Here is a 70191-nt window from a genome sequence, read left to right as displayed (position 1 = left end):
CAGCGCCTCACCGTCTCCACCCTTCTCCTTTCCCTAACACTTCTCACCCTCGCAGGCAATGCTCGCCTCTCTCATCTTTTCTCTCTCTTTTATTTACTCTGTTTACGTAATGTCACTGACCAACTATCCTGTGTTGTGTACATTGTTTGTTGTTTCAGATGGAGGTTCCATTGGAGTTAACTATGGTCGCATTGCGAACAACCTTCCCTCCGCGGTTAAGGTTGTTCGTCTCCTCAAATCCCAGGGCTTGAACCGAGTCAAAGTCTACGACACCGACCCGGCAGTGCTTCGGGCATTATCCGGATCCGGAATCAAGGTGACCGTTGATCTTCCAAACCAGCAACTCTTCGCAGCAGCGAAAGCTCCCTCCTTTGCATCCTCCTGGGTTGAAAGAAACGTCGTCGCTTACTACCCTCACACGCAAATCGAAGCCATTGCGGTTGGGAACGAGGTTTTCGTAGACACACATAACACCACCAAGTTCCTGGTACCCGCCATGAAAAACATTCACCAAGCGCTTGTGAAGCATAACCTCGACTCCGACATTAAGGTTTCCTCCCCCATTGCCCTCTCTGCGTTGGCGAACTCGTACCCATCCTCGTCCGGATCGTTCCGACCCGATCTCGTTGAACCCGTTTTCAAACCCATGCTGGACTTCCTCCACGAAACCGGGTCGTACTTAATGGTAAACGTGTACCCGTTCTTTGCTTACGAGTCCAACGCTGACGTAATCTCTTTGGACTACGCTCTTTTCCGAGAGAACCCGGGCGTGGCGGATCCGGGTAACGGGTTGAGATACTATAACCTATTTGATGCCCAAATCGACGCCGTTTTCTCCGCGTTAAGTGCTCTGAAATACGACGACGTTAACATTGTAGTGACCGAAACAGGGTGGCCTTCCAAGGGGGATAGTAATGAGGTGGGTGCGAGCGTAGAGAACGCCGCTGCGTACAACGGTAATCTCGTCCGTAAGATCTTAACCGGTGGCGGTACCCCACTTCGACCCAAAGCCGATCTCACCGTCTATTTGTTCGCGCTTTTTAATGAGAATCAGAAGCCCGGACCCACTTCCGAGAGAAATTTTGGGCTTTTTAATCCTGACGAGACAAGGGTCTATAATGTTCCGTTAACGCCGGAGGAGCTCAAGGACTACCACGACCGTCCATCACCGGTGAAGGGTGGCAGTCCGAAACAGACCACCCCCGCGCCGGCACCCATCGTGAGCGGCGGCGTGTCGAAGAGCACCACCGGTAACAATTGGTGCGTTGCGAACCCGGATGCGGATAAAGTTAAGCTGCAGGCAGCTCTAGATTTCGCTTGCGGTGAGGGAGGTGCAGATTGCGCTCCGATTCAGCATGGTGCCACGTGTTACGATCCTAACACGATCGTTGCACACGCTTCGTTTGCGTTCAATAGTTATTACCAGAAGCAATCACGCAAGGGCGGTAGCTGCTATTTCGGGGGTACGTCCTACGTGGTGACGCAGGAGCCCAGTGAGTATTCTAAAAATCCCTTTTTTACTTTTACATAATTTAATTCATTTTTAATGTGTGTGCTTTAGAATAGTGTTTGGTAGGGTTACTAACATGAGCGGGGTGAGGAATGCACACGATAAAGAGGCACGTGATAGGGTTGACAAGAGGGAATCTTTTGTGATAACGACGTGGCGTAAATTTATTGGGTAGAGTGTACTATGTAGGACATTATAATTACGGTGCTACAGTGTTGTGTTACTCGGTCTACCCAAATAATACCTCTTTCTCACTGTTTTGGTGAACCCTAGGGACTAGGGTAATGGAGGCCAACCAGATGGAAACTTGTAGCTGTAAAGGTGGTCAATTAGTCAAACATTGGATTCTAAAACCTTTGAAAAACATGCGATTTATGATTCTACTTTATGGGTCTTTAATTTTTAGTTTAATCTATGGATTTGTGATAAAAATGATTAACCATGGTTATTTTTGTGCAGGGTATGGTAACTGCGTGTTTCCTACAGGATACTAAAAAGCTGAAGAAGACTGACATTCCCGCATGAGAATATGCATATGCCTGATTTTGCTTTGTGTAAAGTATGTTATGAGAATGAATGTGTCTGGAAGTGAAACTAGAAAAAGTGGCTAAATTAGTTTGAATATTTTTTTGGGGGTTCTGATTATGGTAGTTAAATAATGTTGACTTTTCATCAGGTTGGGTAGTTAAATTAATTTTACTTTAAAGTAATTGTATCTAAGTTTAAGTTTTCACTTTGCAGTAGACTTTATCTTTTGATTCCTCAACATCGTTCTCATGTTTCCTTGTATTTGAAACCAAGTTCCTTTTTCTTACAAAGCCTCTGTATTTTCTTTTCTTTTTCCTTAAACTCTACCAACGTAAAGTGAGTAATTCACCGAAGCCCTTACAAATAAGGGGCAAGTGTACCTAACATTCGCCCACGTGGGACCTAAAGTCACAACTTGCACCCTTTTTCATCCAACAAAAGAAGTAGGGCTCGTGTTAGATAAAAACTAAGTGGCCATCACATGCAGTGTTGCCGAAATTTATAAATGAAAAATGATTTCGATAATGAACAGTACACAAGCGAATAAAGTAATAATATCATGTTTTTTTTTTCACAGATCATTAATTTAGTTTGTGACAATGAGATTGGTTTTAAAATATACAGTAGGAATGGCTTTTATAGTAAAAAATGCATAAGATTTGTGACCATACATTTCATTCTTGGCTATAGTTACTGTATGAGTGGTCTGAAAAAATATTGGCTCAAATCATACTTTGGCCAATATATTTCTCTATTATAGCAAGTTATGATACACTTGAAAATATATGTAACTTTTAGCAACGGCTATGTGTTGTTTTCTTAAATAAAAAAATTGGATGCAGTGATGTTACTGTGTCTTAGTGCCATTTCTGTACAAGTTTGTCTGTCGCTGAATTCTTTTATTTTGGGTATTTAGTATTTATGGTTGAAGAGGCAGAAACTATAATGAATTGCTATGATACCAAAGCCTGTCTTTGTCAGAAGATGTGTACAATGAGACCAAAATAACATAAACAAATTACATCACATCCTGAAATGTAATTTTGATATACCATGACAATTACAGGATGGATTTGAGGGAGTCATGTTTGTATTTATTTATATGAAAAAAATACAGAGTTGAAATTGGTTACATCTCCACCCTTCATTATTGATGATTGTTGAATTGCTGAAGTCCTGTGTTCCATTACCCTCGATTGTTGATGATTGTTGAATTACTGAAGTCTTGTGTTCCATTACCCTTGTTACTGAATGAGCTTGTTATGGCACCCACTATGCTAGTTTTACACCTTGTAAGCATTAATCAAATTCAAAATTATGAGCTATGAATTAAGGACAATATAAAAGGTGAGGAATTTTTGCATTTAACTAACTCTATTTTAATTACTTCTCATTCTTATAATTATATTTAAAATCATTCTTTTACCATTTATATATTTTATTCTTATTCTCTCAATCCCTGGGCTCAAATAATAATTTCTAAACAAATATTATTTTAAATGAATAAAGTAATTGTTGAAGTGACCCTAAAAACGGCCAAGGATAAAAGTCAATGGGAAAAAGGGAAGCTTTCAAAGTTGGCCAACGGCCATAAAAAGGAAAAGATAACTCCCATAAACCAAGGTAACAGTGAAAGGTAATAGCCTATGATCTGCAACAAATAGTTGATGTTTGCAATTTTAGTGAATGATTTGCAGAGTTCATTTTCAACAAATACTGCTAAAAGTCGACATGAATCTCGATTGCATCAATATATTCTTTCTTTCATTCATCCAAAGGGTGAGATCAGTTTTTATCTGTTTTGTTTTAATCTATATGTAAATATTTTTATTACTTTAAGTTTATGACACTTTTCAGTCTTCATTATTTTAATTTCGAATATTCTTCACTGTTTAAACTGTTTTAATTAATAATTTATTTTTTAACGTTAAACTAGGAATTATTAATAGTAAATACTAAAAACTAACAGCTACAAAATTTGAATATCTTAACTAACAAATGTTTTATAAAGACTAAAATAGGTTCGTTAGAAGAAATTAAATGCTTAGAAAACAGTTTCGTTGATCATTACGAATTAGCTAACTGTCTTTTTATGAATAAACGAAAAATAATATTAAAATAGATAACTGTAGCAATTAAGAAACTAACGACCAATAAATTATATATATATATATATATATATATATATATATATATATATATATATATATATATATTATAAAATTAAAATTAGCAAGTTTGACAACTCGCAGGTCAGGTTATTACTTTGAAATTGTTTTCAATTGACAGTCTAACCCGACTTAGCCCGTTTTAAACATACCTATATCAGTCAGATTTAAATCCGTTTGTCATTAAAAGGATAAAAACTTTTTACAAATATTTTTTTTTGTATTTTTGAATTAAATAGTTTTATTCTTTACTAAATTATTGTAACATAGTAATATACAATGGAAAATTTCCCTTTTATATATATTTCTGCCGACTATAATAAGATGTATAGCTAAAAATTAAGGAAGCAGTTTGTTAATATTATATTATTTGTTGGGTGAGTGAGATAACAAGTTAAAGGACAGACTTGGAAAAGTTGGTCATGAAAATTTGTTAAGCTAATAAAGTGAACTATCTTTACTATAACAATTTTCCCAATATGTCCTTAGCTGTGGCCCCCCTAACTTCAATCATGTGAATAAAGATTCATACACTTAACTTCTGACATTATTTATAATTGCAACCATATTCTTCTCTCATAGTTTATGTGTACAATTATTTCATGCTTTCTTTAATATTGTTTTATTATTGATTATTTTGTACATTTTATTGATAAATTGGTATAGATGGTGTTGACATACAAAGTACAAGGGTTTCAATGTTAATTAATAAGTGATATAGAAAGTAAATTTTAAATGAAAAGACATAACTGATATAAAGTGTATTATGATTTATATTCAACTAACCTATCACATTCTACATCTTTAGAATTACGACTTATGTAAAATATTATATATCTTAAGAAAAAACATTTTTACTTTTACATGCACGAAAATGATTTACTATCAAAATCTAAAATATTACAAAACGAGAATTAAAAGAGCAGAGACCTAAAATTTAACTAGACAGGTGAGATTATTGAAATAACGATAAATGTATAAGATATTAAAAGAGAATTGTAGTTGAAAAAAAAAAACTAAGAATCCATGTTCAAATGAAAGAAAGAACAAACAGATCAAAATGCCAATAAAATTTTTTACATAAAGGAAAAAGTTTGCATATTATTTAGTTTTGTTATGTTTAACTGTTTATATACTAATATGTTTTTTAATTTATTGAAAGTAAATAGTAACTTCTGAAAATTTTGTGTGTATAAGTTTGAGTAGAGTTGAGTTTTATATACCTATAATGACTCAATTCAAAATATGTCAATTTTTGTCTCAAGTGTGCAAGAATGACATTTTAAGATATTTTTATTATAATGTTTATTTATTTTTGTTAACGTTTTCTTTTTATTTTCCTATCATGTAGTTTTTATGATATTGTTTGTATTTGGGTTATTTATAGTATAAAACTATGGACTTTTCTCTATGCGTGTTATAATGAGATCTTACAAACTTTTTATTATAACTTTTGTTTACTTAAATGTTTTGAATTTTTACTTGTTTAACCTTAGTTTTTACTGTAATTAACCTATATTATAAAAGCCAATTTGAAAATATCATAGCCCATTAAAATATTCTCTAGCTTCTTTGTCTTATAACTACTTTTTCCAATTTCTCTCAAACTCGTATTTTCTCAAATATTGTTTTTTCTTCAAAAAATAAAAATAAAACTAACTACTAATCAGCTATTTATATATTCCCTGTTTAAAAAACTCATATTTACATTTACAAATTTAACTGTGAACTTAAAATTAGGTTAAATTGTTGTGAGTTCTATAATCTTGTGTAGCGGATGGGGAAAGGGGAAAAAAGATAAATGTGAAGGGATGCTTTCATGCTGACCTAACAGTCCTAAAAAGAAAAACCAACTCCCAGAAGTAGATAAGGTAACAAAGAGAAAGTTTCAGCCATTGTTCAAGAATGTCCCATATATCATGATTTCAATAAAATCTTTTTTCTAACGAAGTATCAAGTATATTTACAGGCTTGAAAATTATTATTTTTATTCATGCCCCATTGTTTATTTTAGAACATGTCTTGAAGATTAAAGAAAAAACTGTATTCAAATTGATTTTAATTTCGACTTTTAAACAATGTGAAATTATTAAATATATCAAAACAAATTTCTAAGATTAAGAAAATTGATGTTGGAACCTTAAGTCGGTTGAGATAAGAACGTTAAAGTGAATTACCTCAATCCATTATTGTTTGCTTCAGAATTTGAAATTCTAAATCACATTTATTTTAAAAATATTTCAAATTATTGAAGGAGAGAAATGTATGTAAAGTAACCTTAATTTTGACTCTTAAATCATATAAAACTATTGGTATAACCAAACATAAATTAATCATTATAAATCTTCTAAAAATTAAAGGTGAAGATATTGAATACAAACAATTACCGACGTACACTGAAACGAGCATCTTTGACAACTAGTTTTAGAAAGAGGTAGACGTTGAAAATATAAGTTAGACATAAATTATAGATAACATTCTCCACATCATGATGGGAGTCAGATAACCTAAAAGTGCATCTTATGCTCTATGGTAGTTTTTCCTATACGTCCTTGCCTGGGTCAGGGAACGTGAACCCATGTGAGTAAAGATTACCTTATCTATGCTAGTTTATGTAAATTATAAAAGTGCTAACCTTTTAATACAAATTCCCATGTACCGTCTAATGGGATTAGGTATAGGTAGTGTTAAAAAAACACCTTCATTGCATGGCTATATACAGGCAACAAGTCTTCTTTTATACGTATATATTTTTATAATAAATTTATTAATCATATGATAATTAGTTACCTGTCCTCTGTTCATCTTGCAAATAACAACATTATCAAAATGTTCAACAGTTTTTTTCTTTTTCCAACATTACATTATTTAGTAAGGTTGTATTAGAAACTTGAAAAAAACAAGGATGGTGGCATAGAAAATGGAGAAATAGAGTCGGTGGTGCGCCACTGGTCTGTGTCGGGCTATGTTTGAAGGTTGAAGCAGTGAACTAGCTCTGTTACAGAAGTGGGTTTCTCTCTCCACTGCAACCCTAATTTGTCATTTACCTCTAAGTCACATGCTCTGTTCTTCCTAACAGTGAATCATAGATTCCAATTTCTGAACATGCATTATGGCCATTGTCTTGTACCACGGTTTCTTGTTTTGGGTCCAATTATAGTACGTGAATTGCTAAACAACGTCAGATTAGGAACTATACACTGGTATTCAAGATCGCACGATCATTTTGACAACAACTTCTTCATGTCATCTTGTGGTTTCGGATTCTGTCGCTGTCGGAAAAAACATATTTAGGGCTTTTGTGACATCACTTTTTGTCTACTGTGCTCTCACTATACGTAGTCTCTTCAGAGTGCATCGTAATTTTAATCACTACCTCTTAATTTTTTTATTAATATCAATTTAATACTATTGCTCATTTTACATGCTAGACCTGTGGCGAATAATAATAACTAATGATTTTAATAATTTGAATGCATGTTTGTAAATACAATCACATGTATGGTAATTAGAAAAATTTGATCACTAATTTGAGTTTCTGTTATCTATTAAGAACGTGTTATGTTAATAGTTTTTTTTAGAGTTTTATACCTATTAGAAATGAATCATTCCTCTTCGTGTAATAATAAATCTATGACCTTCTACACGATTTGCTGAAGCGTCTTCTTATCTAACAACTTTGATCAAAGCAATCATCTTTCTTTCTAATGATCAAAACCTCTTGGGAACTCTCCCCGATCAAATCACCCTTGGAGTAGGTGAACGACGAGAGTCAAATGCTCAATTTCAAACCCTTTCGCTAATCATTTAAGATTTGGAGGTTTGTGTAATGTATAACCATTCGATTAGGCACAATTCGAACTATCAACAATTGTCTAGGTAGTCAACTAGGGAACTTGACTAACTATAAGAAGGTCAATAAGTCATGCACCAACCCAGAGCACAAGTTAGCGAGTCTGGCTAACCACCAGACAAACTAATAGGTATGCACCACTCTCGAGCACAAACTAGTGAGTTCAACCAACCGCCGGATAGATCAGCAGGTCATGGACCAGCTCAGAGTACAAGTCACCAAGATTAGTCGGTTACCAAATAGGTTAGCTGGTCATGTACCAACTTGAACAACCAATTACTATCTCAACAAACATAACAACGAGCCTGACAAGCCACCACATAAATCGGTCAACCATGAATTGGATTGATTGAGATGAACAACCCTGAGTAAATCAACCTTAAGACTTATTAACTTAAGAATAAATCATAATTATTCACAATTGGACCATAATTAGGCCAACGTTAATCAAAAACTCATTACTAAACTTATAAATAAGGTTTGAAGAAATGAGGTAGGTTACTTACATTAATTATTGAATTAATTGCTATGTGTGAAATGTTGAGCTAACTTTACCATCATAGTATCTTTTTCATGTATCATTCGAATGATTTAGATGAACAAAAAAATTCGCTTTTTGGATAATATTTAGATTTCGGACGATACAACACAACCCAGACGGTTGACATTGACTCATCCCCGAAACAATTTCAATGAAATAATTGATCCCATAATTCTATAGTTTATTTTGAGATATTAATTAAATGTTTTAATGGTCATGATTAAATTAAAAATTATCATTATAACGGTCACAGCATGATAGCCAACACTGAGGCAGCACATCATAGGCATCTTCAGCAGGCTGAAACTACAGTGAAGTGTGCATTTTAACAGAAAATGAGTAAATTTTTCATAAATTAAACATCTTAACTCTGAGAGAAAAATAAGATCTTTATAATGATGTGTAGTATTTGAATGCCCTGAAACACAGACACCGGTTCGGTAATTAGTTTGAAATGAAATAGAAAAAATCACTTCACATAGAAATATCACCCATAAGATTGGCTATATTCTATGCTGATATAGCATAAAACAGCACCACTTTCGTAAATAGTTTGAAAAGAAAAACTTTTTCTAGCATATATCATAGAAAAGGGAAAAGCAACGAGAATAGAGAACAGAACACAACCTGCTCCATCCGTTTTTGTGTACTTATTAAATACTGAATTTGACCCAACACAAAGTTTGATTCACATGATCATAAGATGAGATTTAAGACGTTTTGTTTTGGAGCATATTGTTAAGAGCATGTTAAGTGTCATCATTTGTATTGTACCTTTAGTTGGGATATGTGGTCCTATACAATCTATTTCTTTTGCTTGTTTTATTTATTTTAAAGTCATAACTTGTTCAAGTTTTCTCAATTTCAAGGTTTGATCCCCAATTTATCCCACAAGTGAAATTTCAACATATTAAACGGAAAATTAAATGAAGTTGAGGACACTAACTGGGAGGTGAAAAGCGAAAACAAAAGTGTGATAAGTTTTGGTCCTCTACAAGCATGAGTCACCAATTGTAATGGAACATGTCACAGATTATGTTGAAACATGTTGTAAACTATTATTATGAAACAATTCATCACAACTTTGTGATAGAATGTGACAAAGTAAGTAAATTATAAATTATGATAAAACTTCTCAGACTCTCAGCTGAAATATATTAGATGAAATTATCAAACTATAAAGTGAAACATGTAAGATGTTCCATCACTATCAGTAATATACAAACCAAATTATTACTTGTATGTTATGAACGTGATACAGTGATATCATTTACGAAGGGTAGTTTGTCCTTCTGTTTTCTCCACGGGAGAGGATGTGTTTGGAGAAGTAGGTTCTTCCACCTGCAATTCATGACGTTCCTCATCTGGATTCGTTTCTGTTATTCTTGATATATTAAGACCATCTGAGAGGTTCCTCCATTCTTCAATTTTTTCCTTACATATCACACGGCACCCACACTTCTTTATTCTTGCCTTGCATGATTCAGAAAAATTTTCAACAAAAAGTATCACTTCAAGCTGTGTTTGCCCCCCACTTAGATAATGCTGAATATACACATGATCAGCATTCATGAATATAATATGACGTAAGGGTCCTTGAATTTATACAGCTTGTGCCCAAACTTGGGTGCTATAGGAAAATTTGGGTCAGGATCTTTATCAGGAGCTTTACATACCCAGTAATAAATGCCAATTTCCTCATTGACAGTAGAAGTTGACCTTGCATTAGATGAAGATGGCACATCCATGTTCAAAGGTTCTAATACTAGGCATACTGCAATTCCCCACCATTCACTTAACTGGAAGTCCTCAGATACATCCACTGTTATTGAAGTAACTGAATCACAACACAACTTCTCATACGTTTGATCTGATGAATCAATTTCAAGAAAGTTTTGATTGTTGAACCAAGATGGAATTTCATTCCCTGGTGTTATGAACCAAAGCTCTGGCCCTTCAATCTGTTACAATGCAAGGTTTTTTTTGTTGTTGTAAATTTAACTAGTTAATAAAAGAGTTATTCAGTTTTAACTTTTAATGTATGAGAAAACTTGAATGTTTTAATCACTACAAACAAAAAAGTTAAGTTTTGGTCCTGTGTATAAGAAACATACCGGATCCTCATGTGAATGTAACTCAAAGATCTTCCATAGAGTATCTTCAACCAAGTGAAAGGGTTTCAATTTAGGACAATTAGTTGTGTACAAAGATTGTAAATTTGGTGGAAGCAATGGCAAGGATTCAAGTCTTGGGCAATCATTGAAGGACAAAGTATGGAACATAGAAAGACTAATAATGCATTGGGCAGGTGGGTTAACAAAATTGTTACCACTTAGATCTAAACGCTTCAACAATGATAAAGGACCAAGATCACTAGGAATTGATTCATCAGTAAGACCTCCATAACTTAAATCCAAGGACTCCAAGGCCAATAAACTGGAAAGAGGAGGCAGAAAGTTTTGTGATTTGGGTGTTGTTTCTTTCCTTCCACCAAAGGAGAGCTCTCTAAGTTTTTCTAAACATGAAGGAATTTCTCTTATGTCAGTACCACTCACATAAAGCTCCTCCAATGACTCATTTTCATTCATACCATCTGGCAGTGTTGAGATTCTTGAGCAGCCAGAAACGTAGAGTTTTCTGAGAGATCTCAAATTGCAAATGGAATTTGGCAGGGAAAGGAGATTTATGCAGTTCTCCACATTAAGCAGTGATAAAGATTTCATGTTGTCTCCAAATTCTGGGAGTTTTTCAATTTTTGAGCAGCCAGAGAGAATCAATTCCTCCAAAGAATCCATTTCCAATTTTCTTGGCATGATTTGAAGATTTTTGCAATCTTTCAGCAACAATAGAACAAGTCTCTTGTGTTGTCCAACTGATGGGTGAACCTCAACAAGGTTTACACAACTTATAAGAAGCAATCTTTCAAGAGATGGAGCCCCAGAAACTATTGGGGTTTGAATTAGATCTTCAGAATAGCTCAAATCAATGAACTTCAGCTTTGCAAAATCCTGACCAATCAGAACAAAAGGTAAATGAGAGAGTAGGGAGTTAATTAGCTTTTCTAGACTTAACTTATTCTAGTATTAAGTTAAAAAAGGATCGTGATTGAACTACTGACTTGATTTCCATTCCAAATCCTTTTTATTCTGCTGGAATGCATTTTCAACTCTACAAGTTCATCTAGCAGCACGCCAAGCGGCGCAGAGATTCCAAAGGATAGTTCATCCACTGAAGAAATTTCAGAGAACTGCAAAGACATTTGAGGCTAGTAGGAAGATTTACACGATAGTTTATGATAAGTAATTGAAGATTATACATCCTTGAGAACGCTTCAGGATCCCAAATAGCTTCTTCCTTTTCAGGCGAGTTCAAAACAATACCTTCAATTGATTCATTTGCCTAGCAGAGAATAATAGTAATGCAGATGAAGTTAAGACATCTCATAAGAAGTTAAAATATAGAGTAAAAATACATTAATGGAATTGGACATTAGCTTAAAAAACTTGCCTTATTGTATTTTAATACTTCATTTGTCTCCTCTAGAGTCCACAGCCTACTTCGTTTTGCCGGATCCACATAACTTTCTTCTTTGACAATTTCCCTTTGCTGATTCTTGAAGCAAATCATGCATCCCTATGGTAAAGCCATCATAAGTTGCCAGTGATTTTTCAACCAGAAGGTCAATTCCAACTGGTGGATAACGCTCACAAATTTCTAGAGCTTGTATCACAAGCTCTTTTATCCTCCCTTTGAAGAAACATGCAATATCAAGAAACAAAGTTTTATAACGTAGCGGCAACCCATTGTAGCTTATTCTAAGCGATTTCATCGCAATATGACTCGGGGGCACTTCCTTTATCATATCCACTACTTTCCATTGGGATTCACTTCTTCCACACAGAAATGAACCTAACAGCTCCAAGGCCAAAGGGAGGCCTCCTGCATATTTGGCAAGAACTTTTGACAACTCCAAATAATGTTCATCAGGTTTATCTCTTTTAAAGGCTTTCTGGCTCAAGAGTTGAAGGGATTCGTCAGAATTTAAGATGTCAATTTTGTAGTTTTCAACTATTCCATGTGATATTAGGACGTGTGTGTCTCTTGTTGTTATTATAACTCTGCTCCCGGGGCCAAACCACTCTAACCTCTCAGCCAAACTCTCTAGTTGGCTAGTATCATCAACATCATCAATGACAAGAAGAACTTTCTTCTTGAATAGAAGTTCTCTTATTGTGTTCTTTCCCTCGTCTAAATCTCTAATTTCTAAGCCTTTTATACCCAGATGAGAAAGGAGTTTTCCTTGTAAACGAAGCCTGCCACCACTTTCTTTTGAGATCTCTCGAACGTTGTCAAGGAAGCAGCTAATATCAAACTGGTACTGGATTTTCCCGAAGACAACTCTCGCTAGGGTTGTCTTTCCAATGCCACCCATGCCCATATTCCGATAAAGCGAGCGTCATCCTTCGATTCTATCCTTAAAAGTGAGTCCATTTTCTTAACCCTTGAGTCAATTCCAACTAACCCATCATTGAAAGATGGCATTTCAGGACGTAGCTTTGTCCATACCGATTCAACAATGTTTTCAATGAGCTCCGTTTGATGCCTGTGGATGAAAATGTATAATCATGTTATAATTTAAACATGAAGAGAAATAAGATAAAAGTTTACTGCTTGTCACATGTATATATTTCACGAAAACTACGATATATTTATATATGTGTGTGTGTGTATATATATATATATATATATATATATATATATATATATATATCCATGATCCAATTTAGAATAAACGAAATGTAACTAAGCATAAGAGAAAAAAAGTACAAGTATCGTTGCTAAAAGAAAAATCAATGCTGAAAAAAACTTACTGGTAATTTTCGGACTCCCAGCCAGCAATTTGGCTAACCTCCTTCAAGGAATCTCTCCATTGTTGCACCTTTTCTGTGTCTTTCTCAAATCTTCTTTCATGTTTCTGAAAAGCCTCTTCAAAACTCTTTGTTGTCTGGTGTTGAACCTCACTAGGACTAACCCCACAGAAAACTGGGAAAACTTTTCTCCCCAGAGCTTTATTTGATTCCAGAATTTTGTTGAGCCATCCAAACACCAAGAGGAAGAGGCATAGTTCTCAGAGAGAATCACAATGGCCCCGAGGGACTCTTTAATTGCTTTAAATAGTTCTTTATCTATCTTATCTCCTTTCTCTAGATTTTTGTCATCTCGGAAAGTTATCATTCCCTTTCTCACCAACGCAGCGTACAAGTGATCTGTAAAACCTAAGCGCGTGTCTTGTCCTCGAAAACTCAAAAAATCATGGTATGTCCATCTCGAAGAGTTTGAGGAAGATTCTCCACTTAACATTGAAGCCTTGACATGCACCCTCGGACAAAAACAGTTCAATTTATGTTCAAAGCTTAAACCGATGATTATATAAGATCATATGTTTTTTTGAGTGGATACAAGCGTTGTTGTTGTTTGAATTATACAGTTCTAAAATCTGCCCCTGGAAGAGAAAAAAAGCAGATAGAAAATTTACAGATAACAACTGAGGAATAATATTTTCGTGAATGGATAGGTCATGATGGGAACATGCAGTGTAAATCAGACCATTGATGCAGGTTGAATGAATACTTACGCATGGTTGGCACTCAATTATCTCACTTTTCTGTGACCGCATTTCTTGCATTATTATGATTATTTATGTTTAAACTTTCTATGATTTGTGTATTTGCTGATGTAACTAAAATTGAACAAGAATTATAAAATATATTTTAACTAATTCGTGTTTGGCATATTATCCGCTTTGTTGCAGGCTTATAGATTAAGAAAACTACTGGAAAATGGAGATGTGTACTAAATTTAAATTATTTTTACAACCATTGACTAAATTGTTTTGTATTATTGTATGACCGACCATAGAGGTAATTGGGTATAAAATGGTGGTTTTCTTATTTCATGCGAAATATTTTATTATTTTATGCAGTAGTATTGGGTACTCTTAATTAAGCAATGGTTATACAAGGAAGTTATTGACTGAAATAAAAACTCTACTGTATCAGAATGTTATATATATAATTTGATTGGGTTAAATTTGATTTTACATAAATAATAACCTTTCCGAATATTTTGTCAAAGATGAACTTTTCGAAACGAAGTATATAACTACAGGAAGTTGTATAATTTTAGAGCTTGAAAATATTCATATATAAAATTTATCAGTATGTCTTCAAATAGCTGCAATAAAAAAACCTAAACAGTAACTGCTGCAAATAATCATTTGTGTTTCTTGATGAAATAGGACCACTTGAGTGCTGCCAATTGCACCATTCTTCAACATCTTCCTTAAATATAACACTACACCCACACTTCCTTATACTTGGTTTCCATGCCTTAGAATGATTCTCCACATAAAATATCAGTTGAAGAAGGCATTTTTCTTCATTGCATTCATGAACTGAGTGGCTATGTTCAGGTACTATGGGAAAAATCAAGTCAGGTTCACCATCATGAGCTTTACATGCCCAAAAATAAATGCGAGTTTCCTCATTTCCCTTGGAATGTTGACTCACATGTGATTGAGGAGAAGGCTGCATATTTGAATGTTCTAATGCTAAGCATATTGCAAATTCCTAACCATCCACTAGATTCACAGTATTAAGGTGCTTCCACTTTTATTGATGCAGCTGAATCACAACCCAACATGTTATATGGATGATGTGATGGATCGACCAGAAAGCACTCTTCATTCCATTTTTGAATTTCTCTCCCCGGAATGATGAGCATAAAATGTGGCCTACCTTCCATTTGGTAAACACAAACTTTATGGAAATGATTAGGGTGGATAGGGGGTAGATGAGGGAGAGAATGAGGTGTATATAATGAATATACCTGATTCATGTGCAACTCAAAGATCTTCCATAGCATATATGCATCTGAATTCAAGGGTTTCGTTTGAGTACTGTTAGCTGTACACAAACATTGAACGTTTGGTGGGAGCATTGGCAAAGACTCAAGCCTTGGGCAATCAATTAAGGTCAAACTCTTCAAGGCATGAAGATTTCTAATGCAGTAAGTAGGTCTAACAAAATTGTTACCGCTTAGATCTAAGCCCAACAAAGATGATAGGGATCCAAGTTCACCTGGCATTGATTCATCATTAAGGTCACAGTAACTTAAATTCAAGAACTTGAGGCTTGTTAAACTAGAAAGAGGAGGCAAGATTAATTCCTTCGAAACTAGTTTCTTCCTACATATTGATGAGTTGGATGTTAGTTCTTTTCCTCCACCAAAAGAAAGCTCTTTAAGATTTTCTAAACGAACTTTTGTCCCACTGACATAGCAAACAGACTTTGGTAGGCAGATAAGATTTTCTGATTTCTTCAAATCAATCAGTGATAAACATTGCACATTGTTTGCAAACTTGGGGAGCTTTTTAAGTTTTGAGCAGCCAGAATCAATTCCTCCAAAGAATCCATTTTAAACTTTGTTGGAAGGATTTGGAGGTTTATGCAATCTTTCAAGTTCAAAACGACAAGCTTCTTGTGCAGTCCAACAGATTGGTGAACCTTGACAAGGTTTTTACAACCTTCAAGAAGCAAAATTTCAAGACATGGAACCTCAGAAACTATAGGACTTTCAATTAGATCTTCAGAATGGCTAAGATCAATGAACTTCAACCTTTTGAAATGCTGATCGATTAGAACGGAAAAATGATTAGCTTTGGAAGATTATGTGCTAGTATTAAATTGAATGCACAAGATGTTAACTGAGCTACTTACTTGAGAATCACTCCAGATCTTCTTTATTTTGCTGTAACGCATTTTTAACACTACAAGTTTCTCAAGCTTAACGCCAAGCGGCAGAGCTTCCAAAGTACACTTTGTCCACTGAAGAACTTCCAGTGAACTGCTAAGACATTTGAGGCCATGGGGAAATTGTATATTGTGAAAATTAATTATAAGGAATTTGAGATTGTACATCTTTGAGAAGGCTTCGGGATCCCAATTTGCAATGTATGGCTCAGTGGACGACTTCAAAACTATACCCTGAATCGATTCTTTTTTCTGCAAACAACGTTGAAGAGGATTATATCCTTCCTCTTATGACATACAATTGTTCTACAAAAGTTTAGACTGCAGAGAACTTCACAAGCTCATTATAAACCTCAAGTTCAAAAAGGGTTTAAAATGAAATTAAAGATTATCCAAATTCAAGTCATGACATTATATTATAGTGAATGAAAGATCAACTAAGTGAGTTCACTTCTGTTATATGGAGAGGTGAGATACAGATTCATATAAAATTTGTGTAAGATCAAATCAACTTAAAAGTTAAAAATCTTACCTTCTTTCTTTTTAGTGCTTGATCAATGTCATGGGGTGACCACAACCTGCTGCGTTTGCTAGCATCTATCAGACATTTTCGACAACAATTTTTCTTCCCATTTCTTGAAGTAAATCATGCATCCATAAACGTGATCCATCACAACTTACCAGTGATTTACCAATTAGTACATCAATTCCATTTGCTGGACAACGGCAACAAATTGTTAGAATTTGTTCCACGTGCTCTTTCACCCACCCGTTGAAGAAACATGCAATATCAAGAAAAAAAAATCTGATAACTTTCTGGTAACCCATGATAGCTTATTGTAAGTTTCTCCATCACAATATCTTTCTTTGAGTATTCTTTCATATCTAAAAGTTCTTTCCACTGAGATTCGTTTCTCCCATAGAAGGATGAACCCATCATCTCAAGGGCCAGAGGAAGGCCTCCAGCTTGTTGAACAGCCACTTTTGACAACTGCAATAGTTGTTCTGGTGGTTTATCTCTTTTAAATGCTTTATGACAAAAAAGTTGAAGGGATTCATCAGAGTTTAACAGATCAATTTTACAAATTTCAAAATTTCCAAGTGGTTTTAGTACTTCCATGTCTCTTGTTGTTACTATAATCCTGCTCCCAGGGCCAAACTTCCCTTGATCATTCACACCCAAACTGTCCAGTTGTCTTGCGTCATCAACATCATCAAGGACCAGGAGAACTTTGTTGTTGCGTAAGATACCTCCTATTACGATCTTTCCTTCATCCAAATTTTGGATTGTGAATTCTTTCACTTCCATATGAGAGAGAAGTGTTATTTGTAAGGTAAGCATGTCATGAGTTTTCCCAGAAATCTCTCTCACATTTTCAAGGAAGCAACTAATATCAAATTGGCTACATATTTTCTTAAATACAACTCTCGCTAGAGTTGTCTTTCCTATACCACCCATGCCCCATATTCCAGTGAAGTGAACCACGTCTTTCAATTCCAGCTTCAAAAGTGAACGTATTTTCTCAACTCTTGAATCAATTCCAACCCTTTCCTCCTCGTATGATGGCAATTTAAGACGTATTTTTGTCCATACCGATTTAATAATGTCTTCAATGAGTTCTTCCCTTCCCCTATTGATAAAAATATATAATTTTCTGATAACTCCAATGTCAACAGACATGAAATATAACAGAGCCATTCGCTAATTATTATAGATTGAGTTAAATTTTCAATAATGATAAGTAATTACCGAAATCATGTAGTATTTTGTGTTGTATCTTCTTCCTAATTATGTGTTTGGTTATTGTATCTACCAAAAAACTGAAAATGATGATTACTTACGTAGATAAATTAACACAATCAAAACTCACCTATCCTTGGACTCCCAGCCAGAAAAGTCCACAACTTCTTTCAAGGATTTCCTCCATTGTTGCACCTTCAATTGATCTTCTTCTAATCTTCTTTCATGTTCTTCGAAAGCCTTAGCGAAACTATTTCTCTGGTGCCGAACATCGGAAGGAACGACTTCATAAAACACAGGAATGACTGGTTTTCCCACATCAAGAATCTTTCGAAGTTCCTCCAAACACCAAGTGGAGGCGGCAAAATTCTCGGAGAGAAGGACAATGGCAACAAGGTACTCCTCCATTGCCTTCTGAACTTTTTTCAACATCACATCTCTCTCAACTAGCTTATCATATCTGAAAGTTGAGATTCCCTTTCGCTGCAACGAAACACATAAGGTGTTAGCAAAATCTACGTGAGTGCCTTCCATTCCAAAACTCAAATAAACATGGTAGCTCCACCGCGAAGATTCATCAGAAGAACTTGAGGAAGATTCTCCACGTAACATGTCGAAGCTTTCACATTCACAGGTAGCCTATGCAACACATATATAATAGTTTTATACTAGCATGTTTTAGCAGAAACTAAGATGTGTATGTTTCTTCGGTGGATTAATGAAGTGTTGTTTGAGTTATGTAGCTCAACAATTCTTCGCCTGAAGAAGACATTAAACAAGTTTTCAAGAGTTGGATAGGTGATGGACAGAAACAAAGTACCTTCAAATAATGTTGATGACGTTGTTAAAATATTTCTTACTTTTTTTATAACATTATTATATGGTTGCACGCGGTTTATGTTTGATGTGAGCATATAGATACTACACGAAAACCAATCTTTACGAAATAATATGGATTTTGTTGAGTAGAGGATATCTTCATCTCCTCTCATTCTTTGATTCCTTTTGAGTTTCATAGCAATATTCAGAGATATTAAAACTTTTACTATTATTCACTAACGAACCCGAGAGCACCCAAAGTTACTGCTGAAAAAAGCTAAATTCAATTTCCAGTCTTGTGGGCAATTGCAAGGAAATAACTCGGTTAATCGTGTTTTTATTTTATTTTTCCACTTATTAATTACGAAAAACCACTTTACGTTCAATCTGTTTCCACTTTCAAATATTTATACAATCATTTTTTTTTCTTGTTTTATTCATAAATATCAGAAAACAATGTTATATAAGTCGTGCTTTTGCCCCCGGACATCGACTCAGGTTCAACAGTTGACAGAAAACCTTCAATCTGTTAAGAACATCATCGGTAGAAACACTGATTTCAAGATCACGAACCATTGGTTTGACAAAAGGGAAATGATTTACAAATATGAAGTACAATATGAGCTGATAACTGTTGATTCAGTGGTAGTCCAATTACTTTTTAACAAACTTGATGATAGATGTAACAGCAGAAACCAAAATAGAATCGAAGTCATCAGAAAAACAGGCTACCCCAAGCTGCTATAAACGCAAGGCCACCGAATGGAGCCAAAGTTGAATATTTTCTGTCTTCAAGAAGTGCAACAGTATAGCACCTAAAAATTCAATACAGCTTAATGATCATTCATCATTCCAATACTTTTTACCAATATTTCCAACCAAAAATCAGAGCATGCAGCAACAAAATATTATTATAGACCAGGCTAGTTAAATGGAGAAAGGTTATGAAACGAATGGTAAATCAAGGCATAAGTTATTCTTGTGCTCAAGAACGAAAAAGTTAAAAAAGCATCCAACCTGCTTAGCACATCAAGCAATCAGCTATTGGATACAGTGCCTAAAAATAACTGCTTCAAACAAAGGGATGTAAATTCTAGAACTTTGTGTTCATTTGTTGTGCGGAGACGTAGAAACTATATTTTGGGTCTCCAAAATGTAAAGGTAATTGGATTACCTTCCAAAAAGATATTGAAAGTCAGATAACATATAAATGTTAGAATTTCCCAAGCTTCAACCGACAAACTAGCCCTAATTTCTGTATTTTTCGAGATCACTCGGACTCACTGGTCACATATAGGGAGCAGTGACATGTCCTAGAAATGTTTGCAACCAGCTACATTTTTCGGTTGGGGCGGGCAAAAACCCAAATTGCTAGTTTTTCCTTTTTCTTTTCCCCAATCAAAAGGCATGCCTTAAGAATCTTAGAACACACTCACACCACGCTTCTACCTAAGTGGACAATTTAACTTTGTTGAAGTATTATAGGTTAGTCACATCTTATGAATTTTAACCATCCATTGTTCGGCATCCCTAACTCCAAAATTAGCCATTATACTTTCAGAGTTTAGACCCAAACGTTGATTCAGTAAGAGAAATTATATCTGATTACATCATCAACATAAATAAACTTGATTAACAATGCAGCAGTTCCCTTCCCTTTTTGAAATCAATGTCTCCCTTCTAAATTTGGTTCAACAACCCCTGACATGCTTAATTTTTTCATATGGAGGACTCCTTCAACCAATAGTCAACAACAATGCGGCAATGACTCAGCTTTTAAACCTTGGTGGCTTAAATATAAGCTTCAACAATGTCCTGAATCCTGAACAGATGTACATCTTGACCTTCTTAATCAAACTTTAAATATCTTTTATTCGATTGAAATTTGTCTCCAAGTTCCCAAAATGGTAAGAACCTCTTTCACTAAGCTCAGCTTTAATTTTTCATATAAACTCCGGTCCCAAAAAAAAAGTTGAAAAACATTATCTCTAGTCCCAAAATAAGGTTAACAAATAGCTGGAAAAGACATCCCTGGTAAAATACAAAATGCGAATTGAAATAGTAAAGTTTGAGATAAAACTTACGTCCCAGAGAAGGCCAAGATCCCAGTTGTTAGAAGGCCTCCAAACTGTAAAGAAGAAAACCATGAGTGAAAAAAAATGACGTCTTTATTTCATAAATACTCATCATAGCAATAACATTCAAAGGGTTCATAAGGGAAGAGCAAGTAGGAAAAAATTCTGAATGAGAACTTACAACAGTGGGGTGTTTTGTAATTGGGGCGGCAACTAACGCAGCGGTGTGAACCAAATGGTAAAGCGATGCTGTGTGCCAAACCTTCACACACAAATTCCAATTTAAACAGGAAGAAAAAACCAAGCTTTTTGATGGAACAGAAATGGAAATGAATGAGGAGAAAGTTCAGAGTAGAAAGAGACTTCTTTGTAAGCAGGGTTTTGGGGTTTGAAAACGTGAGCACCATAGGTTCCCAATCCAAGTGCTGCAACGCCTGTTTAAGTTTCAGTGAATTATAGTTTCTGAAGAAAATTATGTGAATTGTGATAAAAGAGTGAAGACGATGAGAAAGGAATTGAACCTGAAATCGCTGCAACTTTGTGCCACACCTGAGGATCCATTCGCAAGCAATGTATAATTGTGCACGTATTCTCTCTTGGTTCACTTAAGCCAAGGGCGTGGCAATACCTACGACCATCTAACTGTTGCTTATTTTATTTTCGTTTTCTTAAATTTACTTTTTTAATGGGTTTAATTCATGATACAGGAGTACTTTAGTTTTGATACTCGTTTTATTTTTTTATTTAATTTTTATAACTTTTAATCGTTTTATTTTTTAAGAATAGGATAAATTGAATGAATTTAGAGATGAAATTTATAAAAGTTTGTGAATGATGATTAATTTATCCTCACAAATCTTCTCATTTTGGTGTGATGTAAATCTTCTTCACTCGCTCATAAATAGTTAGAAACGAATAACATGTCCAAGTTTCATATGGTATCCAACAAAATTGATAAATTAATATTTTAGACATGATAAAATGACATGTTATCGTAAAAGTAAAGTATTAGTTTTACCTTAGTGGACATGCAACCAATTCAATGTTTCCAAGCTCTTAAATTATTGATTATTATAAATTTTTATTTTTTATGTTAATTTTTCTCTCTCTAAATTTTATTCTCAATTCCCAGATTAATTTCTTCCATAATCTCTAACGATAATAAGATTTTCTTGACTATATTATAACAATTTATTCCCTTTATTTTCTTATCCGTGATTTCGACTTCTTTTTTTCTCTCAGTATTAAATTCTAGAAAATTATTAGTTTAACTTTCATAAAATTTGTAATTTTGATGTAATCCGGAACTTTAAATATGTTTTCGTTATTTTCATCTAATTGAATAAAAAAACTAATATGTCCATTTAAAAGTATCACGAAGAATAGTTTGAGTAACTAAAAGAAATAAATATAAGCAAAAAATGAAATCTGATTAATATTGCGAATTTTCTGAAATCTAGAGACTAAAATCATAGGGGGAAATAACAAAACCAAGATCTCTGGCTCTGAACCAATTTCTGGTAAGACGAGTAATACACAAAGCTGTTACTGATTAATAAGTCATTAAGTTTTGGCACAGATCACAAATTAATCAAAGCCTAAGAATCCTATGACATGGCCAAATACAAGTGTACATAAAAAACAAAAAACAAAACTAAAAGCAGTGCACCCTTGAAAAGTTTGAACGAGGAAAAAAAAAACTAAACAACAAAATGAGTGAAAGATAAAAGAGATCAGGTCCAAAATCCTAGTGTTTAATGGGCAGAGTGGCTGGTAGTTGTTTTCTTAAAATCAATCTTATCAACCTTAACCTCTCCATCGATAAGTTCATATACATAAACCACAACTCGAAGACCATCGATATCCATAAGGACAAAGCTTGGGTTCACGTCATAAGTGATACTGCTGTAGGCACCTGTTGCAGAACCTGGATTTATAACCACACCTCCCTCGTGTTTGTAAGCTGTAAATTGATGGGTGTGACCTGTGACAAGGATGTCTACATCCAGCTGCCTCTGTAGCATTGCCAGTGAGTCTAGGTCTCCCCATGGAATAACCTTCACAATCAATAAAGACTCATATTATCATATATAAATGCATTATATAGCAAGGTTTAGGTTTCTACTAAACAGAAGCAATAACAGTTTCAAAAAAAAAAAAAAATCTAATCACGGCAGGAATACGGTTGAAAAAATAAAATATAACAGATCCGAACTATAACTGTTAAACTTAAACACCATCAAGAAAGACGGGAAAGAGACTATAAATAAACCTATACAAGTGCAGCGTAGCAGAATGAAGGATATCATTTAGCTCATATTAAAGCGGTCAGCTGTAGCAAAGTAACATACAGCAGGAATAACTACAACTCCAACCCACAAACCTTTGATGGAAAGACTCCAGTGCTGCACCCAAAACGGCCAAGAAAATCCTATACGATAATATCTAGAAGGCGAAATGGTGCAAATGAGTTCTTCTCATTAGAAACCACTGTTTGTGGCCCCATCCATACTACTCGATTTTGATCTATTACAGTAGCTTTTGTGGTTTTAACTTTTTTGAATTGTTTCCTTCATCTCATCCGGTTACCCATTCCCGTTGAGTCCAAGTTCGACAGAAATCAATTGTTCAGAAATCTTAATTATATGTTCTTCTTTATACAGGAAATAATAGGGGAAATGGTGAAAGGATGTGTAGGACATCGGGGCATGTTGGAAACCGATTAATTCTGTGTGGTGCCAAAACAGTTTCAATGGAGAGTGCCATTTGCCACAAATTTCGCTCTAGGGTTGCAGGCTTGTGAGATGTGACAAATTTTAATGGACTGAAATAAATTAACTTTGGCTTGGGTTGTAATTGATATTTTACAACCTTCCAATTCATCCCAAATAAGTCCCAAGTTATCTTAGATATTCGATTTTCTATTGATACATCAAAAGGTAATTTCTTTATGATTTATCCATGCTACCAATTTTCTTAGGTCCATTTTAGATAAAGCCGGGAAAAAGACTCAAAATCAGACCTGATGACCATGGCATAGTCCGAGCTTAAATTGGCCAATGGTTAGTGTTTTGGTCTCTGGATATTTCGTCTCTTCATCATACTCACCGCGGGTTATATGCAAGTCTGGACAAAGAGTCTTTAAGTAGTCATGAATTTCCTGAGCAGAAATGAAGTAAAATTAGCTTATGCATTCAACCATAAAAAAAATCTAACTTTATATCAAGTTAATGTGAATAAAATATGCAGTATATAAAGAAAAAAACATAACAAATCTAATGAATTATTTTTATTAGGTGCAGAGAGATAATTAATGCATTACAAAGGGGGGTAAATAAAGCATAAACAGAAGCTGTTGTCCTACAAGAATGTGACAGTACTGTACCCCTGATACCAGGGGTAGTATTGTTGAACAACCTAAATCATTATTGCTCCATTCTGTTGTCATCAATAATAACACAGTTTCACTGATCTTAACAGGCTTGATAACCAGTTTTATATGCACATAAAAATGTTTTGGGCTACTGAAAAGAATGTTCAATAATATATACAAGAAAACAGGGTGTGGGGAGACAATGAACAGTCTTTCAACTTGCCCTTTGGAAATAGCAATAATGGATGTTATAGGAAAAATCAGGGAGCATCCCACCAGGCCTCAACACAATGTCACTGCCCACAGAAACCATCACAAACCTTCCATGCAGGCACCAACGATTACCCCAAAATTACAAATTGTTCAACACTCATCAATTTTCAACCAATGAATCACAATGATAAAATAAACAACACAAACACTGACAAAACAAAATTTGATGTGCTCCACAGCAAAACGTTCTTGTAAACACATGTAATGAGAGCAAACCTTTCCAAATGACAAGGGAGAACATTTTATTTGTCAAAAGACAAGGGAAGATGAAAATTTCAGACCTTCTAACCTGTGTCATGTGTTCATTCATAATAAAGAAGTTGAAAACCATAAAGCAGAAGATATTGATTATATTCAAACAAAGCATGGCAACAGTCAAAACTGAACCAAGAATAATTATTTCAATAAGATGGACATACTTTAACACATAAATTTCCAGTACAAATTATGTGTTGGATCTTGCCAGGGACAAGCATGGATTTGAACTTTGCAGGAAGATCAGGTGCCCTGTGGGGTATGTGCAAATCCCCCAGGGCTAAAACAAGCACCATCCTCAAGAATCAAAAACCAAAAGTGTACTCGGGGAACCTGCTGAAACAATCAATTGCCCATATATAAAGAAACAGTTATTAACTGCTAAGACAATTTATCGAACAGAATTTACCAATTGCGGTAATCAGAAATTCATATCAACGTTAGTTTGCTAAAATATAACCTGCTTTGAAGAGAGAATGAAAACCTATCCACAACTTCATCAAATCTCTTATCAATCAATAAATCCTTTTTCTATCGTTATATTTTATTACAACAGCCCAAATACCAACCCATGCCAATCGCTTGACCTGTGTCCAGGGGGCTAACTATCCCACATCTTATGTGGAAAAAAGAAAATTTTTGAGGACAAGAGGAACATGTATTATAAGAGAGGATAAGATATCCTCCTGAACAAGAATGAAAGCAAAACAAGCCTATAACAACTTGAGCAAGATAATTAACAAAGAAAAGCTTAAACATTCTCTCAGCACATAAAGAAACCACTATGGAATATCTGCTGGCTGAACACCATAAAGCAGCTAGGAAGAATACTTTATACCAAAGCTAATGTAGTTTGAAAAAATTATCTTTGAAAATTATGGCACTCCTCTCTGGCCTAGGCACCAAATAATGGCACCCATTGGGCACTTGTAAAAGGTTCCCTCTCATTTTATGAATCTCAAACCCCCCAAATGGACACAAGAGAAACCCCCGCAATTTTTGAAGTAATTTTAATATATCTGAATGGTGAAATGAAGTTTCATACAATTCAGGCTTGCATGTCACCGAAAAAACAAGACTGTTAATGTGATAGGTTTTAGTCCCTTAATCTTCATAGGTATTTCCAACTTTTTATGGGTGTGATTCACATGAAAGAAACTATTAATCCGAATATAGAATTTGTGAGAAATAATCCAATAAAAGCTTATCCAGTGTTAATCAATCCCTAATGACCTATTCTATATACAAATACCATTCGTTTCCTGCTCAAAAACGACTATCTTGCTCGAAAAGGAAAAAGAATCTGACCCCAAGAATGCCTGGTTGGAAAGAACAACGCCAGTTAGTGAATTCTTAAAGTTTAATAGTCTTTTACTTGAACAGCAAGAAGCTGAACTTCAGAAACGAAGTTAAAAACATTTCCTCCAAATTATACAATTCTCCATTCGCCTAAAAACATAATAGAGCCACATTTCACATTAACAAATCCACATTTGTTACCACAGAAGCTACATCTATCCTAATTCGAATTCACTTCAAGTTCATTTTGTCACCAAAAGCGAGGAGCAAACAAATTAACCAATTCTCGGAAACCCAAAACGAGCCTAGGGAAACTAATTCCATTTTCTGGGATAAGATTCATGCAGAATCTCACCGATCCAAAAAAATAAAATAAAATATATTAGTCAAACGAATTAGAACACGGGTCACAAGCCTAGAAATCTCTCTTTAAACCGAGTGCCTAGAAATCGAAAAATAGATCAGAGTGACAGAAACGCATCAGATCCCTAAAACAATCCACACTCCTAAAATTCGAAATTAAAATAAAAACGCATACGATCGAATATAAATAATCAGAGTCAGAATAAAAAAATTGATAATAGGCGACGGGTGAAGAAAGAAAATCAAAGGACGATTGAAGCATAGAGAGAACCTGAGAGAAAGCGCCAGATTGGAGAAGGGTGAGATCGAGAGAAGCTAGAGCAAGACTCCACAGAAGTTGCTCGCTACCATTCCAAACGCAAACCCCAATTCTAACACTGGCACCTGCACCAAAATATGCTAACTAAAAATTTAATTCCATTAATTAAGTGATTAATTGTGATTATCATTTATTATTATGTAATAATAATAGTATTATGGCTGCTGACTAAGGCTGACTAAGCCTAAGGCAACGTTATTTTTTCACAAATTAAAGATAATTTAGCTTAATTAGTACCAAAATATTTATATAAAAGTAAACTGTGAAATATAAAAGTTTATACGCGACTTTAATTATTATTTGTAAAAAGGTCAGTTACCATCTCCGACTTCTTTTCTATGAATTTCAAGTAAATGTTTTGTTAGATTATTATTTAAATTAAAAGTACTGATAACTCATTATTTTTAACCCACTCTTTGTAATTTATTGAAAATAATAGTTTTTTTAAGTTTAGTATCTTGTTATATGATTATCTCCTGATTTTTAATGAAGAATAGGCTATAATACAAACTATATTAGAATTATGTTTTATTGAGTTTCTTACTAACACTCCTCTTTATTGATTTTAATTTAAAGAAGAACTAATAAATTTAAATAAAATGAGACTTATTCATATGACTAAAATGAATAGTAAAATTAAATAAAAGCCCGGCAACCCTCAGAAATAAACAAGTTTAAGCTTTATTTTCTTGCTATTGTTTTAATTAATATTTTATTATATAACTTTGTTACAATTGAGTTTCACCATGCTAAAATAATTAAAAGAACTTATAGTTCATTAGATTTTGAAAAACAAAATCTTGAAATTAGTTAAACTAAAAAAAGTCCAGCCTAAGTTGCAATAATTTTTGTCAACTTGCAAAGTTGAAAACAGATAAGTTAGTAAAAATTTATAAAAAAATTTAGCAGGAAGTGAGTTGGATTGAATGAATTTGAAAGCCCAAAATTGGACCCAGATTTGCACGTCCATTGTGCAGCTTCTTCCTGCACCTCGTAATTTCTTCCTCACCTCCATTCGTTTTAAATTTCCAATTTTATTCTCTTTTTATTTTGAGTTTTGGAACCTGTAATTCAGAAATATTTAGAATGGATAATTCGAAATGCAAAATTTATATTATGAATTGTATATTTTAAAATAAGAAAATTGTAATTATTGCTATAAATATTAATAAGTCTTCCACCCACGAAAGTGAAAAATTCTTTCAATGATAGATATAATTTGACATCCAAAAAGAACACTTTACAATTCAAAATGATAATATTCCATATTCTTATATTATTAAAATAGGTGTATTTTGTTTAGACCAGAATCAAAGTATTATTTTTCTTATTTTAGAATGTAAAATAAATCGTTTCAATTATTTACCGAAAAACTCTATAATCATTATTACACAAACACACTAACATTAGCTGTTATTTTTTTATTATCTAAAACTACTCTATTATTATTATTTTTACTCAATTTAAAGATGCAAAATCCAAACACAATTTGACAGTCAATTTAAGAGTATAACATATCAAATGCGAAACTACTTCTCTCTTTGTTCTCTAAATAGCTTGAAAACAATTACACTCTTCATGGTTACTTTGGCAAGAGCTTCCAATTGGTCAAGTGGTCAAATTCTTGACTTTCTGCTTCAATCAATCATGTTGAGTTGACTCCTTAAGTAAAATTGTATCAAGAATTAGAAAGATACCAAAAAAAGAAAATATATAATATAAAAAGAGATTTTCATGCGAGAATAATGGATTAATGGCGTCCAGCCGTCCAATTTAAACAGTGTTAGATTTTTTAAGTTCAATTAAGACGGCTAAACATGGTCTGAACAATGTGATTCTTTTCTTATACAGAGTTTAAATATGTTTCTCATTTCCATAAATATATTACTTTTATAACATTTTTATTGACTAAAATTAGATAATGTTTCTCATATAACACCAACTATTATTTTGAATTACGTATAATATTTTTTAACCTGATTTAATAAAAATTAATTATTATTAATAATTAACACGATCCACTTTATAAGAATGATCATAATGATCCGGTTTTGTTAAATCAGCTAATGATAATTTGCTAATGTATATAGAGTATAAATTAATTTATGATTGTAAAATTTATTCAGTAGACGAAACAATTGATTATATATGAATACACTAAAAGGAAAATATAAATACACAGATTATACGAAAAAGTATTTAAGTAATTTCTTGTTTTGATCATATTTAGTTTTTTTAGCATTTACTTATCTTATAAAGCTAAAATAAACACATTGAAAATTAAAAAGAAAAAAAGAAAAAATTAAGCAAGAGAATTTTTTTTTTAAAGCAAGAAGCTGCAAGTATGAAAGGAATTGTTGGTATACAAGAAAAGGAAGTAAATGGAAAAGTCTCTTTTTCACCCGTGATCGGATGGTAGTAGTGGAACAGAAAGTAACTACTAGTTCGACTGCTGACCAACGAAGAACGAAAAATGTTTGAAAGTAATAAAGTAATAATAAACTGTTGTTGATAAGACTCATTTTTTAAAAGTTTTGACAAATTTTTTGTTATTATTCATTTGTTCAAGAAAATAATCTAACACAAACCTAGTATACATTTGAGAGGTCGGTAGAATCTACCTCAATACCGAAAGGTTTGAAAGGTGGGAGGACCCATATAACTCCAATATTCCACGTTACAGTTGATAATTCAATGACACAAAATTAAATGATCAAGACAATTCGTGATTCATGTGCCTTAACCTAACATCATTCTTCCGATTTTTCACCAGTACTGTACACTTAAATTTCTATAAATACCAAACACATAGTTTCCAATCTGCACACAGAAACAAAGTCTGATTACGTTCCTTGAGTGACAAGAGAGATAAAAAAAAGTGAGAGATGGAGAAGTTTCCAGTGATCAACTTGGCGAATATCAACGGTGAGGAGAAGAAGGCTACCCTAGAGCAGATCGAAGATGCTTGCCAAAACTGGGGATTTTTTGAGGTACCCCACCAACTTCCTCATAAAACCTTTGTCATATAAGTCTGTATACATTTGCAAGCTAAGGTTTTGTTGATGTTGTTCATTTTGACTGTGCTAACTAAGATGCTTTCGTGATTGTAGTTGGTGAATCACGGAATACCCCACGAACTTCTTGATAGGGTGGAAAGGTTAACAAAAGAGCATTATAGGAAATGCATGGAGAAGAGGTTCAACGAGGCTGTGGGAAGCAAGGGGTTAGAGTGTGTCCAAGACGAATTGAAGGACATGGACTGGGAGAGCACCTTCTTCATGCGCCATCTTCCAACGTCCAACATCTCTGAAATCCCTGATCTCACAGAAGAGTACAGGTAAACAAATTGAAAACTAAGAGATTACCGTATATGCATGAATCCTGAGATATTTCTCGTAATGTGAAACATATATATCACTGTGTGCACTTGACATGTCTTAACTGGAGGAGGTGATGATGCAGGGATGCAATGAAGGAATTTGCAGAGAAATTGGAGAAACTGGCAGAGGAGTTGCTGGATATGCTGTGTGAAAATCTTGGATTGGAGAAGGGGTACTTGAAGAGGGCGTTTTATGGATCAAGAGGTCCTAATTTTGGGACAAAGGTGGCAAACTACCCTGCGTGTCCAAAGCCAGAATTGGTGAAGGGTCTTCGTGCCCATACAGATGCGGGTGGGATAATCCTTCTCTTGCAAGACGACAAGGTGAGTGGTCTTCAGCTTCTCAAAGATGGGCAATGGGTGGATGTGCCTCCCATGCGCCATTCTATTGTTGTTAACCTTGGCGACCAGATTGAGGTATGCTTACTAAAGACGTTTCTAGTTTATTAACTGTGTAACGTATTGTAGCTGTAGTAATTGTGATGAAACATTTTATAGGTAATAAGCAATGGGAAATACAAGAGTGTGGAACATCGTGTGATTGCTCGAAGTAATGGAACGAGAATGTCGGTGGCGTCATTCTACAACCCTGGCAGTGATGCTGTTATCTACCCAGCACCACCATTATTGGAGAGAGAGGCAAAGGAGGCAGAGATTGTGTACCCTAAATTTGTGTTTGAGGATTACATGAAGCTCTATGCTACGCTCAAGTTTCAACCAAAGGAGCCTAGATTTCAAGCCTTCAACGCTCTCAACTCCTCTTAGATTCCTTCCAACTCCCTCGCACCTTCATTATAAGTCTACAGCAACACAATACTCTACAAGAAGAATTTTTATTTATTTAAAATAAAAAAAGGATAAAGACTGAAATGCTGCAACACATTTATTTTCTAATTATTCAGTGCTTATTACAACTGCTGATTTGTTTACCTTCTTTATAATACAACGCAATTATTCTTATAATAAATAGTGTACTTTCCTCTTCCCTGGAATATTTGTTAGGTAGGTTGAATTCTAGTATTTTTATTTACTCCATTGTTTTTGGAAAATAATAAGAACCGACGTTACAGGGTTTTTCTACGAGGCAGATTTAATTGCCTTATGGAAGTAGGGAAAAAATTTAAAATTGCGTTTAGATAAGACGTGCAGTCTCCACACAACTTCAAAGGAGTCGAATTCTTGCTTCCACATGACTTCAAATTACGTTTATTTGCCCACACAACAAATATATTATTGTCTCGTTCAATGAGACAAATAAGTTAAAAGTAAATCAGAAGTGGATTTTCACCCAGCAAATATGTATTCTTGTCCAATGAGAGGTTGATTTCTGAAACTGATTATTTAGTCGTGAATGAAAAAAAGAAAGGGAGTTCTGGTGTGTGGAAACACATAAACTTGAAATTTGGTCAGAGGTGATTCTAGGACATTAAGACTCCCATCAATTTCATCAAACTTGTATTTTCTGGATGAATAGGAGTAATTAAACTCCCATTTTATTAGGATTGATTGTAATAAACTCAACTTGATATAAATTTTCTTGTACCATATAATCTCTGTTATATTTGGAATAATAATGTGTATGTTGGAATATCATATTTTTTAATGTATGTAATGATTGAAAAATGAATTGAAACATAGACCTAGAACACTAAAGAGGATTTGGTTCTAGGAATGAATTTAATCTTTTTTAGTCATTTTAGACATATGATTTTAATATAATTGTACGTTAATTTGATTAAGAAATTAGTAATTTAAGATATAATTTAGAACTTGCTCCTAAAGAATTAAGACCTGTATGTTTTTTTATGTGAATGTCTGAATGAGATAGAGATATTGTACAGAGTTTCTGTATCATTTAATTCATGAAATCCAATTTTGATAAAACTTTTACTGAATCATTTTAATAAACTTATAAATTTGTTGTCAAAAATGTGTTTTATTTTACTATGAATCAAACCATACTTTTATCAAAGTTATAATTAGTAAATAACAATATAATTAGACAAACAAGCATAAATTCATTAGAAAAAGTGATACATGGACTTTCATTTTACTACTTGTAACGAATTAGTTCACTTGTCAAAGAGTTAATACTAACTCCAAAACTAATTGGAGTTGAAAATAACGTAACTCAACTATGTGATTTTATCTATACTATTTTGTGGTATCAAAACATTGAAAAATATTTTTTGAACTTAGACAAGGATCAAACAGTTTTGGTTCTAATTATAATCTATTCTAAAAACATTTTCTCAATGCAAATTTTGGGTTAAAATAATTAAAAGATTCGTATTTAAAGAATTAGGACTCACAAAACGTTGTGCTTAAGTTATTTTAGAAATATGTTGTGTAAATTATTATATTGAGTTTAGTTCGTAAATTCCAACTTCAATGAATTCCAAATTCTAATATTTTTGTATATGTTAATGGTATAAAAGTATATTTAATATTAACGGGACAAATTTTATTAGGGAAAGATAATAATTTTATTCCTTTATAATTTCATTCTCCATGAATTCTATGTGGAAAGACCTTTTCAAAATTAAGAGTGACACTAACTCATTTATACGTTATCTAATGTCTCTCGCCAAATTAGAACAATTATTAGATATTGTGTTGATGGTTGGCTTTTTTTTATTAAGATGATTAGATTGCATAGTATTTGGATTTTTCATAGAACAATTGTTCTTAGATATTATGTTGATGGTTAGATTTTTTTTATTAAAATGGTTGAATTATATAGTATTTGGATTTCTTACATTAGTTAAACTTCGGTATAAACATTGTAATAACAATTATTTGCTTTGTTGATACTCTTAATTATCTATTATAATTTCTCTACATTTGTCATTGTTATAACTATTTTGAATTTTTATGATGACTTCCAATATACAAAAGTACGTTTGTATTGCACAGAAAATCAATTTAATTAAAACGGTTAAATATTATCTATATATCAAGTTAGTAGGTAATTACATACCAAATCCATAGGATCTACACATATAGTTTGTAAGTAATATATATGTGGTAAAATCTATAGATAGTTGTAATTTACAAAATATTTACCTAATTATTTTTTACTGTAAATAAATTATAACTATTGAACGATTTTTGATTATTATCTACAAATTTTGATGGTAGATAATTGTATTTTTCTAATAATGCATTTTCTTTTTTAATTCTACCTTTTAATAACTACATTTTTAAATTTACATAATTACTCATAATAACTTTTTTTTTTTCAATTTTATTCTTTTAATAATTAATTTTTTAAATTCAAATATTTATTTGTAATAAAAACTGTCATAAAGTTATACAAATTATTTATTTTTAATAAACATTATTTTATAATTTAATAAAAAAATTTCCTAAAAAGAGACACAGGTATGTTTTCACTAGTAATATAATAATATATATTAAAATTTAAATTATATATATATAATTAAAATATTATTGTTTTAAATTTTAATATGAATATGTTTTACTTTTTGTAGTTTCAAAATATCACGACTTAAGAAATAAAGCATTACGTTCATACTTGTTTATCTTGGCACGGTAGCATATGAATACTTGTTTATCTTGTTTAAAATATCATCTCGTGCAACATGCACAACTTATCCTGATTCTATTTTTGGAATGCGCATTCGTTTCATTTTCCTTTTATTTTTCTGCGACTCTGCCAACAAAAAAACTGAATATAATATATATATTTTTTAATTTTTTAATTTATTCATTTGTGTTCCATATCTGTTTTATGTTTCCCTTCTCATTTCTGCTTTTCAATAAGTGGGAGGCAAATGATTAGGCTATGTGTTTGGAATTTCTCTTAAGAAACTATTAAATTATATATGATAGTTCAGTTATAAAAGATTTATTGGTACAATTTGTATCTTGGACTGATTTTAGTTTTTTGTAAATGAGTCAATACACTTACAAGTATTTTAAGAATTTCTTATATGTATTTAAATAATAAAAATTTATTTAATTTCTTAAAAAACTATATGAAGAATAAATATAGAATTTTAGATTAAATTGAGTTTAATAAATAGAATTAATAAGTACCCTATGAAAGTCACAAAATAAAACCTATTTAACCCATTAACAAAAGCTTACATTAATATAAGGATGATCCCTAAATTATCCCCTGTTATTTTATTTTTTCAATCAAAACTATTAAAAACCTATTTAAACTCTTTTTCACTCAAGGTTATGGTTAAATAACAATTTTGCTGCATCCTATCCAATCTATTAAACTGCCATAAAATTGTAATTATCTATTGATATTGTTAAATAAGACTTTTAGTTTTTCTCTACTTTTAAAATATATATTCAAATTTATTATTTTTATATGAAATGATATTTACATATCTTATTTTATTTAAAAATTTATATATTGATTAAATTTTAAATAAACAAAATTGTAAAATGTAAAATTTGAAACTTAAAATATGAAGAATGAATACTTTTGTATCTTTTGGAAGACAAACTTAAACAGTTTTAATTATTAGTTATTAAAAATGTAAAAATAAATAAATTTTACCAATTATAAATTATCTTATAAAATATAAAGATTTATATTTTTTAAAGCATTTTTTAATGTAAAAATAAATAAATATTATATTACGTGATTAAATTTATTATTATATAAATATAAATACTAATACAATGAGGAGATATTTGTTATTTTATTAATAACATAATTTGTAAAAATTTATTTTAAAATTGAAAGGAGTACAAATATCATTTGAAAAAAATTAAGAGCTATGGACACAACTTTTCTTTATTAATTGCTGTCATAATTTAATCTAAATAACATTGAAATCAATACAATTAAAAAAAGAAATAAAATAAACTTTTAAAGATTAAAATTAAAATGTTAATCTAAAAAAATTTGTTATATTGTCATCCAGTTAACAGTAAATTTACTGATATTTGATTAAAATTAAAATTTAATTATATTTAATTAATTTAGCTTAATTTAATTATAACTAAATAATTAAATTAAATTAAATTTTTTAATTTAATTTAATTAATTTATAATTAAAATATTTAATTTAATTAAATCATAATTAAAATATTTAATTTAATTATATTTAAATAATTTAATTTAATTAATAGCTTTTCTTTTCTCGTTTACACACTTTATATTTAACAAATTTCACTTTTAAAGTACGTATATTTTTTTATGTAAATATTTTTTATATTTTAATTTCCTAATTTTCATCAAAATACAAGTACTTCAATTGAAAAGTTCCCTGAGCTACAAACAAAAATATTGATAAGAAAAATCATTAACACATTATAATTTTACGATAACATATTTTTAATATAAAATAAATTGATAAACTCATTAAACTTTAATATCAATGGGTGGATGTGTTATTTTCATATATCTTGTTTAATCTTCTTCACTTGTAACTATTTAAAAGCAAATAATCTATATTTTTATTTTCCTTGATTAAACCTTAAACTTTATCATGCTTCCAAATAACACTATCAACTTCACTTTTATTCCAATATTGATCTTTAAGCTTTACTTATTTTGTAATAGTCACTTAATTAATCCTTAAAATTTACCCCCTTTTTAAATAGTCTCTCATATAGAATTGGTTTAAACTCTAAATCATTTTATTTTAAAACCTAGTTGTTTTATTTATTTTTCACAGAAAATTTTCTACATTAAAAGTATAATTAATTTTATAAATAAATCACTCAATATAAATTTTATTACTTTTATTTTATCCCCTGACTCTTTTTCTTCTCGAAATAAATGAACTATAACAAAATATTAAATGAGTGATTTATATTGAAAATAAATAATCTTTCTCTGATTTGATAGAAATAACTATTGCCAAAAAATATATTAGAATGCAATTAAAGTTCAAGGGTCAATTAAAAAAAATGATAAACTCAAGGACTAATTTGAATTAGATTAAATGTTCATGATGTCTCCTTTAAATAACATTAAATAATTTATTAATTAACAACAAATAATTAGGTTTATTTTTATTTGAGGTTTTCTTTCACTTTTTTTTCTCTCTAACTTATGTTATTTATTAGGTTTGTTTCCACACGTGTGAAAACAATAACGTACGAAGTTCGCATACCCAAGAGAGCCTCCTTGCCCCACATAATTAAAAGACCATATTCAACTTACATGTTGGACTTAACTTCAGACACTTCATTCAATTTTTATGTGCTAAGAGAAACAAATTAGAGTAAAGAAGACGATTAGTATATTCTGGCAATATTCAACGTCTTCCCACTAAGAACAAAGTTTTCAAATTATGCACAGCAGAATGTTCCTTTCAGTCAGACTCACAGCTTATCTTGTTCGGTGGCTCCAACTGGTCAAGTTTTCAAAATGAAAACAAAGAGACAACAAGTTCAGAAAATGATATCTTCTTTCTTTTTTGGATTTTCACTAATAATTTTCTTCCAGAATATAGTATTACTCGTCCAGTTGTAATTTTCAACCAATGGCATCGAACTCCTACTCAACAAATTTTTACATATATTTTCCAACTAAGAAATCGTGTATAAAATGCAGAAACTGTAGCTATTAACTCGGCCCACGCTTGAAAAATCATATCAGAAATATAAAACCACAACACGTCATAAAAAATATGATTTTTTTTTCACATCCTTTTGAGGGGTAACTTGTAAGCTATAGGTTCCAATCAGTTATAGATGAAGGTAAATTTTTTGGGTACCATACACAATGATATCATCGCAGATCTTTTGTTAATTAAATACTTGTAATATATCTGAATAAGGAGTTCACAAGTTTTTATAAAAAGATAGAATAACAAATTTTACAGATTTATTTGCTTGTTCCATCTTCTAGGAAACCACGTTCTGAAACACTATAGTACAATTTAATGGAAAATGCAAGGAAGATTGGCTTCGTCTCCACCCAGATGAGTCCAACGATACAAAAAGTAGACAATTCAACCACGCAAATGACCATGTCGCATAGATTGTCCTAAGAAAGCATGCATCTCATGATTCATGAGGCACACAGTAGAATTTTTTATATGTCCTCTTGTCTTCACCGAACTCTTTGAATCACTATAAATGCCACACACCTAGCACCCCAATATGCACAAACAAACACATATACATCAAGATTACTTATTAGAACAAAAGAAAGAGAAGGCGCGAGAGATGGAGAAGTTTCCCGTGATCAACTTGGCGAATATCAACGGTGAGGAGAAGAAAGGTATCCTAGAGCAGATCGAAGATGCTTGCCAAAACTGGGGATTTTTTGAGGTACCCCACCAACTTCCTCATAACACCTTTCTCCGTATACATTTGCAAGCTAAGGTTTTGTTGATGTTGTTCATTTTGACTGTGCTAACTAAGATGCTTTCGTGATTGTAGTTGGTGAATCACGGAATACCCCACGAACTTCTCGATAGGGTGGAAAGGTTAACAAAAGAGCATTATAGGAAATGCATGGAGAAGAGGTTCAACGAGGCTGTGGGAAGCAAGGGGTTAGAGTGTGTGGAAGACGAATTAAAGGACATGGACTGGGAGAGCACCTTCTTCTTGCGCCATCTTCCAACGTCCAACATCTCTGAAATCCCTGATCTCACCAAGGAGTACAGGTAAACTGTTAGTATTTTGAAGGTTGTGAAAGGAGTAGTTGATGTGGTAGAGAAAATGTAGAGATAGTAGAATGTAGAAGTAATAGTTGAAAGAAGTGTTGTAGTTGTCTTTAGTTGTAGTAGATGTTAGCTCATACAAATGGTAGATGTTGGCTTCATACATCAAATGGTAGAGTTCATGGGTATTTATAGACCCATAGATTATTCTAGAACATACTAGCCACAACTTATATGGAATGTTCTAGATTTTTACCTATGTAGAATATTCTTGATTTTTCTTCCTATCTTAGGTTTTTCTAGAATATTCTAGAACTTGTATTACATTTCAATTCTTCTATTTAAGGAGCTTCTACATTCTTCTAGAATTTGCATTACACTTTAATACTCCTCCTTAATGCAAATTCGGTAACTCCAAGCATTGTGCGCAGTAGTTCAAATCTTGGTCTTGGTAATGCCTTCGTAAATATATCTGCAATTTGGTCTTCTGTTGGACAGTACTCGAGTCGAATTTGTTTAGTTGTCTCTTCATCTCGAATGAAGTGATATTTAATGGCTATATGTTTTGTTCTTTGATGATGGACTGGATTTTTTGCTATTGCTATTGCCGATTTGTTATCGCAATAGATAATAGTCGGTCCATCTTGTGGTTCACCCATTTCTTCAAGTATTCTTCTTAGCCATATTGCTTGACTTGTGGTTTCAGCAGCTGCTACATACTCTGCTTCTGCTGTTGATTGTGCCACGGTTGCTTGCTTCTTTGATGCCCAAGATAAAATACCCGATCCTAGTGAGAAAGCATATCCTGACGTACTCTTCATGTCGTCCACTGATCCTGCCCAATCACTATCTGTGTAGCCAATCATCCTTGAGTTAGTCATGGTTTTGTACCATATACCAAACTCCTTTGTGCCTTGTAGATATCTTAAAATTCTTTTTCCTACTCCATAATGAATCTGACTTGGCTTTTGCATGAATCTTGATAGAAGACTTGTAGCATACATAATGTCTGGTCGTGTGGCTGTGAGATACAGGAGACTTCCAATTAAACTCCTGTAGCATGATGCATCTGCCTCTTATGCTCCATCATCTTTCTGTAGCTTCTCATTTACCACCAGTGGAGTAGTGACAGGTTTACAACCATTCATCTTGAACTTCTTTAATAGAGCTTCAATATATTTCTTTTGAGAGATAAATATACCTTCCTTTTCTTGTTTCACCTCTATACCGAGGAAATAGTTCATCAAGCCAAGGTCAGTCATTTCAAATGTCTTCATCATGTCTTCTTTAAATTCTATCATCATCTCTATATTGTTTCCTGTATAGATAAGATCATCGACATATATAGAGACAATGAGATGGTACTGACCTTGTGCCTTAATATATAGTGTTGGCTCACTCTTGCTCCTCCTGAATCCTTGATCGATGAAGTATTTATCAATCTTGCTATACCATGCTCGAGGAGCTTGCTTCAGGCCATATAATGCTTTTTTAAGTCTTAGTACTTTGCCTTCATTGCCTTCGTTGATGAAGCCCTGTGGTTGTTCAACATAAATCTCTTCTTCGAGCACCCCATTTAGAAAGGCTGACTTGACATCCAGTTGATAGATTTTCCATCCTTTTTGTGCTGCAAGAGCTATTAAAACTCTAATTGTATCCAAGCGAGCAACTGGAGCAAATGTCTCATTGTAGTCTATTCCTGGTTGCTGTGAGTAGCCTTTGGCAACCAATCTTGCTTTATGCTTTTGTATAGTTCCATCAGGATTGAGCTTTGTTTTATATATCCATTTGACTCCAATGATGTCTTTTCCATGAGGGAAATTTACAAGTTCCCAAGTGTTATTCTTCTCAATCATTTTAATCTCTTCTTCCATAGCCTTGACCCATACTTCTTGCTTTGATTCTTCTTCATAACAGTTAGGCTCAATCACGGCCATATTGCAAGTTTCATATATGTCTACCAAAGATCTTACTCTTCTTGGACTAGATTCAGGTGAAGAATCTTGTTGTGGAGGTGGAGAAAGCGTACCTAAATTTTCTTCCTCTTCTTGAGTTTCTTCTTGAGATTGTTGCACTAGAAGTAGAATGTTGCTTTTAACAACTTTTTCTTCTTCCCAATTCCAAGAAGCATTTTCATCAACTTCAACATCTCGACTGATGATGAGCTTTTTAGTTTGTAGGTTGTAAACTCGATAGCCTTTTGACTGTGTGCTATATCCCAAAAATATTCCTCGTATAGTTTTGTCTTCAAGCTTGTGCCTCCTTTGATCAGGAACATGTATGTAGCAGATAGATCCAAATACTCGTAGGTGTTTAGCCGATGGCTTTCTCCCACTCCAAGCTTCAATAGGAGTCTTGTCTTGGACTGCTTTAGTTGGACATCTGTTTAGAATATAAACTGCAGTCTAAACTGCTTCAGCCCAAAAAGTATTAGGCATACTTTTCTCTTTCAGCATTGATCTTGCCATCTCCATAACTGTGCGATTCTTTCTCTCTGACACGCCATTTTGTTGTGGAGTATATGCGACTGTAAGTTGTCGCTCTATGCCTTCATCTTCACAGAATTTGTCAAACTCGTGAGATGTGTACTCCTTGCCACGATCACTTCTAAGTACTTTTAGCTGTTTTCCACTTTGCTTCTCAACAAGGGCCTTGAATTTCTTGAATACTCCAAAAACTTCTGACTTTGCCTTTAAGAAATAGACCCATGTCATTCTAGAGAAGTCATCAATGAAGAGGATGAAATACCTGTTGTTATGATGTGAAGGTGTTCTCATCGGTCCGCAAACATCGGTATGAATCAACTCCAATAAGTCTTTTGCTCTCCATGCTTTGTCTGTCGAGAATGGTAATCGATGTTGTTTTCCGAGGAGACATCCTTCACATGATTCATTATTCTCCTTCAAGCATGGAAGATCTCTCATCATGTTTTTCGTATATAGAAGTTTTAAGGCATGTGTGTTGAAGTGGCCAAATCTCCTATGCCAAAGCCATGAGTCATCAACTTCTACCTTCATGGCAATATTAGTTCCAGGTTTGAAGCTTATAGGAAAGCTTCTATTTCTCTTCTCCATTTTTACTTGGCCAATTTCTATCATTTTATTGTCATAAATTTTGCATGTATCTTTCTCAAAATGAAGAGAATATCCATTCTCCATCATTTGGCCAATACTTAAAAGATTTTCTTTAAGATTTGGAACTAGTAAAACATCCTTGATGAATTTCATACCTTTCTTTGTCTCCACCATGACAGTTCCTTTGCCTCGAGACTCCACTGTGGTGCCATTTCCTAGCCGAACTTTGACATTGACAGATTTATCAATGTCTTTGAAGATACTTTGATCTTTTGCCATGTGATTACTGCATCCACTATCCAAGTACCAACTTTCTTCTCTATCAAAAGATTCTTGATTGGCGTAGAATAAGAGTTTCTCTTGATTATCTTCTTCCGCAAAGTTTGCTTTATGCTTCTTTTTATTACGACAATACTTTTCTATGTGACCAAATTTCTTGCAATAGTGGCATTGAGGTTTTCCATGATGCCAACAATCTTTTTCCAAGTGACTTGTCTTTTTACATATGTCACATGGAGGATATTTTTCTTGACGAGTCTTAGAGAAGCTTCTAGGATTTTCTTTATTTCTAGAAATTTCTTCTCTACTTTTATTTCCTTCATATTCTTTATTCTGAGACCGTAATTTTAGGTTTGATTGAAAGGCATTTTCAACCGAGTCTTCTTCATGCCTTTTCAATCTATATTCTTTTCTCGTTTACACACTTTATATTTAACAAATTTCACTTTTAAAGTACGTATATTTTTTTATGTAAATATTTTTTATATTTTAATTTCCTAATTTTCATCAAAATACAAGTACTTCAATTGAAAAGTTCCCTGAGCTACAAACAAAAATATTGATAAGAAAAATCATTAACACATTATAATTTTACGATAACATATTTTTAATATAAAATAAATTGATAAACTCATTAAACTTTAATATCAATGGGTGGATGTGTTATTTTCATATATCTTGTTTAATCTTCTTCACTTGTAACTATTTAAAAGCAAATAATCTATATTTTTATTTTCCTTGATTAAACCTTAAACTTTATCATGCTTCCAAATAACACTATCAACTTCACTTTTATTCCAATATTGATCTTTAAGCTTTACTTATTTTGTAATAGTCACTTAATTAATCCTTAAAATTTACCCCCTTTTTAAATAGTCTCTCATATAGAATTGGTTTAAACTCTAAATCATTTTATTTTAAAACCTAGTTGTTTTATTTATTTTTCACAGAAAATTTTCTACATTAAAAGTATAATTAATTTTATAAATAAATCACTCAATATAAATTTTATTACTTTTATTTTATCCCCTGACTCTTTTTCTTCTCGAAATAAATGAACTATAACAAAATATTAAATGAGTGATTTATATTGAAAATAAATAATCTTTCTCTGATTTGATAGAAATAACTATTGCCAAAAAATATATTAGAATGCAATTAAAGTTCAAGGGTCAATTAAAAAAAATGATAAACTCAAGGACTAATTTGAATTAGATTAAATGTTCATGATGTCTCCTTTAAATAACATTAAATAATTTATTAATTAACAACAAATAATTAGGTTTATTTTTATTTGAGGTTTTCTTTCACTTTTTTTTCTCTCTAACTTATGTTATTTATTAGGTTTGTTTCCACACGTGTGAAAACAATAACGTACGAAGTTCGCATACCCAAGAGAGCCTCCTTGCCCCACATAATTAAAAGACCATATTCAACTTACATGTTGGACTTAACTTCAGACACTTCATTCAATTTTTATGTGCTAAGAGAAACAAATTAGAGTAAAGAAGACGATTAGTATATTCTGGCAATATTCAACGTCTTCCCACTAAGAACAAAGTTTTCAAATTATGCACAGCAGAATGTTCCTTTCAGTCAGACTCACAGCTTATCTTGTTCGGTGGCTCCAACTGGTCAAGTTTTCAAAATGAAAACAAAGAGACAACAAGTTCAGAAAATGATATCTTCTTTCTTTTTTGGATTTTCACTAATAATTTTCTTCCAGAATATAGTATTACTCGTCCAGTTGTAATTTTCAACCAATGGCATCGAACTCCTACTCAACAAATTTTTACATATATTTTCCAACTAAGAAATCGTGTATAAAATGCAGAAACTGTAGCTATTAACTCGGCCCACGCTTGAAAAATCATATCAGAAATATAAAACCACAACACGTCATAAAAAATATGATTTTTTTTTCACATCCTTTTGAGGGGTAACTTGTAAGCTATAGGTTCCAATCAGTTATAGATGAAGGTAAATTTTTTGGGTACCATACACAATGATATCATCGCAGATCTTTTGTTAATTAAATACTTGTAATATATCTGAATAAGGAGTTCACAAGTTTTTATAAAAAGATAGAATAACAAATTTTACAGATTTATTTGCTTGTTCCATCTTCTAGGAAACCACGTTCTGAAACACTATAGTACAATTTAATGGAAAATGCAAGGAAGATTGGCTTCGTCTCCACCCAGATGAGTCCAACGATACAAAAAGTAGACAATTCAACCACGCAAATGACCATGTCGCATAGATTGTCCTAAGAAAGCATGCATCTCATGATTCATGAGGCACACAGTAGAATTTTTTATATGTCCTCTTGTCTTCACCGAACTCTTTGAATCACTATAAATGCCACACACCTAGCACCCCAATATGCACAAACAAACACATATACATCAAGATTACTTATTAGAACAAAAGAAAGAGAAGGCGCGAGAGATGGAGAAGTTTCCCGTGATCAACTTGGCGAATATCAACGGTGAGGAGAAGAAAGGTATCCTAGAGCAGATCGAAGATGCTTGCCAAAACTGGGGATTTTTTGAGGTACCCCACCAACTTCCTCATAACACCTTTCTCCGTATACATTTGCAAGCTAAGGTTTTGTTGATGTTGTTCATTTTGACTGTGCTAACTAAGATGCTTTCGTGATTGTAGTTGGTGAATCACGGAATACCCCACGAACTTCTCGATAGGGTGGAAAGGTTAACAAAAGAGCATTATAGGAAATGCATGGAGAAGAGGTTCAACGAGGCTGTGGGAAGCAAGGGGTTAGAGTGTGTGGAAGACGAATTAAAGGACATGGACTGGGAGAGCACCTTCTTCTTGCGCCATCTTCCAACGTCCAACATCTCTGAAATCCCTGATCTCACCAAGGAGTACAGGTAAACTGTTAGTATTTTGAAGGTTGTGAAAGGAGTAGTTGATGTGGTAGAGAAAATGTAGAGATAGTAGAATGTAGAAGTAGTAGTTGAAAGAAGTGTTGTAGTTGTCTTTAGTTGTAGTAGATGTTAGCTCATACAAATGGTAGATGTTGGCTTCATACATCAAATGGTAGAGTTCATGGGTATTTATAGACCCATAGATTATTCTAGAACATACTAGCCACAACTTATATGGAATGTTCTAGATTTTTACCTATGTAGAATATTCTTGATTTTTCTTCCTATCTTAGGTTTTTCTAGAATATTCTAGAACTTGTATTACATTTCAATTCTTCTATTTAAGGAGCTTCTACATTCTTCTAGAATTTGCATTACACTTTAATACTCCTCCTTAATGCAAATTCGGTAACTCCAAGCATTGTGCGCAGTAGTTCAAATCTTGGTCTTGGTAATGCCTTCGTAAATATATCTGCAATTTGGTCTTCTGTTGGACAGTACTCGAGTCGAATTTGTTTATTTCTAGAAATTTCTTCTCTACTTTTATTTCCTTCATATTCTTTATTCTGAGACCGTAATTTTAGGTTTGATTGAAAGGCATTTTCAACCGAGTCTTCTTCATGCCTTTTCAATCTTTGTTCATAAGCTTCAAGAGAGCCCATTAGTTGTGTGACTGACAATGTAGCCAAATCTTTTGTTTGTTCAATCGCGGTTGTGATTGCATCATACTTTTGGGGAATAGAAATTAAAATTTTCTCAACGATCTTTTTGTCAAGAATATTTTCCCCATAGGCTCTCATTTGACTAACTATTTCTTTTATTCTAGAATAGTAGTCTTTAATGGTCTCAGATTCTTTCATTCTTAATAATTCAAACTCTCGTCTTAGAGAATGAAGTTTAATATTGCGTACCTCGTCACTTCCTTGAAACTCCTCTTGTATTGTGTTCCAAGCTTGTTTTGCACTTGTAGCACCAATTATCCTTGGAAAAATTGTGTCATCAACTGCTTGTTGAAGAACAAATAAAGCCCTTGAATCTTTCTGCTTGTTTTCTTTCAACTCCTTCTTTTGAGCTGTAGTAAGAGTGGAAGTGTCTTCTGGAATAGGGAATCCTTCTTCTATGATGTTCCATAAATCTTGAGAACGGAAGAATGTCTTCATTTTGACACTCCAGAAATCATAATTTTCTCCTTTGAAAATAGGTACTGGAATTGATGATGTTTGATTAGTAGTAGCCATTGTTGAGAATATATTTGGGAGTAGTAGAATGAGTTATAGCTTTGTTTGAGGTAGTTGAAAATTTTATCTACGCCCAGTAGATGACCGAACGTAGCTCTGGTACCACTGTTAGTATTTTGAAGGTTGTGAAAGGAGTAGTTGATGTGGTAGAGAAAATGTAGAGATAGTAGAATGTAGAAGTAGTAGTTGAAAGAAGTGTTGTAGTTGTCTTTAGTTGTAGTAGATGTTAGCTCATACAAATGGTAGATGTTGGCTTCATACATCAAATGGTAGAGTTCATGGGTATTTATAGACCCATAGATTATTCTAGAACATACTAGCCACAACTTATGTGGAATGTTCTAGATTTTTACCTATGTAGAATATTCTTGATTTTTCTTCCTATCTTAGGTTTTTCTAGAATATTCTAGAACTTGTATTACATTTCAATTCTTCTATTTAAGGAGCTTCTACATTCTTCTAGAATTTGCATTACACTTTAATATAAACAAATTGAAAACTAAGAGATTCATGTATATGCATGAATCCTGAAATATTGCTCGTAATGTGACACATATATCACTGTGTGCACTTAACATGTCTTAACTGGAGGACGTGATGATGCAGGGATGCAATGAAGGAATTTGCAGAGAAATTGGAGAAACTGGCGGAGGAGTTGCTGGATATGCTGTGTGAAAATCTTGGATTGGAGAAGGGGTACTTGAAGAGGGCGTTTTATGGATCAAGAGGTCCTAATTTTGGGACAAAGGTGGCAAACTACCCTGCGTGTCCAAAGCCAGAATTGGTGAAGGGTCTTCGTGCCCATACAGATGCGGGTGGGATAATCCTTCTCTTGCAAGACGACAAAGTGAGTGGCCTTCAGCTTCTCAAAGATGGGAAATGGATGGATGTGCCTCCGATGCGCCATTCCATTGTTGTTAACCTTGGCGACCAGATTGAGGTATGCTAACTAAAGACGTTTCTTGTTTATTACTTGTGTAACGTATTGTAGTTGTAGTAATTGTGATGCAACATTTGACAGGTAATAAGCAATGGGAAATACAAGAGTGTGGAGCATCGTGTGATTGCTCGAAGTGATGGAACGAGAATGTCGGTGGCGTCATTCTACAACCCTGGCAGTGATGCTGTTATCTACCCGGCACCACCATTGTTGGAGAGAGAGGCAAAGGAGGCAGAGGTTGTGTACCCAAAATTTGTGTTTGAGGATTACATGAAGCTCTATGCTACGCTCAAGTTCCAACCAAAGGAGCCTAGATTTCAAGCCTTCAACGCTCTCAACTCCTCTTAGATTCCTTCCAACTCCCTCCCCCACCTTCATTATAAGTCTATAGCAACACAATACTCTACAAGAAGAATTTTTATTTATTTAAAATAAAAAAAGGATAAAGACTGAAATACTGCAAGACATTCTTATTACAATATTAGTTGATTTGTTTACTTTCTTTATAATATACAAGTAACTATTTATTCTTTGTTGGGTATAGTTGATTTCTAGTATTATTTATCTACTCCATTATTTTGGACAATAAAAGCGAAGTTTCAAATTGGCTGCCATTACCAAGATGGATTAATTAATATTGTATGTGAAGATGGCATAAAAGTAAAGTATTGAGCACAACATTAAATTTAAAGTTGAAATCAGGATGATTGACGCAGTACATCGGGAATGTCTATAAATTTGTCTCCTTAATCTCAAACATAACACACCATCTAACACAAAGTGGGTACAATTGAAAAGCTGTATTTCGCAGCTGATAATAATAATATATGTTTACTGCACAAATGCACACACACCACACTCTATGCTTAAAGATGAAAGTTGCATGATGAAAAGCGAGAATAAAAAATATTTGCCAAAGCTGATGATATGATAAGACATGACTCCAACACGACACTGATATGGTAGAATGTTCTAATAATTTTGTCCGTCATCATCAGTTGCATTTGGCACCGTAGAAAAAATGGCTGCCAGAAGGTCAACGTAGAGTTGCACCTGATCCAGGGCAAAGAAAGTAACAGGAAAACAAGTAGCAATATAAATTGGCAATATGACCTTCTTGTATTTGTGATTGAACAGAAAAGAATGGCCAATGCAGAAAGAAGCAAGCAATGCAATAATGGATAAGAAAAGAAAACTTAAGCCGAAAGCAAGTTTGAGTGGCAATGATTTGCGGTATTCTCTGGGTAGCTTTCGAGAAGTGATGACGGTAAGGAACATTATGAGTCCGGAGACTGAGAAACAAAGTCCAAATAGCGAAGAAAAAACAAATGCATCGAATGCAGGCTTGCCTTCAAAATGAGGCATACCATGGTCATCTATGCCACCAGGAACAGTGGTGGCGGTTGCAAAGGAAGCAGCAGCAACAAGCGCAGTCACTACAGAGCAAGATTCAGATGTCTCCTTCAGCCACTCCCCACTCTCCTTCCTAAGATTATCATGTGTTTTCTTGAAGATTTCCCACGGGATTTTCTGGTCTTTATCACGCAAAAGGTAATAGTGTCGTGGTACAAGGCTTGCGACATACTGGTCCAAGGTAGAAAATTGAATCATCAGCAATATCGTTCTTTCCTCAACATGAAAATTAAAATATTATATATGAATTTGTTTGGGTACCTGAAACCATTTTGCGTCCCACACCATCTCTAAGGCAGAATAAGAAACTTTGGAATGCATATCATCTGCTGGAACCTCTCCTGCCATGTGTAACATGGTCTTCCCATCCTTATTTATTGCCATACATAAAGTTCTCCAAACTTCACACTTCAAGATCTCTTTCAGACTTTCAATTACAGCGGGTTTCCTATTCTTCGCAGCAACCAGTAATACATTCTCTCCCTGCGAGTTAGTTTCATGCACGACACTTGGACGTCGCTGAAACATTTCCTTCACCATTTCAATTATGCCATTCCTTGCTGCTTCCAAAAATGGCGTTTCCTTTTTGTCAATCATCTTAGCCTTTGTTTTGTTTACTCCTTTCTTTTGCCTTTTATCGTCTTTGCAATCTTCCTCTTCTTCCTCTTCTTCCTCTTCTTCCTCTTCTTCCAACCACCTCGATTGACTGGTTTCTCCCGCTGTCAAGTGAATGTTGTTCTCTTAGAAATTTAAGTTGGACATTCTTAGTTTGACACTCACAAAATGGTCATATATTTTTAGGTACATATATACAGATATAACTAAATGGTTCTGTTAGATTACTAAAAACGATCGAGTTTAATGAATATAGATTTTGTTATTCTTATCTCACTTTAGCATAAGGAACTTAGTTCGGTTAACATAAGAATTTTTTATGTACCATTACTTCACTACAAGCAAATAATTAAATAGAAACCAACTTTCGAAAAAAATAATTAATTACTGTATTAGCTAATTCAACTATTATTTTATAATTAAAAATTATGTATCTAAAATAATGTTTATTATTAATATAATTAATTGGTAAATTAAAATTAAAATTGATCTTTTTAATATTAATTACTAAAAATTAGTGTTTAAATTAGTTTTTAATTTAAAATTAGAGAATAATTTAAAATTAATAATAGAGAATATATTTTATAATTAAACTATAATTAAAGGAGATATGATAGATGAGTTGAATATTGTGTAATAATATTGTATGATTATTAATTGTGATAGTCATAGTAACTTACATGGAAGTGATAATGAGATATACCATAAGAGAACCAAGATAGATTGCACTTCAATAAAGATATTATTGGGTCTAGAGTGGTCAAGATTATAAAGGTAACTTTTAAGAAAAATTCAACACGTATTTGTGAAGCATATGTTGGATATAAACAAAGTCTTAAATTAGATAAAATAAGAGTTGGACATGAATTTATATACACATAACATACCTCTCTTTTAGTAAGAAGCCTCTCTTTTAGTAAGTTTGGAGTGGTACTAAAAACAAATCCACTCCTTTGTTTGACAATATATCATATTTTTTAATGTATCTAATCATTGAGAAATGAATTGAAACATAGACATAGAGCACTCAAGAGGATTTGGTTCTAGGAATGAATTTAATCTTTTTTAGTCATTTTAGATATATGATTTTAATGTAATTGTATGTTAATTTGACTAAGAAATTAGTAATTTAAGATATAGATTTAGAACTTGCTCCTAAAGAATTAAGACTAGTATGTTTTTTTAATGTGAATGTCTCAATGAGATAGAGATATTGTACAGACAGAGTTTCTGTATCATTTAATTCATGAAATCTAATTTTGATAAAACTTTTACTGAATCATTTTAATAAACTTATAAATTTGTTGTCAAAAATGCGTTTTATTTTACTATGAATCAAACCATACTTTTATCAAAGTTATAATTAGTAAATAACAATATAATTAGACAAACAAGCATAAATTCATTAGAAAAAGGGATACATGGACTTCCATTTTACTACTTGTAACGAATTAGTTCACTTGTCAAAGAGTTAATACTAACTCCAAAACTAACTAATTGGAGTTGAAAATAATGTAACTCAACTATATGTGATTTTATCTATACTATTTTGTGGTATCAAAACATTGAAAAATATTTTTTGAACTTAGACAAGGATCAAACAATTTAGAGTTTTGGTTCTAAACATAGATTATAATCTATTCTAAAAACATTTTCTCAATGCAAATTTTGTGTTAAAATAATTAAAAGATTCGTATTTAAAGAATTAGGACTCACGAAACGTTGTGCTTAAGTTATTTTAGAAATATATTGTGTAAATTATTATATTGAGTTTAATTCGTAAATTCCAACTTCAATGAATTCCAAATTCTAATATTTTTGTATATGTTAATGGTATAAAAATATATTTAATATTAACGGGACAAATTTTATTAAGGAAAGATAATAATTTTATTCCTTTATAATTTCATTCTCCATGAATTCTATGTGGAAAGACCTTTTCAAAATTAAGAGTGACACTAACTCATTATACGTTATCTAATGTCTCTCGCCAAATTAGAACAATTATTCTTAGATATTGTGTTGATGGTTGGCTTTTTTTTTTTTATTAAGATGATTAGATTGCATAATATTTGGATTTTTCATAGAACAATTGTTCTTAGATATTATGTTGATGGTTAGATTTTTTTTATTAAAATGGTTGAATTATATAGTATTTGGATTTCTTACATTAGTTAAACTTCGGTATAAACATTGTAATAACAATTATTTGCTTTGTTGATACTCTTAATTATCTATTATAATTTCTCTACATTTGTCATTGTTATAACTATTTTGAATTTTTATGATGACTTCCAATATACAAAAGTACGTTTGTATTGCACAGAAAATCAATTTAATTAAAACGGTTAAATATTATCTATATATCAAGTTAGTAGGTAATTACATACCAAATCCATAGGATCTACACATATAGTTTGTAAGTAATATATATGTGGTAAAATCTATAGATAGTTGTAATTTACAAAATATTTACCTAATTATTTTTTACTGTAAATAAATTATAACTATTGAACGATTTTTGATTATTATCTACAAATTTTGATGGTAGATAATTGTATTTTTCTAATAATGCATTTTCTTTTTTAATTCTACCTTTTAATAACTACATTTTTAAATTTACATAATTACTCATAATAACTTTTTTTTTTTTCAATTTTATTCTTTTAATAATTAATTTTTTAAATTCAAATATTTATTTGTAATAAAAACTGTCATAAAGTTATACAAATTATTTATTTTTAATAAACATTATTTTATAATTTAATAAAAAAATTTCCTAAAAAGAGACACAGGTATGTTTTCACTAGTAATATAATAATATATATTAAAATTTAAATTATATATATATAATTAAAATATTATTGTTTTAAATTTTAATATGAATATGTTTTACTTTTTGTAGTTTCAAAATATCACGACTTAAGAAATAAAGCATTACGTTCATACTTGTTTATCTTGGCACGGTAGCATATGAATACTTGTTTATCTTGTTTAAAATATCATCTCGTGCAACATGCACAACTTATCCTGATTCTATTTTTGGAATGCGCATTCGTTTCATTTTCCTTTTATTTTTCTGCGACTCTGCCAACAAAAAAACTGAATATAATATATATATTTTTTAATTTTTTAATTTATTCATTTGTGTTCCATATCTGTTTTATGTTTCCCTTCTCATTTCTGCTTTTCAATAAGTGGGAGGCAAATGATTAGGCTATGTGTTTGGAATTTCTCTTAAGAAACTATTAAATTATATATGATAGTTCAGTTATAAAAGATTTATTGGTACAATTTGTATCTTGGACTGATTTTAGTTTTTTGTAAATGAGTCAATACACTTACAAGTATTTTAAGAATTTCTTATATGTATTTAAATAATAAAAATTTATTTAATTTCTTAAAAAACTATATGAAGAATAAATATAGAATTTTAGATTAAATTGAGTTTAATAAATAGAATTAATAAGTACCCTATGAAAGTCACAAAATAAAACCTATTTAACCCATTAACAAAAGCTTACATTAATATAAGGATGATCCCTAAATTATCCCCTGTTATTTTATTTTTTCAATCAAAACTATTAAAAACCTATTTAAACTCTTTTTCACTCAAGGTTATGGTTAAATAACAATTTTGCTGCATCCTATCCAATCTATTAAACTGCCATAAAATTGTAATTATCTATTGATATTGTTAAATAAGACTTTTAGTTTTTCTCTACTTTTAAAATATATATATTCAAATTTATTATTTTTATATGAAATGATATTTACATATCTTATTTTATTTAAAAATTTATATATTGATTAAATTTTAAATAAACAAAATTGTAAAATGTAAAATTTGAAACTTAAAATATGAAGAATGAATACTTTTGTATCTTTTGGAAGACAAACTTAAACAGTTTTAATTATTAGTTATTAAAAATGTAAAAATAAATAAATTTTACCAATTATAAATTATCTTATAAAATATAAAGATTTATATTTTTTAAAGCATTTTTTAATGTAAAAATAAATAAATATTATATTACGTGATTAAATTTATTATTATATAAATATAAATACTAATACAATGAGGAGATATTTGTTATTTTATTAATAACATAATTTGTAAAAATTTATTTTAAAATTGAAAGGAGTACAAATATCATTTGAAAAAAATTAAGAGCTATGGACACAACTTTTCTTTATTAATTGTTGTCATAATTTAATCTAAATAACATTGAAATCAATACAATTAAAAAAAGAAATAAAATAAACTTTTAAAGATTAAAATTAAAATGTTAATCTAAAAAAATTTGTTATATTGTCATCCAGTTAACAGTAAATTTACTGATATTTGATTAAAATTAAAATTTAATTATATTTAATTAATTTAGCTTAATTTAATTATAACTAAATAATTAAATTAAATTAAATTTTTAATTTAATTTAATTTAATTAATTTATAATTAAAATATTTAATTTAATTAAATCACAATTAAAATATTTAATTTAATTATATTTAAATAATTTAATTTAATTAATAGCTTTTCTTTTCTCGTTTACACACTTTATATTTAACAAACACTAGTGCAGAAAGGGGTTTTAACGTCCGATATTTTGGCCTTTTGACGTCCGCCGTACGCCCGACGTTTATGTGGGTGACGTCGCTCAGACGTCCGAAGTGGCAGGACGGACGTCTCTGTAAACGTCCGTTGTGTCAGCACGGACGTCTACATGAACGTCCGTTGTGGCAGGACGGACGTCTCTGTAAAACGTCCGTTGTGTCAGCACGGACGTCTACATGAACGTCCGTTGTGTCATGACGGACGTCGACATGAACGTCCGTTGTGTCAGGAGGGACGTTTACATGAACGTCCGTTGTGTGTGGACGGACGCCTATATAAACGTCCGTTGTGTCTGGACGGACGTCGATATATACGTCCGCCTCCTCCCCCCTGACGTCTACCTTGCTGAAATGTTTTAGGTAGGAGCTGGGGGGTGGACGTCCGTGTGTGCACTGACAGACGTCTGTAGACGTCCGACTGTGCACTAACGGACGTCTACTGGGCGTTTTTTTTTTAAAAATTAGTTTATTTTTTCAATAAAACCACACCTGAAAAGCAGAAAAATGTCCCAGAACAATTTTGCAATAATATAAAAATGCGTTTTATATAAACAAAGTTCTACTTAATGTGGAGTTCAATCCACTACCAAACTATCAACATAAAACTTAAACTAAAAAACTAAACAATGTTCAACAAGAAATATAACTATTCCTAACTCCATCTTTGCAGAAGATAAGCGGTCCACTCCTGCCTTATCTGTTTAATTGTGTCTTCTGTAATAGGCGATGTAGTCTTGAAGCGCTGCAAAATTCAACAAAGATTCATTATTGTTTCATATATAGTTGTAGATGAATATGATTTGTAATGTATTGAAGGTATACATCATTACCTCATTCCAGTCATCTGTAATGACTGCTCGAATGATGGTCTTAATCCAACACATCACATAGAAGCCACATTCCCATGAATCTACCTGGTGGTTACACTAAAATAACAAACTAAATAGTTAAGAATTTAGATCATTCAATAACATAAATGAAAAGGAAACGTTAAATGACTTACAACCTTTGGATACAAAACTTGAACCAGTTGACCACGAGATTTACCAATAACTCTGTACAGATTGAAAACACAAAGTATAAATAATATGACTATTTTATCATAAAAGTTGAAGGTGAACATCAAATTCAAAGTCATTTTTTGAGAAACACTTACCCTTGAAGCATGGTTCTCAACTCAGTTTTCATCCTCCTGTGCAACGAACAAAAAAATATAATTTTACATTGTTTGGGAAGGATTACCATCAGCTGCCAGTGCGACCTATCACGAAGGACAAATAGTTATTCAACTAATTAACGAAACTATAATAATAAACTGACCACATATAACAACACCTACCCGTCAATGTATGGCACAAGGTATACGTCTCTTTTTGACTCATCCATCCATGTTTGCAAATAATCTTGTCTGTTTTGAAGTGTGTTACCAGACGGTTGAATGGTCTGAGGTTCAACAAATCCGTACATGGAAGACCGACCTTGGTCTACAACGATTGTGTCCATGTACCTAAAACAACAAAGTTAAGTTGTTAGAAACTATATAACAATGTAAATAAAAGTAATATGAAAGACCAAATTGAGTAACTTACATGCACCACAGCTGAATGATGGAAATATTCAACATCCTGTCTCCCCCAATCACCTCCAATGCATCAGAAAATGTGATATAAACTGGCACATGTGGGGGAAGACCAAATACCCTCAAATCCCAGTAGACTTCTAATGATGCTTTCTTTAATCTGGGTAATTTTGTCACTAACTTTGATAGAGGATCATCCGAGTAGTCAACGATGACCACAATCAAATATGCATCCGGAGAACAACACAAGTACTGAACCGAAATTTTATCAATCTTATCCTTAAACCCCAAATGACATGGAATTGCAAATTATGGAAATTAATTTTCTCAAACTGTCCAATCGGACAATTCAAAATTTAACACAAACGATTAAAAGATTAATCGTTTGTCTTAAATTTCAAACGGGAACTAAGTGTCACTCAATGATTTGATACTTATATAATACACAACTAATACAGATATATTCAAAAGCCAATTACGCAGTCACATTTTACAGTAAAAAACGTGCATTCACAAAACTCAATTACATGCATACAAAAAAATTTCAACCAACAAGCTAACCTGAAAAGTAGATTCGAAATGAAAATGATGAAAACGGAGGAGTGAACGGCCTAAAACGCAGTCCAAAAACAGTCAAAGAAGCCTCCAAGAACACGCAAGAGTCTACAAAAAAACGGACCGAAAACGATTTTTAATCGGTTCAAATCAAAGGTATTTCATCACAGAGCAATGTAATCGGATTGAAAATGAATTTAAACGGTCCAAAAACGAGAAAACTCACCTGGAAATCAATGGCGCAGCAGCGTTTTGCGGAGGAAGACGATGAACAGTGCGTTTCCAAACGTTAACTGGTCACTGGTTCGCGGGAGCACGATATTATACTCTTAGACGTCCGGCGAGCTTGTGGACGGACGTCTATAATAGTATAGACGTCCGGTTCGTCACTAATGTGACGTCTTTGAGGATTTAAAAATGATATTCGCGGGTGGGTTTAAACGTCAGTGCTTGGTTGCGTCGACGTCTCTAATATGATAAACGTCCGTTTTGGGGGCCTGACGTCTATTATATTGAACAAACTGAACGTTTCAACTCCCCATGGCAGGCCCTCAACGTCCGTCCTACGAGGGCCCGGACGTCTATAATAGTATAAACGTTTGGCCCCGCATATGGGACGTCTCTGGACCTGAAGAGAATTAAATATCCAACCACCCTGTCAGTACATTAAACGTCCGTTATAGGGGCTCGGACGTCTATAATATTATAGACGTCCGTGCCCTCTTAGGACTGACGTTGAGGGCCTGAAGAGAATTAAATATCCAACCACCCTGTCAGTACCTTCAACGTCCGTTATAGGGGCACGGACGTCTGTGTTTATTATAGACGTCCGAGCCCTCCCAAAACGGACGTGTAAGGTCCCTACTTGGGAAATTGAAACGTTCAGCCTCGTAGACGTCCGTCCCCCTGAGACGGACGTCTAAGGGCTGCAATGGGTATAAACGTTCAGCTATAAACGTTCAGCCTTTTAACGTCCGTCTCCGAGGACGGACGTTCGCTAGAGTATAAACGTCCGTCTCGGCCAGGGACGGACGTTCAAAGCCTGCAAATGGTTTTCACTGTTCAGCCAAATGAACGTCCGTCACTTAAGACGGACGTTCACTCAAGTATAAACGTCCGTCTCGGCCAGGGACGGACGTTCAAAGCCTGCACATGGATTTTCACTGTTCAGCCTAATAAACGTCCGTCACCTAGGACGGACGTTCACTCAAGTTTAAACGTCCGTCTCGGGCAAGGACGGACGTTCAAAGAGCTGATAGGTGTTTACTAGTTCAGCCTATTAAACGTCCGTCCCCCAGGACGGACGTCCAGAACATTATAAACGTCCGTCTCGACCAAGGACGGACGTCCAAAGGGCTGACACGTGTTCACTTTGTTCAGCCTATAAACGTCCGTCTCCAAGGACGGACGTTCATAACATTATAGACGTCCGGCTAGCCCCAGGACGGACGTCTACAGTTCCACTTATTTACTAATATGCCACCGGTCAATTATATACGTTGGGGCTTTTGTGGACGGACGTCTATTTGGAGACGTTAAAACCCCTTTCTGCACTAGTGAAATTTCACTTTTAAAGTACATATATTTTTTTATGTAAATATTTTTTATATTTTAATTTCCTAATTTTCATCAAAATACAAGTACTTTAATTGAAAAGTTCCCTGAGCTACAAACAAAAATATTGATAAGAAAAATATATTAATATAAAATAAATTGATAAACTCATTAAACTTTAATATCAATGAGTATGTATGGGTGGATGTGTTATTTTCATATATCTTGTTTAATCTTCTTCACTTGTAACTATTTAAAAGCAAATAACCTTAAACTTTATCATGCTTCCAAATAACACTATCAACTTCACTTTTATTCCAATATTGATCTTTAAGCTTTACTTATTTTGAAAATAGTCACTTAATTAATCCTTAAAATTTACCCCCTTTTTAAATAGTCTCTCATATAGAATTGGTTTAAACTCTAAATCATTTTATTTTAAAACCTAGTTGTTTTATTTATTTTTCACAGAAAATTTTCTACATTAAAAGTATAATTAATTTTATAAATAAATCACTCAATATAAATTTTATTACTTTTATTTTATCCCCTGACTCTTTTTTTCCCGAAATAAATGAACTATAACAAAATATTAAATGAGTGATTTATATTGAAAATAAATAATCGTTCTCTAATTTGATAGAAATAACTATTGCCAAAAAATATATTAGAATGCAATTAAAGTTCAAGGGTCAATTAAAAAAAATGATAAACTCAAGGACTAATTTGAATTAGATTAAATGTTCATGATGTCTCCTTTAAATAACATTAAATAATTTATTAATTAACAACAAATAATTAGGTTTATTTTTATTTGAGGTTTTCTTTCACTTTTTTTTCTCTCTAACTTATGTTATTTGTTAGGTTTGTTTCCACACGTGTGAAAACAATAACGTACGAAGTTCGCATACCCATGAGAGCCTCCTTGCCCCACATAATTAAAAGACCATATTCAACTTACATGTTGGACTTAACTTCAGACACTTCATTCAATTTTTATGTGCTAAGAGAAACAAATTAGAGTAAAGAAGACGATTAGTATATTCTGGCAATATTCAACGTCTTCCCACTAAGAACAAAGTTTTCAAATTATGCACAGCAGAAATGTTCCTTTCAGTCAGACTCACAGCTTATCTTGTTCGGTGGCTCCAACTGGTCAAGTTTTCAAAATGAAAACAAAGAGACAACAAGTTCAGAAAATGATATCTTCTTTCTTTTTTGGATTTTCACTAATAATTTTCTTCCAGAATATAGTATTAATCGTCCAGTTGTAATTTTCAACCAATGGCATCGAACTCCTACTCAACAAATTTTTACATATATTTTCCAACTAAGAAATCGTGTATAAAATGCAGAAACTGTAGCTATTAACTCGGCCCACGCTTGAAAAATCATATCAGAAATATAAAACCACAACACGTCATAAAAAATATGATTTTTTTTTTCACATCCTTTTGAGGGGTAACTTGTAAGCTATAGGTTCCAATCAGTTATAGATGAAGGTAAATTTTTTGTGTACCATACACAATGATATCATCGCAGATCTTTTGTTAATTAAATACTTGTAATATATCTGAATAAGGAGTTCACAAGTTTTTATAAAAAGATAGAATAACAAATTTTACAGATTTATTTGCTTGTTCCATCTTCTAGGAAACCACGTTCTGAAACACTATAGTACAATTTAAGGGAAAATGCAAGGAAGATTGGCTTCGCCTCCACCCAGATGAGTCCAACGATACAAAAAGTAGACAATTCAACCACGCAAATGACCATGTCGCATAGACTGTCCAAAGAAAGCATGCATCTCATGATTCATGAGGCACACAGTAGAATTTTTTATATGTCCTCTTGTCTTCACTGAACTCTTTGAATCACTATAAATGCCACACACCTAGCACCCCAATATGCACAAACAAACACATATACATCAAGATTACTTATTAGAACAAAAGAAAGAGAAGGCGCGAGAGATGGAGAAGTTTCCAGTGATCAAGTTGGCGAATATCAACGGTGAGGAGAAGAAGGCTACCCTAGAGCAGATCGAAGATGCTTGCCAAAACTGGGGATTTTTTGAGGTACCCCACCAACTTCCTCATAAAACCTTTCTCCGTACACATTTGCAAGCTAAAGGTTTTGTTGATGTTGTCCATTTTAACTGTGCTAACTAAGATGCTTTCGTGATTGTAGTTGGTGAATCACGGAATACCCCACGAACTTCTCGATAGGGTGGAAAGGTTAACAAAAGAGCATTATAGAAAATGCATGGAGAAGAGGTTCAACGAGGCTGTGGGAAGCAAGGGGTTAGAGTGTGTCCAAGACGAATTGAAGGACATCGACTGGGAGAGCACCTTCTTCTTGCGCCATCTTCCAACCTCCAACATCTCTGAAATCCCTGATCTCACCAAGGAGTACAGGTAAAAAAATTGAAAACTAAGAGATTCATGTATATGCATGAATCCTGACATATTGCTCGTAATGTGACACATATATCACTGTGTGCACTTAACATGTCTTAACTGGAGGAGGTGATGATGCAGGGATGCAATGAAGGAATTTGCAGAGAAATTGGAGAAACTGGCGGAGGAGTTGCTGGATATGCTGTGTGAAAATCTTGGATTGGAGAAGGGGTACTTGAAGAGGGCGTTTTATGGATCAAGAGGTCCTAATTTTGGGACAAAGGTGGCAAACTACCCTGCGTGTCCAAAGCCAGAATTGGTGAAGGGTCTTCGTGCCCATACAGATGCGGGTGGGATAATCCTTCTCTTGCAAGACGACAAGGTGAGTGGCCTTCAGCTTCTCAAAGATGGGAAATGGGTGGACGTACCTCCGATGCGCCATTCCATTGTTGTTAACCTTGGCGACCAGATTGAGGTATGCTAACTAAAGACGTTTCTTGTTTATTAATTGTGTAACGTATTGTAGTTGTAGTAATTGTGATGCAACATTTGACAGGTAATAAGCAATGGGAAATATAAGAGTGTGGAGCATCGTGTGATTGCTCGAAGTGATGGAACGAGAATGTCGGTGGCGTCATTCTACAACCCTGGCAGTGACGCTGTTATCTACGCTGCACCACCATTGTTGGAGGCAAAGGAGGCAGAGGTTGTGTACCCTAAATTTGTGTTCGAGGATTACATGAAGCTCTATGCTACGCTCAAGTTCCAACCAAAGGAGCCTAGATTTCAAGCCTTCAACGCTCTCAACTCTTCTTAGATTCCTTCCAACTCCCTCCCCCACCTTCATTACAAGTCTATAGCAATACAATACTCTACAAGAAGAATTTTTATTTATTTAAAATAAAAAAAGGATAAAGACTGAAATACTGCAAGACATTCTTATTACAATATTAGTTGATTTGTTTACTTTCTTTATAATATACAAGTAATTATTCTTTGTTGGGTATAGTTGATTTCTATTATTATTTATCTACTCCATTATTTTGGACAATAAAAGCGAAGTTTCAAATTGGCTGCCATTACCATGGATTAAGGTTTAATATTGTATGTGAAGATGGCATAAAAGTAAAGTATTGAGCACAACATTAAATTTAAAGTTGAAATCAGGATGATTGACGCAGGGAATGTCTATAAATTTGTCTCCTTAATCTTAAACATAACACACCATCTAACACAAAGTGGGTACAATTGAAAAGCTGTATTTCGCAGCTGATAATAATAATATATGTTTACTGCACAAATGCACACACACCACACTCTATGCTTAAAGATGAAAGTTGCATGATGAAAAGCGAGAATAAAAAATATTTGCCAAAGCTGATGATATGATAAGACATGACTCCAACACGACACTGATATGGTAGAATGTTCTAATAATTTTGTCCGTCATCATCAGTTGCATTTGGCACCGCAGAAAAAATGGCTGCCAGAAGGTCAACGTAGAGTTGCACCTGATCCAGGGCAAAGAAAATAACAGGAAAACAAGTAGCAACATAAATTGGGAATATGACCTTCTTGTATTTGTGATTGAACAGAAAAGAATGGCCAATGCAGAAAGAAGCAAGCAATGCAATAATGGATAAGAAAAGAAAACTTAAGCCGAAGGCAAGTTTGAGTGGCAATGATTTGCGGTATTCTCTGGGTAGCTTTCGAGAAGTGATGACGGTAAGGAACATTATGAGTCCGGAGACTGAGAAACAAAGTCCAAATAGCGAAGAAAAAACAAATGCATCGAATGCAGGGTTGCCTTCAAAATGAGGCATACCATGGTCATCTATGCCACCAGGAACAGTGGTGGCGGTTGCAAAGGAAGCAGCAGCAACAAGCGCAGTCACTACAGAGCAAGATTCAGATGTCTCCTTCAGCCACTCCCCACTCTCCTTCCTAAGATTATCATGTGTTTTCTTGAAGATTTCCCACGGGATTTTCTGGTCTTTATCACGCAAAAGGTAATAGTGTCGTGGTACAAGGCTTGCGACATACTGGTCCAAGGTAGAAAATTGAATCATCAGCAATATCGTTCTTTCCTCAACATGAAAATTAAAATATTATATATGAATTTGTTTGGGTACCTGAAACCATTTTGCGTCCCACACCATCTCTAAGGCAGAATAAGAAACTTTGGAATGCATATCATCTGCTGGAACCTCTCCTGCCATGTGTAACATGGTCTTCCCATCCTTATTTATTGCCATACATAAAGTTCTCCAAACTTCACACTTCAAGATCTCTTTCAGACTTTCAATTACAGCGGGTTTCCTATTCTTCGCAGCAACCAGTAATACATTCTCTCCCTGCGAGTTAGTTTCATGCACGACACTTGGACGTCGGTGAATCATTTTACTCACCATTTCAATTATGCCATTCCTTGCTGCTTCCAAAAATGGCGTTTCATTTTTGTCAATTTTATCGTCTTTGCAATCCTTGTCTTCCTCTTCTTCCTCTTCTTCCTCTTCTTCCTCTTCTTCCAACCACCTCGATTGACTGGTTTCTCCCACTGTCAAGTGAATGTTGTTCTCTTAGAAATTTAAGTTGGACATTCTTAGTTTGACACTCACAAAATGGTCATATATTTTTTGGTACATATATACAGATATAACTAAATGGTTCTGTTAGATTACTAAAAACGAGTTTAATGAATATAGATTTTGTTATTCTTATCTCACTTTAGCATAAGGAACTTAGTTCGGTTAACGTAAGAATTTTTTATGTACCATTAACTTCACTACAAGCAAATAATTAAATAGAAACCAATTTTCGAAAAAAATAATTAATTACTGTATTAGCTAATTCAACTATTATTTTATAATTAAAAGTTATGTATCTAAAATAATGTTTATTATGAATATAATTAATTGGTAAATTAAAATTTAAATTGATCTTTTTAATATTAATTACTAAAAATTAGTGTTTAAATTAGTTTTTAATTTAAAATTAGAGAATAATTTAAAATTAATAATAGATAATATATTTTATAATTAAACTATAATTAAAGGAGATATGATAGATGAGTTGAATATTGTGTAATAATATTGTGTGATTATTAATTGTGATAGTCATAGTAACTTACATGTAAGTGATCATGAGATATACCATAAGAGAACCAAGATAGATTGCACTTCAATAAAGATATTGTTGGGTCTGGAGTGGTCAAGATTATGAAGGTAACTTTGAAGAAAAATTCTACATGTATTTGTGAAGTCTCTACCAGGATCCAAATTCAAACGCTTAAAAATACAAGACGACGAGATAATTTTTCTCGTGATTTAAAGTTAAGTTGAAGAATTATGATATATTATTTCTAAATCATAAAAAATATAAAGAAAGCGTCTACTAAAAAGTATTTAATAGTTTCAAAGTTGCATTAGAGTGTCCACCAATAAGTCATATTGTATTATTGTAAACAATAGTTTGTCTTAACTGTTTTAACTTTGATATCCCTATATTCTATGAATAAGAACCTGTTATATTTTTGAAGTCCTAATCAAAAGATATCCTTTTTGTAAAATCTTCTACTACAAAAAAGTTGATTTCTTTCACTTCTGTTCTTATGTTTTTCTTGTGATATATGGTATTTTTTTTAGTTCTGTAACATTTAACTCTACAATAAATGGTAAGTGTGATTAAGATGGGTGTGATAAGGGAGATTAAAATAATTTTGACATAAAATGGGAAGAAACGTAGTTAGTTAGAAAAGTGTAATATAGATAGATACCTTGCATCCACTGGCTATAAACATTATACATATCTATATCAATTGCAATATCAGAGGGTACAACCCCTCTTCCCGTGGTTGCTTCATAAGTTCTTCTCAATAGTTCCTTCAAGAGTCTTGGACCCAATTGGTGCTTCTTTTTTATCTCTTTTAGTTCATTTATCCCTTAAAAAGCAGATGCAACGAAATCAACTTGCCAAAAACCAATAGCTAAAATAGCTACCAATAGATCAAGAAACAAGTAGAATATATACACACCTCCAATAGCTGCTGAAATAATAGCATATACATATTGGACAAACTGAAGAATAGTTTTATAGTTTGGGGGGAAACGCCTTTCCTCACCCCAGCTATGGCTAATCGGTATTAAGTCTATCGGGTTGTTTTCTGGGTCACGTCTTTCCCTATTAAAAAGCAGTTTTCCTGACCAAAACAAATATGTACTTGTAATCAATAATGCATCACCATTGAACTCACAGTAGTAATAATTTAATAAGTTTGTCATATCATGTGCTATAGAGGCAGAATATCAAATACTCGACTACTGTTATACAGTTTATGAACATTTTGACAAATTAACGACGAAACAAATTAAGGAAATAGAAAAGAAACGGGATGACACAAACACATTTACATACTGGATAAACCGAAGAAACCGAATAAACTAGTAAAGGCTGAAGTCAACACGGCGTAGTTCCGTGGACAATTTTCATTCAGAAGCTTCTGAGGTTCCATCTCTCTTAAAATCGCTCGCATTTCCCTTTCAGGCTCAAAGGGTTCCACGTGTACACCTTTAACAAGACAAGTATAATTAAAACTTATGTATATACATATACAGATTCTTCTATTTTAAGGAAACACTAACAATTGTGAAAGTCAAGTCAATTCATTTTTATTACGAGAAAAAAAGAGTCCTGTAAGCATATTCTGTGTGAGTTTACTTACGTAGGTACTGGACTCGCCTCAACAATGAAAGATAGGTTGAACTGTGGAAGGCGGAAGGCTTAGTGGCAAGGACTTTGAGGGGAAGCTCTCCATCTTTATTCATAAGTACGCCAAGGAAATCATAATAATGCAATATTATGACTGCCAAATCTGCAGCATATGTAGCAATGCAGTGATGAGTGCGATTCAGCTTTGATATGTATATATAGAGGTAGAGAATGTATATATGTATATGCATACCGAAATATTCATTCCTGATAGCACAGTGAAGAATACTGTCACCGTTGCGTCGCACAAGATCTGGCAAGGGAGCTCTGTGGCCAAAAAGGTTAGAAAGATAAGCAAAGGCCTGTTTCTTCCCGTTGAGAGCGGCTTGAAAGAGAGGAGTCTCTCCTTCTTTGTTCTTGAGTTTGACTAAGTAAGTCCTCTCCCGATTCTCTCCTACGATGAACTCACATATCTTTGTGAAACCCCTGGAAGCAGCAACATGCAGAGCTGTATCCCCTCGATAGTTCTTCACTTTCAGAGCCTTCCTCGTCTTGTGTCTGATAATGGCTATCACAAGCTTTTCAACCACAACTTCTTCGTCCAAATCCACCGCCATGTGCAGTGCAGTGCCGACTAAATCGTCAATCCTTACCGTGTGACACGCTGGGTCTTCATTGTACATCTTCTCAACCTCTTCCCATTTCCCATCGAATGTGAACTCCGCCAGAATGTTCACTTTATTCCACAACAACTCCTCAAAATTTATATAATTGGTCTTTCCCATCCTGCTTCAACTTCCGATTATCAGAATCGTGTATACTGTTTAACTTGGCAGGAAACATTGTAGTAGTGATATGCATCTTATATACTGAGAATGTATATGTGATACCTAAGGAACTTGATGCTTCAAATTCACATGATTTCCCACTTTTCTAGTTCACACGGGAAGTATAACTTCATATAGTAATCAATAAGTATCTTTGATCATGGATGGACACCACTCTCAATCATCAAACTCTACCAAACACCAAACAAAAGAAAAATAACATACTTATTTACTATATATGGTCATTAATCTACACATAATTAATGCCGATAAAGCAAAATATATGTACACGTAATTAACACTTTTTTAGCGGTAATTTATTAAGAATTACAAATGATATATTACTCTTACCTTTTATTTAGTGTAAGTTGTATGACATAAGAGGAAAAAAAGAAGAAATACAATTTCGTTTGAGACCAGTCTGAATATGATTTTACTTTTTTTATTAAATCACTTTACTAATCAATAATATCCTTCAACCACTCCACATTGTTGGGAGTGGCCAACTAAGTTTATTGGATTCCAAAGAAAATAAAGCGTTACTACTGCAAAAGAGTACAACCTCCATGTCCTCTTCTGTTTTTTTTTTCAGTAATGCTGTAATGACTTTCTTTTTTTTATCTTTTCTACTTCTCACTGTAACTGAACAACAAAACTGGGAAAAAGAAATAAGCAGAAGAATAGTTCTTGTCCAATGGCTCCAGAGAACTGTTATATATGTAGATGGCCAAGGTTAACAATTAACCAATGATGTGTTTGGAATTTTGTAACGAATTTCCAGAGAACTTAAAATTTGAGTGTAGTTAAAAAAAGAAAAATTAGTTAGAGCTTAACTACTTAATAATTGTAATGTAATGATAGGTGGATCTCGACTTAGTCGATAAATCTGATTTTTAAAAATATATAGTAATTGGTGAAAATCTAATACATTCAAAATAATAATTATCATAAAATTAATTTAAAATATACTCGTACGAATATATATTAGCAAATAAATGAGAAAATATTGAGTCTTTATAAAAAAGAATTATTTTATCACAATAAAAAAAATCACCATCTTTCTTGAATTAATGTCATCTTAAACAATTTAAAGTTAAAAATAAATCCTCTAAATATTTTTTAAAATTTGTCAATACACCTAAAAAGCTTCATACACTTAATATATATATTGAACTAGCAATACTTAAGGATAAATTTATAATGGGTAACCCTACTATTTTAAAAGAAATTGAAGTCGAGAAAAAACGAATGATATAACAAAAAAGAAAAACATGAAAGAAAAATATATCATTTTTCTTGCACACACTAATATAAGGTTAATATGCCGAATAGTGAGATTTCTTAAGTTTTCATTTAAAGCCATCATGTAAAAATGCCGAAAGAAGAACCCCTTTGATTTTATCCCGTAGTTGCAGTACACTTTTTCCTTTGTCTTCAATTAGCTTTATTCGATTATTACTAGTTTTAGTTGGTATAACACAAATTTGTGGTTAAATGTTGAAGCTTTTACGTATTGGCGTGTTTCATGCATGTTGCACATGCAACATACTTCTTCCTGAAAAAGTATTAAAATCAAAGGAATAATATTTCTTCTTTTTCACTTTTTTTTAGCATTGTAGTTGAAGAAATGAAAACAAATAATAGAACATTCTAGATGAAGGAAAAAATTGGTATGTGTTTACAGTACATTATACATGCCCAGCACTCATATATTAGGGAGAGTGACACAGACATATGGGAGTTTTATTTTACCTATTTTCCTAAAGTAAAAATCGATACATCTTTTGCTCTCCAGATTTCACATTTTTATTCACTTTAGAATATCTTTATTTACATTTATAGCCCACCTAATGTTAACTAAATAATTTGTCTTAAAAAAGAAAAAAAACCACAATACAAAAAATATTATATTATGCAAAATTGAATGGAAAGAGTACACATTTTAAATGTTGACTATTAAAAAATAAATTCCATAAATCACGTAATAGAGTGTGAAGTAATTTTTATGATGATTACATTTTTATTAAGGTTTGTATTTTTTTTATATGCAGTATATTATTTAAATACAACTCCACACAGTGAATAAGGATGTGTAACATTACATAATAAACGAATGTGTTTATATATTAATTAGATAGATTTAACAATATATATATTAGAAGAGTTTGTCAATAAATTAATTAGATGAGTCTAACAATACATATTAAAATAGTGTTCATATACTGATTTATATTTTTAACGAGTCTATCCTACATACTTCTACTTATCATTTATAATTTTTTTTGAGAATGTACTCCATTTTTGCAATGCTTTATCTTTGAACTTTTACAAAATATACTATTTGTATTTTTATAGACTTATTGACATTTTAAATTTTAAATCATTTTTCAAGTTGATTTTATTCAAAACTTAAAACCTAAAAATATTTATTATTTTTTCCTTAACGTCTAAATCTCTTTTAATAAACCCACAAACAAACATCAACACGCGTATGCATGTCTTTAAAACTAGTTATGATAAAAAGAAAAGTATTTTGAATTCTAAAGGAACTTGGTAACAGAATAAAAGTATATCATGCACAAAGAGAATGAAAAATTGTAAAACAAAATAATAGTTCTTCAAATAAAATAAAAAGATAAGAATTGATAATCTTCTGGTCTCCTGCTTTTCTCTTGATCGCCCGCTCAAGCTCTTGGTTCTTGCGCAACATATCCTAAATGCTTGATGAGGGTCTCTAAGAGCTTTTGTTTTCTTTCTTATAATGATTGTGTGTATAAATATATATATATATATATATATATATATATATATATATATATATATAATATATCCCTATTTCGAACAAAAGTGTATCAACATTTTTTTTCTATCAATAATTCTTGTTCTTCAATCTTGATTTTGTTCTTCTTATACTTAAAACATTCAACATTTGACTTACTTGATCGACTTTCTCAGTATTTTTTTTGTCCATGGTCATGCCAGTTCTATTGGCCGGTTTTCCCCTTGTTGTTTTCATAATCACTTCCATCATCATTTTGGTCACCATCTCCTCGTCCACAACCTCTTCCTCCAGGACTACCTCGGTCTCGAATGATTCGAGCACCTCCCTTCAAGTTAAGTCTTGCCTAAAGTACCTGATCAAGTTGCTCAAACAATGCTCTCCTCCATTGTTCGTATGCCTTTAAGGACCCATCAAGCTCTTCAACCGAGAGCATGGTCAAGTCCTTAGATTTCTCAATTGCACACACAATATTCTCAAAGTCCATTCCACAATATGGCTGACATGCAACTCCTCTCTATTTTCCGAGTTGATTCGCTACCACCTCCACTCCAGATATATACTCGGTCACTCGTTCTCTACTCTTCATTCTCAGACTCTCAAACTCGCCTATGAGAGTTTGAAGTCTAACTTACTTTACATGTTTATCACCTTTGTAAATTTTTTCAAGAATCTGTCACGATGCTCTTGAAAATTTAACATTCACTATCTTCTCAAAGCTAGAGTCATCAACAACTCAATCTAATATGTATAGGGATACTTGATCCTTCACTCGTAATTTTTTTAATATGGCAAGTTGGGCCATTGTTTACTCTATATCTTTTGTGGACTCTTCGTAGTCATTCGTTACAACATCCTAAATGTCTTGGGATCTTAGACGGGCTTTCATGTATACACTCAAATTGTCAAAGTTGACTTTCTTTGTCAACTGAAATAAGAACATAATGTTTACTAAACTGTTCATCTGTCTCCTTATCTCTTTCTAGTTCGGAGACTCAAAGCTCATATTGTGTTTTTCACGTTGTGTCAATAATATCTCTAAATATGCTTATATTGTTTTTCACGTTGTGTCAATCATGTCACTTTTTCTTGTGTGATAAGGGAAGAATCAATTAGGAAATAGTAATGATCCTCGTGATTGTTATGTAAGGAAAAAAATCTTTATTGAGAATTTTGTGAAGGAGTAGGATCACAGGAGTGCGAGTACTGTTACTGTTTACATGATATATGTACACTTTTAGATTTTATTAAACCTATTTAACACCTAAAAAAACAGTTAATATTTTTATTTTTTTATTGAATTTATCTTATATTATTTGTATTTTAAAATAAAAATATAGTTTTATAGGTGTTGAGTACATGTAAAAGGAAAATTAAAATATCCATGTATCATCATTCTTAAAAACAATTGGTTCTATTATCTGTTTTACTGTCCGATTTAAGAGAATATTTATAATTTTTTTTATGTCTATAATATTTATTGATTGAAGTGAATATTTGTTATATTTTATTTTTTAATTTAAATAAAATTATTTAAAAATAAATATTTAAAAAATATTAATATGAAAAATATTTTTAAAAAAAATATTAATACAAATAAATTTGATAATTTAAAAAATAAAAATAAACTTTACGGAAGTACATAAATATTTCAATTTCACAAATTTAAATAAATAAAAAGTTAAAAATATATAAAATTAAATTTTAAACATTTTTTTACGATTAATATTTTTTCATTAATAATTTTATTTTAATAACTTAAATTTTAAGAAAAACAAATTCTCAAATTCATTAACAATTAATTATTGATCATGAGTATTCATGAATTAAATGTATAATTCTAAATGCTATCTATGCATATTTAATTAATAAACAAATAAATAATTAAATATCCATATTTATTATCTATAAATATTTATTTAATATCTATTATAAATTCTATTTATAAATACCTGCTAATACAAATTAATAAACTTCACCTTAGCTTTCTTTCTCTCTTTTTGGGACAGCTGGGTCACAAAACTGGTATATCGGATTCTTAAACAGAAACATACATTACTTATTTCAGTTCACTTGGTATCATGTCGGGCGAAGTACAAGTGTCATATTTTTCTTTTTTTTTACAACCTGCTGATTCCCTTTTTTCCTTCTTCTTTAGCTTTTTCAACCATTTCTGAACAAAATTGGTGTTAACGTCACGTTTTTTTTTTTCAGTAGAGTATTGAAAAATTGAACAATGGTCTGAATAAGTGCCAAAAAATTGTATTTTTGGTGCATAATTTTAATTAGTATAAAAATATGATCTTATGAATAATTTTGCTTTAAAATTATTGTGATGGAATAATTAAAGAATGAACAATCAAGACTAAAGTGGAGCCTGAAGTTGGAAACCAAACTTAATGCTAGTATATTAAATTTAGTAAAACTAACTTCTTAAAATTAAGATTTTATACATTTAAAACATTATTTCAAATTTTATAAAATTAACATTCGATTTTTAAAAACACCAATAAAAGTGCGTATATTGGTGTTTATTGAATTAAAAAAAATTCATATATTAAAATATAAATTTTATCATTTTAGTTATTAAAAATAAAACATATATATATATATATATATATATATATATATAAATTAAACAAATAATTTTATAATTAAAACTTTCTAAACTGTTTTTTGATTTTATATATAATAAAATATTTAATATTTAATGAAACAAATTGTATAGCATATGATGGGTACATTAACATGGAATCTTAGAGACAAATTCGTTGTTTACACATTTTCGGTTATATTTAACAACCCATGTTAG

At 32.5% G+C, this 70191-nt stretch overlaps 10 protein-coding genes and 2 pseudogenes across 13 annotated transcripts in view; 5 read left to right on the top strand and 7 right to left on the bottom strand.

The window, feature by feature from the left end:
• The window catches only part of LOC124841259 (O-Glycosyl hydrolases family 17 protein), a 2524-nt gene extending 225 nt beyond the window's left edge, over positions 1–2299 (top strand). The window contains exons 1-3 of the mRNA XM_047317503.2: positions 1–55; positions 159–1493; positions 1970–2299. The exon at positions 1–55 is cut by the window's left edge and continues 225 nt beyond it. Of these exons, the coding sequence (XP_047173459.2) occupies positions 1–55; positions 159–1493; positions 1970–2004 (1425 nt within the window). The 3' untranslated portion in view covers positions 2005–2299. The remainder of the gene's footprint in view (positions 56–158; positions 1494–1969) is intronic.
• A 7567-nt stretch (positions 2300–9866) lies between these two features.
• On the bottom strand, positions 9867–14007 carry LOC124841261 (TMV resistance protein N-like; annotated as a pseudogene).
• A 766-nt stretch (positions 14008–14773) lies between these two features.
• LOC124841260 (TMV resistance protein N-like) lies at positions 14774–18764 on the bottom strand (annotated as a pseudogene).
• Positions 18765–19498: 734 nt separating this feature from the next.
• LOC124841257 (uncharacterized) lies at positions 19499–21710 on the bottom strand. Its single transcript, XM_047317501.2, has 5 exons — positions 21568–21710; positions 21410–21480; positions 21228–21308; positions 21056–21099; positions 19499–19786 (listed from the first exon to the last, which is right to left on the bottom strand). Exons 1-5 carry the CDS (start codon positions 21605–21607, stop codon positions 19687–19689), a joined length of 336 nt encoding a protein of 111 aa, XP_047173457.1. The 5' UTR covers positions 21608–21710; the 3' UTR covers positions 19499–19686.
• An 869-nt stretch (positions 21711–22579) lies between these two features.
• On the bottom strand, positions 22580–27038 carry MAG1 (Calcineurin-like metallo-phosphoesterase superfamily protein). 2 transcript variants are annotated; one of them, XM_047317498.2, is made up of 4 exons: positions 26881–27038; positions 25112–25283; positions 24069–24206; positions 22580–23103 (listed from the first exon to the last, which is right to left on the bottom strand). In XM_047317498.2, the coding sequence occupies exons 2-4, from the start codon at positions 25241–25243 to the stop codon at positions 22801–22803; spliced, it is 573 nt and encodes a 190-aa protein (XP_047173454.1). In that variant the 5' UTR covers positions 25244–25283; positions 26881–27038; the 3' UTR covers positions 22580–22800. The 2 variants fall into 2 exon arrangements, with proteins under 2 accessions (XP_047173454.1, XP_047173452.1); XM_047317496.2 differs by having other exon boundaries at positions 25112–25280; positions 26881–27037.
• Positions 27039–29804: 2766 nt separating this feature from the next.
• LOC148204596 (1-aminocyclopropane-1-carboxylate oxidase-like) lies at positions 29805–31305 on the top strand. The gene is made up of 4 exons (XM_088094103.1): positions 29805–29918; positions 30039–30265; positions 30391–30724; positions 30806–31305. Exons 1-4 carry the CDS (start codon positions 29814–29816, stop codon positions 31070–31072), a joined length of 933 nt encoding a protein of 310 aa, XP_087950229.1. The 5' UTR covers positions 29805–29813; the 3' UTR covers positions 31073–31305.
• Positions 31306–36099: 4794 nt separating this feature from the next.
• Positions 36100–43657, top strand: LOC148204595 (1-aminocyclopropane-1-carboxylate oxidase 4-like). Of its 3 annotated transcripts, none has more exons than XM_088094091.1 (3): positions 36100–37579; positions 37691–37917; positions 42612–43657. In XM_088094091.1, the coding sequence occupies exons 1-3, from the start codon at positions 37409–37411 to the stop codon at positions 42766–42768; spliced, it is 555 nt and encodes a 184-aa protein (XP_087950217.1). In that variant the 5' UTR covers positions 36100–37408; the 3' UTR covers positions 42769–43657. The 3 variants fall into 3 exon arrangements, with proteins under 3 accessions (XP_087950217.1, XP_087950220.1, XP_087950224.1); XM_088094094.1 differs by lacking the exon at positions 42612–43657 and adding an exon at positions 41168–42589 and having other exon boundaries at positions 36109–37579; XM_088094098.1 differs by having other exon boundaries at positions 36112–37579; positions 43399–43657.
• Positions 43658–43703: 46 nt separating this feature from the next.
• LOC124841263 (1-aminocyclopropane-1-carboxylate oxidase-like) lies at positions 43704–46877 on the top strand. The gene is made up of 4 exons (XM_088094085.1): positions 43704–43823; positions 43935–44161; positions 46003–46336; positions 46418–46877. The coding sequence occupies exons 1-4, from the start codon at positions 43719–43721 to the stop codon at positions 46682–46684; spliced, it is 933 nt and encodes a 310-aa protein (XP_087950211.1). The 5' UTR covers positions 43704–43718; the 3' UTR covers positions 46685–46877.
• Positions 46878–47106: 229 nt separating this feature from the next.
• Positions 47107–48445, bottom strand: LOC148204594 (uncharacterized). Its single transcript, XM_088094077.1, has 2 exons — positions 48011–48445; positions 47107–47920 (listed from the first exon to the last, which is right to left on the bottom strand). The coding sequence occupies exons 1-2, from the start codon at positions 48344–48346 to the stop codon at positions 47309–47311; spliced, it is 948 nt and encodes a 315-aa protein (XP_087950203.1). The 5' UTR covers positions 48347–48445; the 3' UTR covers positions 47107–47308.
• Positions 48446–53474: 5029 nt separating this feature from the next.
• On the bottom strand, positions 53475–54683 carry LOC148204593 (uncharacterized). Its single transcript, XM_088094082.1, has 6 exons — positions 54569–54683; positions 54319–54486; positions 54136–54240; positions 53986–54034; positions 53810–53905; positions 53475–53721 (listed from the first exon to the last, which is right to left on the bottom strand). Exons 1-6 carry the CDS (start codon positions 54601–54603, stop codon positions 53632–53634), a joined length of 543 nt encoding a protein of 180 aa, XP_087950208.1. The 5' UTR covers positions 54604–54683; the 3' UTR covers positions 53475–53631.
• Positions 54684–58625: 3942 nt separating this feature from the next.
• LOC124841262 (1-aminocyclopropane-1-carboxylate oxidase 4-like) lies at positions 58626–60074 on the top strand. Its single transcript, XM_047317506.2, has 4 exons — positions 58626–58745; positions 58858–59084; positions 59208–59541; positions 59623–60074. Exons 1-4 carry the CDS (start codon positions 58641–58643, stop codon positions 59881–59883), a joined length of 927 nt encoding a protein of 308 aa, XP_047173462.2. The 5' UTR covers positions 58626–58640; the 3' UTR covers positions 59884–60074.
• Positions 60075–60251: 177 nt separating this feature from the next.
• Positions 60252–64583, bottom strand: LOC124834362 (uncharacterized). Its single transcript, XM_088094063.1, has 7 exons — positions 64027–64583; positions 63787–63936; positions 63480–63632; positions 63100–63264; positions 62842–63006; positions 61199–61623; positions 60252–61108 (listed from the first exon to the last, which is right to left on the bottom strand). The coding sequence occupies exons 1-7, from the start codon at positions 64556–64558 to the stop codon at positions 60497–60499; spliced, it is 2202 nt and encodes a 733-aa protein (XP_087950189.1). The 5' UTR covers positions 64559–64583; the 3' UTR covers positions 60252–60496.
• Between the last annotated feature and the right edge of the window lie 5608 nt (positions 64584–70191).

This window comes from Vigna umbellata, chromosome 1 (assembly GCF_029865625.1).
Source record: "Vigna umbellata cultivar VRB3 chromosome 1, Vumbellata_1.0, whole genome shotgun sequence".
Classification (NCBI taxonomy): domain Eukaryota; kingdom Viridiplantae; phylum Streptophyta; class Magnoliopsida; order Fabales; family Fabaceae; genus Vigna; species Vigna umbellata.
This window is presented reverse-complemented; position numbering and strand designations above follow the sequence as displayed.

Coding starts and splice junctions, on each gene's coding strand:
- MAG1 (XM_047317498.2), bottom strand. CDS start 25,243: ATGGTGCTTGTTTTAGCCCTGGGGGATTTGCACATACCCCACAGGGCA. Junction 24,207..25,111: donor CTGGAAATTTATGTGTTAAA/GTATGTCCATCT, acceptor ATTTCTGCTCAG/GAAATTCATGACTACTTAAA. Junction 23,104..24,068: donor GACTATGCCATGGTCATCAG/GTCTGATTTTGA, acceptor TTGATTGTGAAG/GTTATTCCATGGGGAGACCT.
- LOC124834362 (XM_088094063.1), bottom strand. CDS start 64,558: ATGGGAAAGACCAATTATATAAATTTTGAGGAGTTGTTGTGGAATAAA. Junction 63,007..63,099: donor TATTTCAGCAGCTATTGGAG/GTGTGTATATAT, acceptor CTGCTTTTTAAG/GGATAAATGAACTAAAAGAG. Junction 61,624..62,841: donor TTATAGCCAGTGGATGCAAG/GTATCTATCTAT, acceptor TTCACTTGACAG/TGGGAGAAACCAGTCAATCG.
- LOC148204593 (XM_088094082.1), bottom strand. CDS start 54,603: ATGTTGAATATTTCCATCATTCAGCTGTGGTGCAT. Junction 54,487..54,568: donor ATCATTCAGCTGTGGTGCAT/GTAAGTTACTCA, acceptor TTGTTGTTTTAG/GTACATGGACACAATCGTTG. Junction 53,722..53,809: donor TTACAGATGACTGGAATGAG/GTAATGATGTAT, acceptor TGAATTTTGCAG/CGCTTCAAGACTACATCGCC.
- LOC148204594 (XM_088094077.1), bottom strand. CDS start 48,346: ATGATTGACAAAAAGGAAACGCCATTTTTGGAAGCAGCAAGGAATGGC. Junction 47,921..48,010: donor GGGACGCAAAATGGTTTCAG/GTACCCAAACAA, acceptor ACCTTGGACCAG/TATGTCGCAAGCCTTGTACC.
- LOC148204595 (XM_088094091.1), top strand. CDS start 37,409: ATGCACAAACAAACACATATACATCAAGATTACTTATTAGAACAAAAG. Junction 37,580..37,690: donor AAAACTGGGGATTTTTTGAG/GTACCCCACCAA, acceptor TCGTGATTGTAG/TTGGTGAATCACGGAATACC. Junction 37,918..42,611: donor GATCTCACCAAGGAGTACAG/GTAAACTGTTAG, acceptor GTTATTTATTAG/GTTTGTTTCCACACGTGTGA.
- LOC124841263 (XM_088094085.1), top strand. CDS start 43,719: ATGGAGAAGTTTCCCGTGATCAACTTGGCGAATATCAACGGTGAGGAG. Junction 43,824..43,934: donor AAAACTGGGGATTTTTTGAG/GTACCCCACCAA, acceptor TCGTGATTGTAG/TTGGTGAATCACGGAATACC. Junction 46,337..46,417: donor ACCTTGGCGACCAGATTGAG/GTATGCTAACTA, acceptor AACATTTGACAG/GTAATAAGCAATGGGAAATA.
- LOC124841262 (XM_047317506.2), top strand. CDS start 58,641: ATGGAGAAGTTTCCAGTGATCAAGTTGGCGAATATCAACGGTGAGGAG. Junction 58,746..58,857: donor AAAACTGGGGATTTTTTGAG/GTACCCCACCAA, acceptor TCGTGATTGTAG/TTGGTGAATCACGGAATACC. Junction 59,085..59,207: donor GATCTCACCAAGGAGTACAG/GTAAAAAAATTG, acceptor GTGATGATGCAG/GGATGCAATGAAGGAATTTG.
- LOC148204596 (XM_088094103.1), top strand. CDS start 29,814: ATGGAGAAGTTTCCAGTGATCAACTTGGCGAATATCAACGGTGAGGAG. Junction 30,266..30,390: donor GATCTCACAGAAGAGTACAG/GTAAACAAATTG, acceptor GTGATGATGCAG/GGATGCAATGAAGGAATTTG. Junction 30,725..30,805: donor ACCTTGGCGACCAGATTGAG/GTATGCTTACTA, acceptor AACATTTTATAG/GTAATAAGCAATGGGAAATA.
- LOC124841257 (XM_047317501.2), bottom strand. CDS start 21,607: ATGGATCCTCAGGTGTGGCACAAAGTTGCAGCGATTTCAG. Junction 21,481..21,567: donor CAAAGTTGCAGCGATTTCAG/GTTCAATTCCTT, acceptor AAACTTAAACAG/GCGTTGCAGCACTTGGATTG. Junction 21,309..21,409: donor AAAACCCTGCTTACAAAGAA/GTCTCTTTCTAC, acceptor TTGTGTGTGAAG/GTTTGGCACACAGCATCGCT.